The 72089-nt window shown below is 37.1% G+C and overlaps 2 protein-coding genes and 1 pseudogene across 2 annotated transcripts; all 3 read right to left on the bottom strand.

Annotated features, from left to right (window-relative positions):
• Positions 1-2276: 2276 nt before the first annotated feature.
• On the bottom strand, positions 2277-5107 carry LOC149193329 (laccase-12-like). Its single transcript, XM_089406576.1, has 6 exons — positions 4913-5107; positions 4474-4625; positions 4132-4382; positions 3888-4016; positions 2853-3797; positions 2277-2740 (listed from the first exon to the last, which is right to left on the bottom strand). Exons 1-6 carry the CDS (start codon positions 5033-5035, stop codon positions 2610-2612), a joined length of 1731 nt encoding a protein of 576 aa, XP_089262702.1. The 5' UTR covers positions 5036-5107; the 3' UTR covers positions 2277-2609.
• Positions 5108-32319: 27212 nt separating this feature from the next.
• LOC149193330 (laccase-12-like) lies at positions 32320-35150 on the bottom strand. The gene is made up of 6 exons (XM_089406577.1): positions 34956-35150; positions 34517-34668; positions 34175-34425; positions 33931-34059; positions 32896-33840; positions 32320-32783 (listed from the first exon to the last, which is right to left on the bottom strand). Exons 1-6 carry the CDS (start codon positions 35076-35078, stop codon positions 32653-32655), a joined length of 1731 nt encoding a protein of 576 aa, XP_089262703.1. The 5' UTR covers positions 35079-35150; the 3' UTR covers positions 32320-32652.
• Positions 35151-50141: 14991 nt separating this feature from the next.
• Positions 50142-50576, bottom strand: LOC149193331 (laccase-23 pseudogene; annotated as a pseudogene).
• Between the last annotated feature and the right edge of the window lie 21513 nt (positions 50577-72089).

Raw genomic sequence — 72089 nt, forward strand, 5'->3', positions numbered from 1 at the left:
ACTCAGGGCTTGGGTGGGGACAAATATATCCACACCCATTCTTCAAAAGGAAATGGATCATAGGTTGGAAATGATCAGGAAAATATTGTGATATGAGGACTTTCCCCCTGCACGTGTTGCAGTTCCAAGACATGGTCGGGAAAATATTGTGATCTGAGGACTTTCCCCCTGCACGTGTTGCAGTTCCAAGACAACACAAATTTACAACCAAGATGGTGAGATTCATTTCTCTACATGGGAAGGTCAGTGTGGCATTCATTTTGCAATCATTGGCGATTTGGTTCCCACGGTAGGAGGGGATATAGCCTACCACCATACTTTTCGCATGAATTGGATCTACAAAAAAAATGCTCCATAATAGTGGAAATGCAGGAAATGAAATCCAAACTCCATTCTGCACAATGGGGGGAGAAATGATTTGAAATTTGAGGGATTTCTTGGCTCTAGATATCTGTGTGGGATCTATCAAGTCAATCTATAAGTAAATATCCACTTTAAGGTATGATTACTTTTCTTAATTTATTCCATAGGTCCTGGCAATCTCGATTCTAGTTTAAATTTGAGTTTAAGTCTAGAATTGGTTCTTTGGCTCTATGAGGAAGTTGGGGGGTCTACTGTTGAAGTCGGTTTCCTTGGGAAAATATTCATTGTGTACCCTATTCTCCTTATGGGGATGTTGTGCGCCCCTTGGGGTCCAGGGTTGAAGTTAAGGGTCGAGGTGATGTCCTCGTGGGTGCTTTCAGGGAACCCCCATCAATCTCGGCCTTCCAAGGAAATTGGTTTTTTGGTATGATTAATGTTCTCCAGGGATTTGGAATTTGACCCTTTTGATAATAAAATGTTGTCCCAACACCTGGGTTTACTTTTTGTTGGTTTCTCCCTGTCCCCTCCCAATCGGTTTCATGGTTCTATAAAAGCTTCAACAATTGGTCTTCATGAGATAGTAATAGTCGGGGATTTATATGGAACTTTGAGAGGGGTTGTGGAACTGGGGTGGCTTATAGCATCATTGGTGCTCAACATGTGTATTGTGGTCTATCAATTCTTATCTTGGCATTGGGGGTTATTTTGTCTCCTTAGTTTTCGCGTCACTCCCCCCTTGAGTGGACTTAGTGGTGCATTAAGAGGCCTTTCTAGGCCACCTTTGTGGCATAGTCCCAATTGGCATGATAACATGGTGGCTTATAGTGCAATTGGTTTTAGAGTTATTTTTTGCCTTCTTTAATATGTAGAAATTAGATTGGGAAAAGGCCCTTTCTAAACTACAACAAGACATTCTACATCTTCAACTCTAATATAATCAAACTGCATCTTCGTTAATTGAGACTATGTAATTATTTATCAAAGAGAGAGTAAAAATGTAGGCCATTATGGATGCGTTGGCAACTCAACGAAGGATAAAGATGTAGGCCATTGCAGAGAAGCCGACAACGCTTCAACAATAATTAGTGGATCTCCAATCTTTTTCAGGTTAGCTCCATCACGAAGATTCTTCCTCAGCATACTCCTCTTCTCTAGCTATGGGGTGTGTCATAGATTTAAATGTTCTTCCTTCTGAAGAATCTGAATAAGCCATTATTGCTATCCCTTCCCTTTCTCATATTTTCTTGTAGTTCAATCGGAGAAAGATTTTGTTTTTCTAAACTTTGTTATATGGGAGTGTCTCCAAACACATATTTTTCACATTAATATAAATATTTTTTGTTCTAATTCAAAAAAAAATATAAAAACACTACTAACATATAATAAGTTTTTTTTTATTAAAATATTTTAATTTTTTAATGAATTATTTACTTATTATAAAAATGCAACATATGTTCTTTCCATATAATATATTAAACAAGAGTAATAATTGTAATGCAACATAGTCCTTTCCTCTATTTGTATGCTAACAAGAGTAATAATTGTAATGCAACATAGTCCTTTCCTCTCCTCTATTTGTATGCTAATTAATTGATTAAAAGTTGTGCGGAATGCTCCACACAATGAAAGCAAAAATCTCTCCACACAAAACTCTTTGCACAAGCTTCAACTATAATTTAATTGGCAGGCTTACTCATAGGTTAACAACACGTGAGTATGGATAGAATAGTTTAATAAGCTCATAGGTAATAATAATTGATATTCATATGAGTGTACTTTGGCTCATGAACAATCGTTAATTCAGCTTTCAAATTAATCATCAATGAATAGAGGTAACTCCATGGAGTCTAGAAAATTTTCCACGTAAATATTTAATTATGAGTAATATTGACGTTTTAATACAAAGGCGACAGTGTAAAAATGAATGATTTACTTGCACTGAAACTCGTCCAACTCATGATTTTGTGCTTTGTTCATTATGTTTATTTATTTTTCTACGTTAGAATATTCTCATTTACGTACTGGTGACAAGAATGGAGCATTTCCGACATTATGCTCGTGTGACTGCATTAGATATAAAAATTTCCACGAATTGCCACTGAATGTGAATACAAATAATGGCGCGGAACTTTGTCATAACAAGTGGGGATCCCAAGATAGACATAAACGATGGAAGGAGCAAAGTGACGAGAAGGAAAAAGAATGAAGTGGGACCAATAGAGGATCGCTATGCATCACAGTTTTCCTCAGCATAGCGGAAGATCTCTGGGAGGTGACTGGAGACTCAAAAGAGCGTCAGGTCCATTGTTAACCACAAACACCATGGCCAATCCCCATGTTATGTGCACATCCAAGTGGCAGTGCATCACCCAAGCGCCTGCAATAAATAATGATCACCATAATTACCACTATGCGCAAAGTAGGATCCAATATTCAGGACACCAGTACAGAAGGAAAGTGGAATGCTGTGAAACAAATTAAATGCTCACCAGGATTGTCAGCCACGAATCTTATTGCAGCCCAGCCATTGACTGGAACGTTCACAGTGTTGCGCATAGGAGGATCCACCAGGTTGAACTTCTGAGGATCGGTTTGTGCATTATAATTGCCAAAGCCTGCTCCCACGATGTAGAAGTCATAACCATGGAGATGGATAGGATGGCTTTCACCCGCAAATATATTGGTTCCTTGAAGAATTACTTGCACCGTCGAGTTATATTTAAGAACTTTCACTCTTGTGGCTTTCACAGGGGACCAGAGGCCTCTGCTGATGTTCTGTGCGGTATAATCAAATCCCACGGAAGGGATATCAGGGAAGTCCGTGGAGAATACTCCTTTCATGCCAAAATGCTGAGCTTGAAGGATGGAAGAAGTGGTTGGCGGGACAAATGATATGTTATTCATACTTGCTGCAAATCTTGATCCGTTGGGACCTCCACAAGACTGCCCTGGACATTTGATCAACCCCAAACCGATGGTGTAGAACAGATTCTCCTCCACACTCTGAGGAACGAAGACTGGGTGGTCGTGTGAGCCCAAGCTTCTAAGACCATTAGCGAAGCTAGTAGCACTGTTGGTGTCGTTATAGAATGGAAGATTAGGCATGGCTGGAGTTGAAGTCTTAGAGCTTCCCTCGTATTCTAAAATGGCAGTGGTAGTGGTGTTATCGAAGGGAATTCCTTGTCCGCTGGAATATGCTCGAGCAGCCATGTAGTATCTACCTGTAGCCTGATTGGCAGTGAGAAGTATGTCTGTTGTCTGGCCGGGGCCGAGCATCAGAACATTCGTCTGAAAAGGTTTTGTATACAAGGCATCCACAGCGACAACTGTCATTGTATGGCTAGCAATGGAGAAGAATAGGTCAGTATTGAGTGCAGCGTTGATAACACGTAGAAGATTAGTTTCCCCACCTTTCATCGAGACGCTAAAGGTATCTGCAAGTTAACCATCGTTTGCCATTAGCGACCAATCATTTGCGAGCTTACTAAATTCGGAAATATCTGAATAGATTCAGTCTAATGTACCTGAAGTAGAACATTTGTATAAGTCGCCTGGTTGTCCATTTATAGTAAATGCATCTGAAACGTTGGGGGCAGCTCCTGTTCGGGTTGCTTGATTCACAACATCCATGGGATTCCTATTCCACCATTCTCCTGTCAATGCAAACAGGGTCAAATATTTCAATCGCATTACAACTTAAATTGAAATGGTGCACAATTAATATTTCTAACAGAAGAACATAAAACATTGAATAATGCGGCAGTATACCTAGAAGAATGGGAATCTGGCGATGCGGCCTGGTAAAGGTAAAGGGATAAGTGGTGTCCAGCCTTGGCAAGATGATCAGGGCTCCATACACAGTAGCTCGAAGCCATGAACTGTGTGCATGCCACCATAGAGTCCCTTCTTGACCAGTGATGGTGAATTTATATGTGTAACTTCGCCCTGGGCGAATGGGGCATTGTGTTATAAATTCAGGTCCATCGGACCACCCTGTGCGAAATTGCCGCACTCCGTGCCTGTAAATAGAAGCATAAACAATTTATTCCTTTTAAAATTATGCATTAACATCAATATGATGCAGTACTACTCGGTGGGCTAGAGACGTACCAATGAATGGTAGCGTTATATTGCGCCTGGTTGTGCACTTTCACTTTAAGTTTGTCTCCGTTTCTAACATGCAGCGTAGGACCCGGGAACTGTCCGTTCACAGTGATGATATTGTGTGTCCCACATAACCTTTTAACAGGTGTAGATCGAAGCTGAATTTTGCGATTAACCAGCCACAAACATCATTACTTTAAATTGACATGACTAGTGCAGGTGACACATATTCAATGAACCGAGGCAACTACTAAAAATAATTTCCCAGAGAAATTAGTGTGAAAGAATTTACGATGTGTGTATCAATGTTATTGACAGAACGGCCATGAAGTGCATCCATAAAGCAATCAAATAATACCAGAAAAATCTCCCGCAATATAGCTCCTTTTTCTACCAAAATATAATATACGTTTACATGGAGAATATTGAAGGTGGGAAGACATACAACGAATATGTGAGTGTGTAGCTTCGCCGAGACCATAGCAGTGAACAAGGTTAGGCATATGACCATCTCCACAAATCTGGCTGCAAATGGCTGCGCGGACAGATGTTGATTGAACGCCTCCATTGCCTATAGATTGATTCACCAGAACGATCCGAACTTGAAACTGCACAGAATTGAATTGACAGTTGAAGAGGAAGGGACGAGATAGGCATGGATCACAAAATTGCCGAGATCAAGTATTTATAATTATCAATTGAACTCAGTTCAGTTCAGTTTGGTGATTGGTCTATGTTCGAATTGTTAAAGTCATTATAAAATCACGGCAAAAGCTGGTGAAGCTGAAAGTCGTTACAAAAAGGCTAAAATCGGTGAGCTGAACTCCAGATTAAAGATGAAAGCACACTCAAACCGTTGTACAACATCCGAAAGGTCTGTTCACTCGATGACGGCACCACCCCAGGGAATCGGGAATCAATCATCTGACCTGCCATCCATATGTGATCTTTGGTGGAGACATGAAGACTATGTTCATAGTCTCTCTAATCATTTCTCCCCATTATTAATTATGCACAACATCATGTACCGCAAGAAGCAACAATGAAAGCTCCACAAAGATTGTTATCAAATTTTGTGTGCACGGAGAGGGTTTAAATATCTGATTAATTATATTGTTTTAGTACGTTGAAATATCTTTGTAAAGAAGTGTTGATTTTAAGTCCGATCATAATAATTATTCTTGTAAGTTAATTGTAAACAAATAGTACATTCAAAATAATTATGAAACGACCCATGATCATTATGGATGGTAAGGAAATAATAATAAAGAATTTAATGGATGGTAAGGAAATAATAATAAAGAATTTAATATGATGGATGGTTTTTATTTAATTAAAATGAGAAGTTAATATAAGATATATTTTTTACTTTAAAAATACTTTAAAAAATTGTATTTAATGTAGAAGTATTTGTATATAACTAATATAGGTTTATCTTAACCCTGGAGGGATCAAATCTCTCTAGGTGCAAACTTTTTCTCAAGTTTTCCACTCAAAAAAGAAGTTTGCATCTCAAGAGATTTGATCCCTCTTGGCGCTTGATAGATCTCGGGTTAAGATGGATCTATGTTTGTTTTAGTCATTATCTCCCTCTCTATCTCCTTCTCTCTCTCCCCTTCTCTCCCCTTCATCTATGTGTCTCGCTCTCTCTCCCCCTCTTTCTCCTCTCCTCTCTCTCTTCCCTCCTCTCCTCTCTCACTCGCTCTCTCTCAATCTCTTCCTTGTCACTCCCTCTCTCTCTCCAACTCTATCTCTCTGTGTCTCTACTCTTCCCTTTCTCACTCTCCCCCTCCAAATCCATCTCTCTCCCTCCCTCTCTCCTTTTCTCTCACGAGTCCTCTCTCTCTTCCTTCCTCTCTCTCTCATCTCCCACCTCCCCCTGTTTCTCTCCCCATCACTCTCTCTCTCTCTCTCTCTATTTCTTTCTCCCCTCCAACTCTATTACTATCTCCCTCACTCTCTCCCTCACTCTCTCCCTCTCTCCACCCTCCCTCTCTCTCATCCCTTCTCTCCCTCCCTCTCTCTCCTCTCTCCCTCGCTTTCTCTCCATCTTTCCCTTTTCACTCCCTTTCTCTTTCCATATCTATATATATCTCACTCTCTCTCCGTTCCTCATCCTCTCCCTCTTTCTCTCTCTTCCCCTTCTCTCCCTCTCTCTCCTTCTCCTTATCTTCCCTCCTGCTATCCTTTCTCGCTCACTCTCTATCCATCTCTCCCTTGTCACCCTCTCTCTCTCCAACTTTCTCTCTTGATGTCTTTCTTCTTCCCTCCCCCTCCAACTCCATCTCTCTCACCCTCCTCTCCTCTCTCTCAAGTCCTCTCTCATTCCTTCCTCTCTCTCCCTTTCTCTCCCACCTCCTTCTGTCTCCACCTATTCATTATTAGGATGAGGAAAATTTCATGAATATTTGTAATGCTTTGGGTCATTATATTGATTGGGTCAAGACATAAGAAGGAATGTGATATTTTGTTTGAATTTGCTTTGAAATGGATCTATATAAGGGGCTACCAACAGCAATCAACTTGTAGCTAGACAATTGGATTCATTATCAAGGGGTACATTAAGACAAACTACCATTAAAATATAATATTTTCCATGAAGATGGGCATTTTCCCGTTAGATTTCCAAGGAAGGAAGAGACCTAGAAAAATAATCAAGAGAGTGATTAATGGCAGCAGCTAAAACAAAGAAAGGGAGCTCTAAAGGAGAGTGTGGCTACAAAACCTTAGGAAGGAAATGGATCAAGATCTAAATCCCCCTATTCTCCAAAGAAATTAACCACTACAGATGAAGAATCTTCCTCAAATAATCTCAAGGGCCCTAGAGGGAATAAATTTGAAGCCTTGAACTTGGTATATGAAAATGGGAAATTCTGGATTTGACCCATTAAGAGAATCCTCTAGTGGAATCTCATCACGTGAGCTTTGAGCATCAAATTGTTGAGATGCCTCCCTTGGAGGATATCCCTCTTTAGGAACAAGTTGATACAAACAAACACGCTAAAATGGAAGAGGAGGAATTAATTCACTCCGCAAAAAATACAAGAATCCCATGAGGATCTTCTACCTTTGGATCAACAATTGAAAATTAGAAGGTGAAAGGAAAAATAGAGAAAAACCACACGGAAAGAGGGCCAGCAAACAAATCGAGATGTGAGAAGCACACATGTAGATAAAGATAATGATTTGGGTTCCCAAAGGTCATTAAAAGAAACATTCCCAAAGATTCTCAAGCAAACCAGAAAAGGAATTGGCCATGCTCCTCTTCAAGGGGGCTCTAAATCCACAAGTAAATGATGAAAGTCCACTCCTAGAACTACAAATAATTAGGGTGAGAAAAAAGAATGGTTGAAGTTAAGAGCTTGGTTATAAAATAAAACCCCTTGGTCCTCCTTCTCCAAGAGACTAAATTGGGGGAACATGATGTTATCTGAAAATGTTCAACTTTATTGAAAGGGTGTGAACTTCAGATAGTAAATTCTCATGGAGCCTCACGAGGTTTGTGCATTGTATGGTCTTCTCTTAACTTTCATTTGCTCTCCTTTTAATCCACTATTCACTAGCTCGTGGTTCAACTTTTGAATTTACATTCTCAAAAGATATGTTTTTTCTTCGATATTTATATGCTACTACATTATCAAGAAAAAATAAAACGTTGATCTTCCCTGTAAATGCTAATGGACTTTGATTGGTGCCAAGACTGTATTTTTGGAGACAACTTTAACACTACTCTCCATCTGTGGGAAATAAAGGAAGATCCCTAGTTAGATACCCTTTTCAAGAGAAGATGTAAGACCTTATCATTAAATTAGGCTTGATAGATATCAAGACTCAAGAGAACGTGAAGAACCAGCTGATGGAGCAGATTGATCAAGTGAGTCATGGTACAAAGAGTCTAGATGTGAAAATGATAGAGGATGATAGAAATCTAGATCAGCCTTGAGATTAGAGTTATGAATGGTGACATCCTCTTGCACAATGGATGAGTGAGTCTTCATCATAGGCTTCATGAGCCATTCTGGAATTCCCTCCATTAAAGTGGAAGAATAATGAGAAGATGGACAGGAGATTTGATTCGCAGTTTTCCCAAGTTTACAATCACCACAAGGAGGCACCCTCATCAGGACTGAAAAAGGAGGAGGACAAGGAACAAAATGGTTAGTAAGCTCCTCCTCTAAAATTTGAGGTGCCTTATGATTCGTAAGAGTTGGGAAAGAAATGAAAACAAGAGGTTCAGGCTCACCATATAAGGAGACATGAACCAAGCTCTCAAACTCTTGTTTCAAGAAAAACTAGTTCAAAAAAATCCTCTACTGATTCATCAAGCTTCATTCTTAAACAATTGATTATTTCACAAACATCTTGGTGGTTATACTTATCGAAATCTTTATGAAGCATCTTGGAAAGTTGACCGAATGAATTGATAGAAGCAATGGGTAATGTATGACACCATTGACTAACACGACCTTTGAATGCGAGGGTGAGTAATCTAGGGATGACATCTTTGGAACATATTTTGTGACAAATACAAATACGGATAACTTGAAACAGATGTTCACTAGAAGTTGATTCACCCTCACCATCGAACTTGTGTTCAGACAGGTCATGAATAACTTTTGTAGGATGGAACAATTAAGCTCTTTGGAAAAGCATCCTAGGATTATGATTTTGGGAAGAGCCATTTTAAATAAGAGATTCTAACTAGACTCAACGAGCATGGCCTATCGTTTTTCCCTCCTTCTAGCGCCATTTTGTTGACAGTGTTGGAAATCCATCAACTAAGGGGATCTCCCCGATATGAAGTCCCAATTAGACCTCACATCTTTTGGTGTAGGAGTCCCATCCAGTATAAAGACTCAGTTGCCAAATCCTCAAAGATCTTCCTTAGCTCTAGCTTTTAGCATAGGAGATTGATACAATGGTGTCTTCGAACAGCAAGGTGAGAGTGCTTGGTGAGCATACAGTGCAACTGTGTCTAGGTTCTCTTACTACAAAAGGGGGAGAAAATTGAGCCTCTAAGTGAGAGGTAATAGTACCACCAAGGAAGAGACACAAATGAACTAGAAAGGCATGTCCAACATCCAAGGAAACAGTCCACAGTGGACGTGACAGTCGTTACAACCAATGAACAAGGGAAGATCTATCTAACATTGGTGAGCACCAGTATTGCAGCAAGAATGTTGCAACTCCTAGGGCTTCCTACTTTACTTTTATCAACCCGGTAGTTCATAACAAACTTGGCAGGGATGGTGCTGTATGCACAAGTACTAGCTCTTACTGTAGGCTGTCACTTGGTCAGCTAGCACAAGATCACTAGGAGCTAAAGCCAACTTCTATGAATTCTCAGAAGAATTTTTTAGCTATGATGAAAGAAAGCTAACTCTAAAGAGGCTATTCTACTTGCAGAAAGAGAAAGAAGATTGGAGTGTAAAGCATACCCTAGCAAACCCTAATTCTTCCTACTAACCCTACTTTTGCAGAAAAAGAGATGAAAACTGATGAAATGAGTGCCATTGACTACTGAGAAAGTAAATTACATCTATTCAAGCTACATCTAGAAGGAAATGAGAAAAAAACATCTTTTTGGATTTTTGGGGTGTTTTACGTGAAATTGTTATGCTTGTAATTTATCTATTTGTGGTTGTGGCAGGGATTTGGTGGCGATGGAAGGCGACCTTGGGGTTTTCAAAGGTGTAGGAAGGTGTGGGGGAGTCCTAAGAAGCCTTTGGTAACCTTCTGGAGACTTCCTCTGCGATCGGACTTCAAAAAGTCACTTTCAGGAAATTCTACAGGAGGCTGCAGGGGATCTATAGGAGGATGTCGAGAACTGTTTTTAGAGGTTTAAAAGGTGGAAAAATGGTGGGAAAGGGTAGCTGAAGATTAGATGGAGGTGTCAAGGTGTCTAAAGCTTATCAAGGATGATTAGTAAAGAAAATGATGGTTGGATTTGTTCAAGAGACAAGAGGAAAGCTTATGAGAACAATGCAGAAACTAGGGCAGATTCTTGAAGGGCTGTGAGTGACTTGTGAAACCTGTGAGAAAAGAGATGATGATGGCTACTTTATTGATGTATTATGAGCAGAGGTGTGTTGTAAGAGAGCTGCAAGTCAAAATACTGAAATTGAGCAAGAAAAGAACTAGTTGTACCAAAAGAACAAAACTATCTCTTATGTTAACCTAAATTTTGACCTAGAAAAATAAAATGTTGAACAGTGCTATATGAACAGGATAGCATGGAAAGAGATTTATTGCAGAAATAGAAATGAACATGGAAAAATGGATCTGAAGCAGAGCATTAACTTTTAAATCAAACCACAACACTAGAAATTACATGGAGGAAGCAAAAATGTGTTTTTAATGGCAGCAAAAGTGCCTTGACCTCAGATCATGGCCCCAAAGGGAGGAAAGGAGATCAAGGCTCTGTTGATGGCCCTTTTGGATCTTCACCTATCTCTATTTAACCTACTTCAGCAACTAAAATGGAAACAGCTATGTAAACCAACAAAAGCAACCTATTCTAATCAAGGGAAAATGAATCTATCTAACAGAAATTAATTCATGAACTGAAGAAAAAACATATAAGTACAAAGAAAGAGTTGTTGGGTAGCTTGGGTTGGGCCCTAACCCAAGAGCTTCAGTCCTCTAAAAGGACTCATTGCTGACTCAGAAAATATTTCATCTCCATTATCAAAATAATAATCACATTACATAAAATTGTCCACAAAAAGTAAGCTCGAAATGAGTTAAGCAAGAGTTGCAACAAAAGTGTGAAAATTTGACTAACATCCAACTAAACTACTGAGCACCTAATCCATCCTATTTACACAACTGGAGCCTCCAACAGCTCTCGTAAAATCAAGGAGGCTCGGCTCCCAAGACTAGAGATAGGCAACAGTTCTTCTTCACTTGCTCGGCTACCCTTTTGATGCATCAATGTGGCTTCTTGTGCTCCGAGTTTTTTGAAGGAGGATTCGAGGTAGGGAGTCATAAATGAGGGGGATAGCCTCCTACAAATCCTCTCCCTTGTTTTCCTCAAATAGTGGCTGCCAAATGCTCATTAATCCTTTGACTTTGTCCCAAAATTGACCAAAAATCTGCATAAAGCACACATTAGACTTCATGGCATAATGACTAACCCAATTAACTCTATTAGCATAAATATAATAAAAAACATGCAATAAACTAATGAGAATGGTGGATTAAGTTAAGTTAGAAGGCCAAATGAGCCCATATAATTACCCATTTCTGGGGCTCATTAAACATCCAGCGGAATAGTCCACAACAGGTGTGATGGTCGTTATAACTGGTGAGCAAGGAATTGTTTTTCTAGTATCTCGTGGAATAGTCCACAAGGATGAGATAGCGTGGAAACCATTACAACACATTACCAACAAGATAAGCACTAAAATAACTGAAATAGTTCAACTATCTTAGTACATGTGAAAGCAAACATGAAATACAAACATTCACAAAATAGTCTTACAAACATCCATGAGTCATGCATCAAAACGTGCTAGCCCATAGAGGCTTCTTTAATTAAGCAAAAGTTCCAAGACACATATTTACATTGCACGTCACTAGCCCCAGTAGTGGGACATTAGAGCCACTCCTTGCTCCTCAAAGGACTGATTGGTCTCTCTAATGCTTTGCGGGAGGATCCAAGGTGAAAAATTCCTTTCCTCATACAATGAGGGGGTATATATAACAAGGGGGTATGCTTGACCCTTGTGACTCTTTGAATACCCTCATGACTATTCAACTTCCTATGACTTTTCAAATGACATGACTCTTCATATTCATGTGTGTCTACTGGATGTCCACTTTACATTACATTTGATTTAAAATATAAATGTCTCATAATAGTGATGTGGCCTTTGCAACTCATGACACGACTTGACATGAGACTGTTGACATGGGCTGGTTTGTTGAGGTGGCAAGGTCAAGCCACTATTGTTGCTGAGTGATAAATGTGTTCTTAGATATGCTTTCTCTCATCCACATAGCTTGATGGTGCGGAGTCTTCAATAATCTTTGGTCTTGAGAGGTAGTTTCATACATGTGTTCCTTTCTCTTGCTCTTGATATGTTTATTTGTTTGTCCAACTACAAGTGAGTCTTTAGGCATGCTTCCTCCTTCTTCATCATCTCACCATGATTTGAAATGTACCTATTCCTGCAATTCACTCATGACGGGATGACATCAATCCAAAAAATCCCTAGTCTAAGATGATGCATTATTATCCATGAAATAAGCCCAGGACAAGTGACAGGCTGGGAGAGAGGGCTCAGTAACTACACATTATGTAGTTTTAGGTGACAGGGAGAGAGGTTGGTCACTAAGACTGCGTAGAGCGCAGCTCAGGCTTGGTTGAGGAACTTTTAAGCACAGTCGTTACCGAGGGGAAAAATTACGCAGGGACCACTAGGATATAGGATTGCGCAATTGAGACAGATAGTGGTTGATGCAAGATGCGACCCTGAGAGACAAATATGTGTTTTTTTTTAGAGGCAAGGAGGACTAGGCAGCAGAGAGACCTGGAGGAAATATCTCCACAGTTCATGAGGTCAGTGAGCTCCGACTAAGGGAGGACACTAGGGAGCACTTTTGCACAGTTCTGAGAGGCAAGGCAGGTTGGGATCTCTATGCATTGCGAGATTCCAGCAAGCCAAGGGAGAAGCTTGAGGACCGAGATTGCGAAGTGCACAGTTCAAATCAAGCTGGGAGGATTTACTGCATAATTATGAGGATGAACAGAGGTTTCTCAGCTTTGGAATTGCACAGTGAAACTACCATGGGGGATAGTGACTATACACTGTGCAGTTCTAGGGAGAAAGGTTGCATCACTAAGGCTTGAGACTGCATAGTGCACAGTTTAGTCAGGGTCTAGTGAAACTGAGTTTCCTGATCGAGAATATTTTTCAGAGAAATGGCTAAGTGCTAGAAGAAAGTGAACTTGTGAAGAAATTGAAATTGTGATCACACACTTAGCATACTTTGACAACACAACAACATAGACCATCGAAACAGCAAGACAAAGCACTACCCTCTCGAAGACTGTCGCATAACAAGAAGCGACAAGTGCGACACTTGAGTTATAATTTAGGACGATCGTGATGACACTTGTGTGACAGTGCTTAAAACCTTTTGTATGAGTATGATGGGTGTTTACATACCTAGGAAAACTCAAATACACAAAGACCAACCTTCGAAACCACCAGAAAAGGTCTGCAAGCATGGTAAATAGTCAAACATGCCAAAAGATGACAATTGATCAAACAAGAAAAAGGGATGAAAAGGCTCTAAGAAATCTCATGAAATGAGCTCAAGTGTTTGCAACAATCAAGGGAAAGACCAAGGAACTATTTGAAATTTGAGTGCAAGACAAAATTTTGTAGGATTTCACAACCACTACAACATGTACATAAAGTTCAACCTATCTCATATATATCAAATTATTCAACAAATCACTACATTCACTAAATTTGAATGTTTATAAAAACGCTAGATAGGATAGGTGGGGTTATCTTCAACTTCATAGGACTCTAGGTTTATCGTTGGCTCAGGAAAGAAATCTACACAATATTGTAATTTTTAATCATAGGGGACTCCATTCAATGTAATCATTGGGAGGATTAGAAGTATTGTTTCTCAACTCTCTAAATATCAATGTTATGATTTTTTAAGGATCAACAACATCAAATCATACCTAATGAAAAACTAAGAAGTTAAGCTACTAGGGGGTCATTAATAATTAATGATCAACTTTTATTTTCTCCTATCCCATGAAATTTCAATGGTTCACAAAGGTCTTGGGTGGGGGAAAATATATCCACAATCATTCTTAAAAATGGAAATGGATCATAGGTTGGAAATGGTCGGGAAAGGAATGGGGTCTAACAACTTGCCCCCTCCATGTTCTCTTCATGCACATCCATGTTGCAGTTGCAAGACAACAAAAAATTGTAACCAAGGTGGTGAAATTCATTTCTCTACAGGGGAAGGTTAATGTGGAATTCATTTTGCAATCATTGGTGATTTGGTTCCCACAGTAGGAGGAGGGGATATAACCAACCATAATATTTTTTGAATTAATTGTATCTACAAAAAATGAGCTCCATAATGGTGAAAATGTAGGAAATGACAACCCAACTTCATTTTGCGCAATGGGGGGGAGAAATGATTTGAAATTTGAGAGATTTCTTCACTATAGAGCTCCATATGGGATCTATCAAGTCAACCTATAAGTAAATCTCCACTTTAAGGTATGATTACATTTTATAATTGCCTCCACAGGTCCTGGCAGTTTCAGTTCTAGTTTAAATTTGATTTTAAGTCTAGAATTGGTGTAAACATTGTTCTGTGTCTCTATGAGGAAGTAGGGGGGTCTACTATTGAAGTTGGATTCCTTGGGAAAATATTCATTGTGTACCCTATTCTCCTTTTTGGGATGTTGTGTGCCCCTCTTGGGTGTTTCCAGGCAACCCCCATCAGCCTCAACCTTTCAAGAAAAATTATTTTCTGGTATAATCAATGTTCTCCAAGGATTTGGAATTTTGACCCTTTTGATAAACAAATGTTGTCCCAACACCTAGGTTTATTTTTTTCTAGTTTCTCCCCCTCCCCACCAATTCGGTTTGGTGGTTCTATAAAAGCTTCAACAATTGGTCTTCATGAGATAGTTATAATCAGGGATTTATATGGAACTTTGATAGGGGTTGTGGAAGTGGGGTGGATTTTAGCATCATTGGTGTTTAACATGTGTATTATGGTCTATCAAGTGCTATCTTGGTGTTGGGGTTTATTTTTTCTCCTTATTTTTTGTTTCACTCCCCTTTGAGTGGATTTAGTTGTGCAGTGAGAGGCCTTTCTAGGCTGCTTTTGTGGGGTACCTCCAATTGTGGTTTCATTTGGAAATTTTCCAATTGGTGTAGTAGTATGGTGGCTTATAGTGCAATTGGTTTTAGAGTTATTTTTCACCTTCTTTAATTTTGTGAAATTAGATTGGGAAAAGGCCCTTTCTCAACTGCAACAAGACATTCTACATCTTCAACTCCAATACAATCAAATTACATCTTTGTTAATTTTGCTTATGGAATTATTTATCAAACTGAGGGTAAAAATGCAGACTACTGTGGATGCATTGGCAACTCAACAGAGGATAAAAACTTAGGCTGTTACGGATGAGTCAGAAGCTCTTCGAAAATAATTAGTGGATCTCCAACCTTGTTTAGGTTAGCTCCATTAGGGAGATTCTTCCTCAGCACACTCCTCTTCTCTATCTATGGGGTGTGTCCTCGATTTAAATGTTCTTCCTTCTGAATAATTTGATTATGTCATTATTGCTAGCCCTTCCCTTTCTCATAACTTCTTGTAGTTTAATGGGAGAAAGACTTTATTTTTCTAAACTTTGTTATGTGGTAGTGTCTCCAAACACATATTTTTCACATTAATATAAATATTTTTTTTTCTAATTAAAAAAAAATAGATAAAAGGACTACTAACATATAATAAGTTTGTTTTATTAAAATCTTTTAATTTTTAATGTATTGTTTACATATTATAACAATGTAATATATATTATTTCCATATAATATATTACAAAGAGTAATAGCTACAATGCAACATAGTCCATGCCTCTGTCGCTATCGCTAATTAATTGATTAAGGGTTGTACAGAGAGCCGAGAAAACTCCACACAATGAAAGAAAAAATATCTCCGCACAACCTTTAACAATAGTTTAATTTACATGCATACTGATAGGTTAATAACATATCTACCTCGATAGCATATGTTAATAGGTTCATAGGTAATAATAATGCACATTCATATGTGTGTGCTTTGACTCATTATCTTGGAGTGTGAAGCTCTACACAATGAACTTAGCTCATTGAGTGGATCTCAACACTCCCGCACAATGAACAATCATTAATTCTGATTTCAAAACAATCATCAATGAATATACGTAACTCCATGGAGTCTCAATATTTTTCCATATAAATTTAATTACAAGTAAGATTGACAATTTAATACAAAAAACAATGTATGTGGTAGTAGTCGAACTTAAATTACTGTATGATTGTTGCTTTGATTGGAATTTTTACATTAAGTGACCAAAATCTGCCATTTCAATTTTGGGAGGTGAAATGAGACATTCCCAGTCCATCTCTGTATATTTGAAATGAAAATTTCATTTACAGTTTACATGAGCTACCATAGGGTGGAGAGTTTAATTAAAATGTCAATTGGATGAGCTCGTTGATATCTGAATGTACAGTAAAGTTCAAATGGTTGTAAAGTTTGATGCACCACCTAAGTTTAAAGAGTTATTGCATTCATGTGGAAACACGAGAAGGTGTAACCTCTATTTTTGTTGGTTTGAATGCAATAAACTTTATAATAGGAAGGCTAATTTTTATCCCCAAGAACACATATAATATACAAGAATGGAATCCTAATTGCCTCTCCTTATATCATTGCTTCAAATGGACACTCTCCAAATAAGAATGCAGTGGAACAAATATAAAATACCTATAACATAACTAAGCCTCCTCATTGAATCATGTTCAAGCCCATAACACTAAAGAAAGGCATCTATCCCAAAGCCAAGAAGACTCTAGCTCCATCCCTTGATTTTTTTTTTCCTTTACACTTTGAAGTCCACTGTGGTGACCATAGATATCACCCAATTTTCTCTTTTTACCCATGGTGCTCATATTCGATCTAATATTGTTATATTTATTCCAAATCATATGTTGGTGAGATCTTACTGATGGAACTATGTGGATTTCACTTTCTTTTTATACACCAACAACTTCAGATAATGTTGCACTAAGAAATTGGGTTCAAAAATTTAAGCTACACACTTCGACGAAGTGTATAAAACTCCATTCTCGTTTACATGCTTGGAAAACTACTACTTTTGCAAATCAATATGAATGGAACTGTATCACAGATTGGAATTCTAGCACATGGGTTGGGATGCTTCTAGTGAGAGGCCTCATGTTACCAATATATTCCTGAATTTTTTGGCACACTCGATATTTGTGCAAACTTCATTAATTAAAACTTCTTCAATACCATCCCTGTAGATCAACTTCTTCATTGTTGTAGGAATAATTACAACATTTTTTTCCTTTTTTTAAACACCATAAAAGTAGAGAGACAAACCACTATAGAGGATTTTTAAGGAGAATAACAACATCCCTACAACTAAGATCAACTAGTTCGTTCATGTTTAATGTCCCTCGTAACTCATTTAGCTTCATCAATTATGACTGCAAAGAACTTGTGGCATCAAAGATTTGGTCATATTAATTTTCATGACCTGCTGCTACTTCAGAAACGAGGTATGGTCAATGGTCTCCCTATTTTGAAAAATTCTCATGTTGATTGTGAAGCATGTGCTCTTGGGAAGATGCATAGGGATGATTTTCCCTCCAATTTAGATAGAAAGAAGAGAGATATACTAGAGCTTGTGCACACTGATATATGTGGGCTGATGTAGAAAAGATCATTAGGAGATGCCTATTATTTTTTGTTATTTGTTGATGATTGCACGAGATTTACCTGGGTATATTTTCTCAAAAAGAAGAGTCATACCTTTGAATACTTTAAGGATTTCAAAAGCATGGTTGAAAAAGAGACAGGGAAGTTCATCAAAATTCTCCACTCAGGTAAAGGGGGAGAATACAAGAAGGTTGGTTTCATCAAATATTGCAAGGACCATGGGATAGTTAAGTAGTTCACAGTACCCCACACTCCTCAACAGAATGGGGTTGCAGAGAGGAAGAATAAAACCCTTATGGAGTGTGCACGCAACACGTTAAAAGGTAAGAACATGTTTAATGGATTTTAGGTAGAAGCAATAAATACTATAGTATATTCAAAGAATAGGAGTCCAACAAAAAGCCTTGATTTTTAGACCCCATTCAAAGTTTTATTAGGATTTAAGCCTGCAGTTAATCATTTAATAGTTTTTGGCTCGGAAGATTTTGCTCATGTTCCAAAGGAGGATAGGAAGAAACTGGATTCAAAGGCCATTAAATGCATATATTTTTGGTACTACACAGAGTTTAAAGCTTATAAATTGTTTAATCCATCTACTCATAAAGTGTTTGCAAGTAGAGATGTAGTATTCCATGAGTAGGTTGATGATGGAAACCATGATAGAGGCAATGAAGAATGGCACATGCATTTGCTGGTGGAAGATGGAAGTGATGAAATAGGGGACAGGAATGAGTAGCAACAGTAGCAGCAAAAGGAAGAATCCAATGGTAAAGATGTAGTCAGCAAGCCAAGTCCACCAAGAGATGATCAAAACAGATTTGAGGTCAGTCCATCATTAAGGAGATTAGGTAGGAAAATTCAATTACCAGCAAGATATAGGTATCACGATCTTATAACTAGTATGTTAAATGTTGTTTAACCCTCTGATTATAAGGAAGCGGGCAATATGATGAATGGAGGACAACCATTGAAGACGAATATGAGTCAATACTTAAGAACGAAACTTGGGATTTAGTTGAACTACCTAAAGGAAAATAACCCATAGGTTCCAAATGGTTATAAGGGCCAAAATTTAAAGCAGATGGTACTATAGAAAAATATAAAGCTAGGCTGGTAGCAAAAGGGTGCTTGCAGAAAGAAGGCATAGACTATAAGGAAACATTCATCCCTGTAGCTAAATTAAACACAATTAGAATGTTAATTTCTTTAGCTACCAAACATCATTGGATGATACACCAGCTAGATGTGGAATCTGCTTTCTTAAATGGTGAATTAAAAAAAGAAGTGTATTTAATGCAACCTAAGGGGTTTGTTAAACAGGGGGAGGAGCATTTAGTCTGTAGATTGAGGAAAGCATTATATGGTTTAAAATAGGCACCTAGGTCATGGTATGATAAAATTGATTCATTTTTCCTGCAACATAGTTATAAGAGGAGCAAGAAAGACCCTAATTTGTATACCATGTTTGATGAAAAGGGGCAAATTGTTTTGATTTCTTTATATGTAAATGATCTTATTATTACAGGAAATGTAAATGAGGTCATTAAAGAAATCAAAGTGCAAATGTCACGAGATTTTGAGATGAAAGGCCTTGGAGAGTTACACTATTGTTTGGATCTTGAAGTCTCGAGGGATTCTAGCCAGACTTTTCTATCTCAAGGAAAGTATGTCAGGAGCTTATTGAAAAAGTTTAGAATGGATCAGTGAAAATCTACCTCTGTGCCTTTATAGCAAAATCTCAAACTTCATAATGATGATGGTTCTAAGGAGGTTGATGAAACACTATATAAACAGATAGTTGAGAGTTTTATTTATCTAACTACAACTAAACCTGATTTAGCTTTTGCAGTTAGTGATCTGAGCCAGTTTATGTCAAAGCATCTTGAGAGTCATTGGGTGGCAGCGAAAGGAATCTTAAGGTATCTTCAAGGAACCTTAGACTTTGGTATTAAATAAACTGATTCGTTTGATGTTAGATTGATAGGTTTCTCAGATTCAGATTGGGCCAGAAATCTGGATGAAAGGTGATTGATAATAGATTATGCATTCAGCATTGGGTCCAGGGTCATTGCATGGAGCAACAAGAAGCAGAACATTATATCCTTGTATTCAGCAGAAGTAGAGTATCAAGCAATGTGTGCAGCAACATGTGAGGCAGTTTGGTTGAGGAGACTTCTCCATGATGCTGGATAAGAACAAAAAGATCCTACGGTTATCAAATGTGACAACCAAGGCTCAATCAAACTTGCAAGCAATCCAGTGTTTCATAAAAACACAAAGCATATCGATACACAGTTTCACTTTGTTAGGGAGAAGGTTCAGTCAAAAGAGATTTATATTGAATATTGTAATACTTGTGATAATGTTGCAGACATTTTTACTAAGCCCCTCGAAAAAATTAAATTTGAGTTAATTAGGGAGATGTTAGGAGTACTAGTGAACCCTTTCTCCATTAAGGGGGAGTGTAATTATGGAGAATGTATTATTGGAGAGAGTTTGTTCATTAGTTGTGTGTGAGACTTAGTTTAGGAATTAGTTCCTACATTCCTGGTGGTTGTCCTAACTCTCCTACTTACATGTAAACTATTTATTCTTGATGATTAATGATGAATGTGTAGAGCGTTCTACCAGAGGCAGTCTCCAGGTGAAGCTCCACACCTGTGAGTTGCACAGTTTGAGAATATATCTTGTTTTCTTCCATTTTTAAACATTTACAACAAGTGACTATTAGCTAACTAATTGATGGGTTATATACATAAAGAACGTATCTATATGAGGGGATTAGGGCAATACTAAAAAAAAATTAGTGTTATTATTAAGAAGACCAGTTATCTATCTCAAAGAAAAAATATAACAATATGATAGATGTTAATAGACACATTTTTGTACACCAAAAAGACTCCAAATATTAATAGAGAATCATTTAGCAAATTTTGAGCATAGGAGAGGAGCAAAGGTCAAGCATTTATGGAAATAAGATAAATTATGCGCTTCCTGGTGAGTAGATTCATCTCAATAAGTGTGGTTCTAATTTTTTTTTTATATCATACAATAAGTGTGGTTCAATTTTTTTGGTATAACATACAATAATTAGTTTGACAATGTGTGGAGGTTTCTTTGTGGGCTCACATTATTTAAAAGAAAATTTGTTTTGAGAGTGTAATTATTGGCATATCATAATTATGCTTTTGCTCTTAATTTTTATATATGTGTGATTGTTGCATGTTTAGAAATATTTATGTGATCAGCTAAGTTTAGATCTGATTTATTTAATTAAGATAAACATATATTAACAGCCATATAGGACATAAAAAATTTACTACACAATGATACTTTTGATTTTTAGTGTACTATAGAGTGTAGCCGTATAAAAAAATGTATGATGGTACCAGAGAGACAGAGTGCTAAGTCATTCACACAAGCACTTCCTTGATAAGGAATAATTGTCTTGCATTTAGTGTTGCACATCAAATAATGCGTGGAATTAAACAACAACATTATTATTCTAGATCAACACAACACAAATAATAGTGGCACTCAAATTTAGCTAGTTCATGTGCCAATATGAGCAACTACCACTAGTGCCTTAAGTCATTCGACCACATATTACTACAACAAAGCATATCTACCTATGTTTTCAGCTATGTTTATGTGGATGTGTCACCCTAATAATCGTGTTACATAACATTGATTAGAACAAATGAATGACACAAGAAAAAAACACACCTTTATCATTTTCTAATTATCAATGTAGTTATAATGTTGTGGAGTAGTAGAAGTAGTGTGGCAAGTGAAGACATTGTCGAAGGGTTTGCATGGTTATACAAAGGGATAAATTAGTTGCAATTTCTTTCAAAAAGTGGAAAAAGGGAGAATTTACAAACTCAATTGTGGAAATGTAAATTGAGATGTAGTGAAGAGAATACTTGGCTTCGTCCCTAATGTGGATCCATGGTTTCCACAAAAATATTAAATTGAATTAAAGGATGGCAAGTGGGCTTAAAAATATCAAGAACAAAACTGAATCCATTATAGATGAAATTTGTGGTAAAATCTAGATGAAGTTTGTGGTAAAATCTAACAATTTGGATGCACTAGATGATGTGGCATTTGTAGAGCGCTTGGTTGATGTGTAAAAAACACTATGTGCAATGAAAATGAGAAGTTAATTTTATATTTTTATTTTCATTATATTTATTTTACTTATTTATTAGAGTAATATTTTATAATGAAATAGATATGAGTGAAATGAAACTCTCTACCTAATTCCAAGATTATTCACTAGAATTTAATATGTATAAATGGATTGGATTAATGACTTTGAAAGATCAATTGATGAAGCATTTTCAATATGTAAACTTATAACTTAAGCAAATTTTTACTGATTTTGAAATAAAAATAACACTAAAAAAACCAATACTCAAAAAAATTAAATTATAACTTTATAAACTTCGTTCCAAAAAAATTTATATAGTATTTGTAAATTAAGGAAAAAATATATTTATTATTATTTGTATTAAAAATAATTTATATAATTTCATATTTTTTTCATCTTAAAATCAATAACCCGGCACATCGGTGATAATCCGATTACTTGACCAAAACTCGCGTAACTTGCTCTGATGATTTGCTTATCTTGGCATTATAAACATATATTCCATGATAAATCACGTATTCTACTGTGATAATCCGTGTTTTACCATGATAGCTCGAATGATAATTCGCGTATTAATTGATGATAAATCGTGTAGCGGAGGTCATAGCTCGCTAAAAGGTAGATAATCAGCATTTTTGGCATAAATGGCAAAAATTAGTCGGAAATCACTGGCATAAATTGGAAAAACAAGTCGCATATTAAAGTAATGGCCCACATATCCAGTGGTGATGAACAGCGTATCCCATGAATTAAAAGACGATAATCAGCGTATCTCGATGATATGTCGCGTATGGAATACTGACAGTTAGCGTATCCATTTGGAAGTCGCATATTAGCTGATATTTCGCGTATTCAATCATAACGCGGATATCCACCGATGATAATTCTCGTATTTTATCATAGCGCGCATATCCACTGATGATCCAAAAAATACAGATCGGTTCCAAATATAATGGAGATTACAATTATTGATTCGTTTTATATTCATAATATCCCGTTATTAGCCATCTTTATTGGGCATATATTAGAAGATTTGGCTATATATGATCTTATCAAATTAAAACTTTTTACTAACTAATGGAGATCCAATGGCACATTCGGTCAAAATTTATGATACATGTATTGGTTGTACCCAATGCGTACGAGCTTGTCCCACAGATGTATTGGAAATGATTAACTCGTGTATTCGGGGCATAATCGGCGGTGAAACTCCCATAGCCGGCCGACGCTATACCCAAATCCGGCGGTGAAAACTCGTATAGCCGAACTGACAACTCACAAATCCGGCGAACGCGGAAAGATCTTGGGCGTGAGCATTATTTTCGGAGTGGATCGTCATTGATACGTCCATTCGCGTATCGGCCCTCCGACTTCCTTAAATCAAATGCAATATTGCTTCAAGATCCGGAAGTGGAAGGTACGCATTCCGGTTGGAAGAGGCGTTCAAACAAAGCTTACTTGTGAGATCAACTACAATTTCTCCAACGGCTCGACATTTTTTTGCACCACCAGCAGCCTCATCTTTTGAAATAAATTACCCTCTGCCCTGAAAAATGGACGTTCTGGGCCTGGGTGGCAGGACTGCGAACTGCTCGGCGGCACCCTATTTCCGTGGTCTGACCGGAATAAGTGGTGACTTACCCCGAATGAAAAAACGAGACAGATGTGTATGCATGCAATTTTATCACTGATCTAGGGGTTTAGGGTTTATCAATTTTATCACCATATTCAAATGAAGAGGAGAAGACACTAAACAAACTCCAAGGGATGTGTGTAAGGAAATCAGCAGGGCTATTGATGTTATAGGCCTGCAGTGTTGGAATTTTCTGATAAATTCCATAACAGACAGACAAAAATTGCTCTGTTTTTGCACTCTGTTTTTTGCAAAGAAAAAACAGAAAAAATCGTTTGCTGGAAACGATGTTGCAGCAACACAGTTTCGTGTTGCAGCAACTGAAAAATTAACTTGTATTCATAAACAGTAAACCAACTGATATAAGTTCGTCTTCCTCACATACAGGGATTTTCACAAAAGATTTATGCTGAAAAGCATCTTCCTCTTGACAGAGGGATTACATCAGGAACGCTTCAGTTCCACAAACCAATTTCTGCTATCTCAGAAAGTTACAGTTTCAGCCACACAGGCTGTTGCTGAAACACACAGTTTCAGTCACACAATCTGTTGCTGAAACACGTGTTTTAGCATCTGGCAGACAGTTGCTGAAACACGCCTGTAGAATGCATTGCTGCTCCAAAACAAAGCGAGAGCGTCTTCCTCTTAACAAAGGGATTCACCAAGGACTGTGCTTAAGAGCACCTTCCTCTTGACAATGGGATTCACCAACATGCGTTCTTCAGAGGCACTTCAATCTGTGTCTACAAACAGTTGCTGTTACAGCTGTTACAGCAACAGGCAGACAGTTCTGAAATACACAGACAGTTGTTGTAACACGTGTTTCAGCATCTGGCAGACAGTTGCTGAAACACGCCTGTAGAATGTATTGCTGCTCCAAAACACAGCGAACACAAAGAACTGTTGTTCATTACATCTTCCTCTTGCACATACGCGTTGCAGTGTATTGCCCTGCAAAACTTCACGCTGTTGCGTGCTCCCCTTTGCTCTCTACTGCTGTCCCAGCGCTCTGTCTCAGTAACTCTGTTTATCACTGCACTGTTGTGCATAAAACAACTTCTTCTAACCTTACGCTGCTGCGCCTCTCTCTTACTTTTCAGTCCCTGCACTGCTGTGCAAGAGGGCTTCATTCATGTGAGCTCGTGCTGCTGCACATTCTTTCTTAAACACACAGAAATTACATTTGAGCGCTGCTGCGCTACATTGCAGAGCGATTAACACTGTTGTGGCTCTACACATATATAGTGCAGGAAGCGGTCATAACTTATCCATCAACCGCTTCAACCCTCTGACAGAGTCTCTGCTGCACATAATGAACAAATCTGATCTTTTGCTGTATTTCTTGAGTCGGTTGTGCTGAAACCCAAGACTGATAAATTCTGCGGCTGGCTCGAGGCTGGTACTTTCCTTCTCGGCCATGCTTCTTCTTTAATGTTGTAGGTGAGCAGTTATTGCGCAGAGCTCGGATCTGATCTTCCTCCTCATTTGGGAACACAAATAGGTAAAGGGTGAAAGGACACTTATGGCGGTGGCGTGAATAAGCCGACTCCTTGTAAGTCCTCTATTGCGGCTCGCTGCTGCTGCACGGCAGTTGGAATTAATATTCCAACACTCCCCTTTTAATTTCAACTGCTGGGCGTTCAATCATACCCACGCTAGTGCTAATGCTGGCCATTCCTTGCACTTTAAATTATGCTTCAATTACTTGACTGTATTTGAAAATCACTGTCTGTCTTCAACAGTAACACAGAAAAAATTCTTGAGAAATACCTTAGATTCTTTCTTGGCTGAGTCTTCACGCTGCTGGAGAAGTTGCTGCTGCAAGAAATCTTTCCTTCAGCTTCTTTGACACTTCAAAGAGCCTGGACTAGCTCCGATACCATGTTGGAATTTTCTGATAAATTCCATAACAGACAGACAAAAATTGCTCTGTTTTTGCACTCTGTTTTTTGCACAGAAAAAACAGAAAAAATCGTTTGCTAGAAACGGTGTTGCAGCAACACAGTTTGGTGTTGCAGCAACTGAAAAATTAACTTGTATTCATAAACAGTAAACCAACTGATATAAGTTCGTCTTCCTCACATAGAGGGATTTTCACAAAAGATTTATGCTGAAAAGAATCTTCCTCTTGACAGAGGGATTACATCAGGAACGCTTCAGTTCCACAAACCAATTTCTGCTATCTCAGAAAGTTACAGTTTCAGCCACACAGGCTGTTGCTGAAACACACAGTTTCAGTCACACAGTCTGTTGCTGAAACACGTGTTTTAGCATCTGGCAGATAGTTGCTGAAACACGCCTGTAGAATGCATTGCTGCTCCAAAACACAGCGAGAGCGTCTTCCTCTTAACAGAGGGATTCACCAAGGACTGTGCTTAAGAGCACCTCCCTCTTGACAGAGGGATTCACCAACATGCCTTCTTCAGAGGCACTTCAATCTGTGTCTACAAACAGTTGCTTTTACAGCTGTTACAGCAACGGGCAAACAGTTCTGAAATACACAGACAGTTGGTGTAACACGTGTTTCAGCATCTGGCAGACAGTTGCTGAAACACGCCTGTAGAATGTATTGCTGCTCCAAAACACAGCGAACACAAAGAACTGTTGTTCATTACATCTTCCTCTTGCACATACGCGTTGCAGTGTATTGCCCTGCAAAACTTCACGCTGTTGCGTGCTCCCCTTTGCTCTCTACTGCTGTCCCAACGCTCTGTCTCAGTAACTCTATCTATCATTGTTGTTTATCACTGCACTGTTGTGCATAAAACAACTTCTTCTAACCTTACGCTGCTGTCCCTCTCTCTTACTTTTCAATCCCTACACTGCTGTGCAAGAGGGCTTCATTCATGTGAGCTCGTGCTGCTGCACATTCTTTCTTAAACACACAGAAATTACATTTGAGCGCTGCTACGCTACATTGCAGAGCGATTAACACTGTTGTGGCTCTACACATATATAGTGGAAGAAGCGGTCATAACTTATCCATCAACCGCTTCAACCCTCTGATAGAGTCTCTGCTGCACATAATGAACAAATCTGATCTTTTGTTGTATTTCTTGAGTCGGTTGTGCTGAAACCCAAGACTGATAAATTCTGCGGCTGGCTCGAGGCTGGTACTTTCCTTCTCGGCCATGCTTCTTCTTTAATGTTGTAGGTGAGCAGTTATTGCGCAGAGCTCGGATCTGATCTTCCTCCTCCTTTGGGAACACAAACAGGTAAAGGGTGAAAGGACACTTATGGCGGTGGCGTGAATAAGCCGACTCCTTGTAAGTCCTCTATTGCGGCTCGCTGCTGCTGCACGGCAGTTGGAATTAATATTCCAACATGCAGCCGGAGGACATCCATGATGTAGTAAAGAAATCCTGATTGGGAGTTAGATCAAAATGATACAATATGTTTGTATCTGTAATCGAGGTTATGCGAAAATCGAATCCCTTATTACGAATATTTTGTGAGATTAATGATCAAGCACAGCAAATCATTGGAAACCAATCATACGAAGGTATTATAGGAGTTGAAGGTCGTATACTTGTCATACCGAAATTGTTTGACACCAATGTCGAGGATATCAGCAGTCAAGACCTGTATCAAGAAATACATTGGGTCTTCATTTCAATAAATTATATCCTGCCTTTAATGGTGCCTTTATTGTGTAAATAAATAATCGAGATCTCATCATAATCTTAAATGTACATCTATGAATTTCATAGAAAATCCATTAAATTTTAGATTCCTTCCCGGAACAACGCCCATGTTGTGATGATTCCGCCAAGAAGGTAATGAGTGGAAGTATAATGATGTAACTTAGAGATTTTAACTTTGTTTTCAACATGAATATATTTCGGCGATTGTTCTTAGCATTTATGTTTTTATTATGAATATGATATACGTTTCATATATATATACTAACGGTTAGTGTTTATTTTATTTTTTCAAAAATATTTATATAAAATATTTTATTTGAATTTTATTTTATAATATTTTTTATTAAAAGAGAATATTATAATTAATTTTGAGATATATTTACACTTATATTACACTAATTCATCTTAATACCAAATCTAGCAAGCATCGAGAGGGATCAAATTTCTCGAGGTACAAATTTATTTTTTGAGTGCAAAACTTGAGGAAAGGTTTGCAGGTTGAGAGATTTGGTCTCTCTCGGCACTTGATAGATCTGGCGTTAAGATGGATCTAGAATGGTTTCAGTCGTTTGCGGTCATACAAAATTTGCCCAACATGTAATTATTTTGATAATTTTAGATATGTTAAATATGTCTAAGATTAATTTGGTCAATTTACTTTAAAATTTTCTTTGTTACCTCAGTTTGTTGAAATGAGAGAGACTCTTAGTAACTTGAATGATGAAATACAAATTTTAAGTGCAAAGTTTCAATGTACAATTTATATATATAGAAAATGTGAATACTAGGAATATAGCAATTACAAACAATCTTCATTGCAATCAATCTGAAACTATTGTTTTCCATTTTCTCATATCGATCATATGAAAAGAGTAGTTGGAATCATATACCATTCCAATATTTAACTCGAGCTATTGTACTAAACAACATACCTTGTCCCTTCTCTAATATTAATAATAGTTTTCTCCAAAGTCAATCATTGTGACTTATGGACTATTAAACCCCAAATAATTTTCAACGGTAGTTATTTTCTATTACCGCATTTGAATGCAAAGTAATTAACAATGTTGAATGATGGAAAATAGGAATAATAAGAATGTACCCAATTATAAATTCAAGTAAGCAAACATTTTATTTAGGATGAAAATTCCAATATTGTATTTATGGTTGAATAATTTTTATGTGCTTACACTGAGAGAGCGTGTGTATGTTTTGGGGGTGAGAAGGAGAGATAAGGGGAAATAGAGATATAGATGGGAGGAGAGGTAAGAAGAGAGAGGCAAAGACAGGGAGGGAGGAAGAGATATGGATATTGAGAGAAAAATGTTAGAAAGAGAGAGAAGGGGAAGAGAGAGAGAGGGAGGGGAAAGGAAGGTGGCATAGGGAGATATATAGATATGGAGAGAGAGAGTGTATGTTTAGGGGATGAGATAGAGTGATAGAGAAGCATAGACAATGGGAGATAGAGATGTAGATGGACGAGGTAGAGATTTGCTTACACTGAAATCATTGCACACTATTAATCTAATTACTTTGAAATTAATATACACCATACATCTTGTTGCATCAAATCAAAAATCAACATCTACACTAAAATCAATGCATTTAGTGAAAACAATCAAATAGGGTTAGAAATCAACATCTAAACTGAAATCAATGCATCTAGTGCAAACAATCAAATAGGATTATAAATCAATATCTACACTAAAACCAATGCATCTAATGCAAGCAATCAAATATGAGTAGAAATAAACATCTATGTTGAAATCAATGCATCTAGTATAAGGTATTAAATATGATTAGAAATCGACATCTACAATGAAATCAATGCATCTAGTGCAAGCGATCAAATAGGATTAGAAATCAATATCAATTTTTTGATAAATGTAAATATATGATCATTAAAATTTTATTTTAAAAAATATATTTAAAAAAATATTTATGTTTTATAAATAATATTAAATTAATAAATAATCTAGTGATATAAATCAATATATCCTTAAATCTTTGTATATTATAATAATACAACAACATTATTGTTTTTTAAACAAAACATAAAACAACAATTCTTAATATTTATCAACAAAGATGAGTGAGAAGTCTATAGTTTGGTTTAATAGTTTATTATTTAATTTTTTTTTTATGTACATATCATTATTTAATATTTTATTTTTTGATATTTTTATGTAAATAAAGCTCAACCTATGTCATATATATCAAATTATTCAATAAATGAGTACATTCACTAAATCTGGTCGTGTATAAAAACACTAGATGGGAGATGTGGGATTATCTTCAACTTCATAAGAAAAATCCAAACAAATTTTGATTGGAGTTTGGAGACAACTTCTAACAACCAAGTGGAAGGGTATGCATTATTTCAAGTTCCCTCATTGGCTCAGGAAAGCGATTATATCCAATATTTTAATTTTTAATCATAGGGGACTCCAATTAATATAATTATTGGGAGGATTATAAGTATTCTTTCTCAATTCTCTAAATATCAATATTATCATGTTTTAAGGATCAACAACAACAAAGCATACACAATTAAAACTAAGAAGTTAAGCTATATGGGGTCATTAATAGTTAATGATCAACTTTTATTTTCTCCTATCCCAAGAAATTTCAATGGCTCACTTAGGGCTTGGGTGGGGACCAATATATCCACACCCATTCTTCAAAAGGAAATGGATCATAGGTTGGAAATGATCAGGAAAATATTGTGATCCGAGGACTTTCCCCCTGCACGTGTTGTAGTTCCAAGACATGGTCGGGAAAATATTGTGATCTGAGGATTTTCCCCCTGCACGTGTTGCAGTTCCAATACAACACAAATTTAGAACCAAGATGGTGAGATTCATTTCTCTACGTGGGAAGGTCAGTGTGGCATTCATTTTGCAATCATTGGCGATTTGGTTCCCACGGTAGGAGGGGATATAGCCTACCACCATACTTTTCGCATGAATTGGATCTACAAAAAAAATGCTCCATAATAGTGGAAATGCAGGAAATGAAATCCCAACTCCATTCTGCACAATGGGGGGAGAAATGATTTGAAATTTGAGGGATTTCTTGGCTCTAGATCTCTGTGTGGGATCTATCAAGTCAATCTATAAGTAAATATCCACTTTAAGGTATGATTACTTTTCTTAATTTATTCCATAGGTCCTGGCAACCTCGATTCTAGTTTAAATTTGAGTTTAAGTCTAGAATTGGTTCTTTGGCTCTATGAGGAAGTTGGGGGGTCTACTGTTGAAGTTGGTTTCCTTGGGAAAATATTCATTGTGTACCCTATTCTCCTTATGGGGATGTTGTGCGCCCCTTGGGGGCCAGGGTTGAAGTCAAGGGTCGAGGTGATGTCCTCGTGGGTGCTTTCAGGGAACCCCCATCAATCTCGGCCTTCCAAGGAAATTGGTTTTTTGGTATGATTAATGTTCTCCAGGGATTTGGAATTTGACCCTTTTGATAATAAAATGTTGTCCCAACACCTGGGTTTACTTTTTGTTGGTTTCTCCCTGTCCCCTCCCAATCGGTTTCATGGTTCTATAAAAGCTTCAACAATTGGTCTTCATGAGATAGTAATAGTCGGGGATTTATATGGAACTTTGAGAGGGGTTGTGGAACTGGGGTGGCTTATAGCATCATTGGTGCTCAACATGTGTATTGTGGTCTATCAATTCTTATCTTGGCATTGGGGGTTATTTTGTCTCCTTAGTTTTCGCGTCACTCCCCCCTTGAGTGGACTTAGTGGTGCATTAAGAGGCCTTTCTAGGCCACCTTTGTGGCATAGTCCCAATTGGCATGATAACATGGTGGCTTATAGTGCAATTGGTTTTAGAGTTATTTTTTGCCTTCTTTAATATGTAGAAATTAGATTGGGAAAAGGCCCTTTCTAAACTACAACAAGACATTCTACATCTTCAACTCTAATATAATCAAACTGCATCTTCGTTAATTGAGACTATGTAATTATTTATCAAAGAGAGAGTAAAAATGTAGGCCATTATGGATGCGTTGGCAACTCAACGAAGGATAAAGATGTAGGCCATTGCAGAGAAGCTGACAACGCTTCAACAATAATTAGTGGATCTCCAATCTTTTTCAGGTTAGCTCCATCACGAAGATTCTTCCTCAGCATACTCCTCTTCTCTAGCTATGGGGTGTGTCATAGATTTAAATGTTCTTCCTTCTGAAGAATCTGAATAAGCCATTATTGCTATCCCTTCCCTTTCTCATATCTTCTTGTAGTTCAATCGGAGAAAGATTTTGTTTTTCTAAACTTTGTTATATGGGAGTGTCTCCAAACACATATTTTTCACATTAATATAAATATTTTTTGTTCTAATTCAAAAAAAAATATAAAAACACTACTAACATATAATAAGTTTTTTTTATTAAAATATTTTAATTTTTTAATGAATTATTTACTTATTATAAAAATGCAACATATGTTCTTTCCATATAATATATTAAACAAGAGTAATAATTGTAATGCAACATAGTCCTTTCCTCTATTTGTATGCTAACAAGAGTAATAATTGTAATGCAACATAGTCCTTTCCTCTCCTCTATTTGTATGCTAATTAATTGATTAAAAGTTGTGCAGAATGCTCCACACAATGAAAGCAAAAATCTCTCCACACAAAACTCTTTGCACAAGCTTCAACTATAATTTAATTGGCAGGCTTACTCATAGGTTAACAACACGTGAGTATGGATAGAATAGTTTAATAAGCTCATAGGTAATAATAATTGATATTCATATGAGTGTACTTTGGCTCATGAACAATCGTTAATTCAGCTTTCAAATTAATCATCAATGAATAGAGGTAACTCCATGGAGTCTAGAAAATTTTCCACGTAAATATTTAATTATGAGTAATATTGACGTTTTAATACAAAGGCGACAGTGTAAAAATGAATGATTTACTTGCACTGAAACTCGTCCAACTCATGATTTTGTGCTTTGTTCATTATGTTTATTTATTTTTCTACGTTAGAATATTCTCATTTACGTACTGGTGACAAGAATGGAGCATTTCCGACATTATGCTCGTGTGACTGCATTAGATATAAAAATTTCCACGAATTGCCACTGAATGTGAATACAAATAATGGCGCGGAACTTTGTCATAACAAGTGGGGATCCCAAGATAGACATAAACGATGGAAGGAGCAAAGTGACGAGAAGGAAAAAGAATGAAGTGGGACCAATAGAGGATCGCTATGCATCACAGTTTTCCTCAGCATAGCGGAAGATCTCTGGGAGGTGACTGGAGACTCAAAAGAGCGTCAGGTCCATTGTTAACCACAAACACCATGGCCAATCCCCATGTTATGTGCACATCCAAGTGGCAGTGCATCACCCAAGCGCCTGCAATAAATAATGATCACCATAATTACCACTATGCGCAAAGTAGGATCCAATATTCAGGACACCAGTACAGAAGGAAAGTGGAATGCTGTGAAACAAATTAAATGCTCACCAGGATTGTCAGCCACGAATCTTATTGCAGCCCAGCCATTGACTGGAACGTTCACAGTGTTGCGCATAGGAGGATCCACCAGGTTGAACTTCTGAGGATCGGTTTGTGCATTATAATTGCCAAAGCCTGCTCCCACGATGTAGAAGTCATAACCATGGAGATGGATAGGATGGCTTTCACCCGCAAATATATTGGTTCCTTGAAGAATTACTTGCACCGTCGAGTTATATTTAAGAACTTTCACTCTTGTGGCTTTCACAGGGGACCAGAGGCCTCTGCTGATGTTCTGTGCGGTATAATCAAATCCCACGGAAGGGATATCAGGGAAGTCCGTGGAGAATACTCCTTTCATGCCAAAATGCTGAGCTTGAAGGATGGAAGAAGTGGTTGGCGGGACAAATGATATGTTATTCATACTTGCTGCAAATCTTGATCCGTTGGGACCTCCACAAGACTGCCCTGGACATTTGATCAACCCCAAACCGATGGTGTAGAACAGATTCTCCTCCACACTCTGAGGAACGAAGACTGGGTGGTCGTGTGAGCCCAAGCTTCTAAGACCATTAGCGAAGCTAGTAGCACTGTTGGTGTCGTTATAGAATGGAAGATTAGGCATGGCTGGAGTTGAAGTCTTAGAGCTTCCCTCGTATTCTAAAATGGCAGTGGTAGTGGTGTTATCGAAGGGAATTCCTTGTCCGCTGGAATATGCTCGAGCAGCCATGTAGTATCTACCTGTAGCCTGATTGGCAGTGAGAAGTATGTCTGTTGTCTGGCCGGGGCCGAGCATCAGAACATTCGTCTGAAAAGGTTTTGTATACAAGGCATCCACAGCGACAACTGTCATTGTATGGCTAGCAATGGAGAAGAATAGGTCAGTATTGAGTGCAGCGTTGATAACACGTAGAAGATTAGTTTCCCCACCTTTCATCGAGACGCTAAAGGTATCTGCAAGTTAACCATCGTTTGCCATTAGCGACCAATCATTTGCGAGCTTACTAAATTCGGAAATATCTGAATAGATTCAGTCTAATGTACCTGAAGTAGAACATTTGTATAAGTCGCCTGGTTGTCCATTTATAGTAAATGCATCTGAAACGTTGGGGGCAGCTCCTGTTCGGGTTGCTTGATTCACAACATCCATGGGATTCCTATTCCACCATTCTCCTGTCAATGCAAACAGGGTCAAATATTTCAATCGCATTACAACTTAAATTGAAATGGTGCACAATTAATATTTCTAACAGAAGAACATAAAACATTGAATAATGCGGCAGTATACCTAGAAGAATGGGAATCTGGCGATGCGGCCTGGTAAAGGTAAAGGGATAAGTGGTGTCCAGCCTTGGCAAGATGATCAGGGCTCCATACACAGTAGCTCGAAGCCATGAACTGTGTGCATGCCACCATAGAGTCCCTTCTTGACCAGTGATGGTGAATTTATATGTGTAACTTCGCCCTGGGCGAATGGGGCATTGTGTTATAAATTCAGGTCCATCGGACCACCCTGTGCGAAATTGCCGCACTCCGTGCCTGTAAATAGAAGCATAAACAATTTATTCCTTTTAAAATTATGCATTAACATCAATATGATGCAGTACTACTCGGTGGGCTAGAGACGTACCAATGAATGGTAGCGTTATATTGCGCCTGGTTGTGCACTTTCACTTTAAGTTTGTCTCCGTTTCTAACATGCAGCGTAGGACCCGGGAACTGTCCGTTCACAGTGATGATATTGTGTGTCCCACATAACCTTTTAACAGGTGTAGATCGAAGCTGAATTTTGCGATTAACCAGCCACAAACATCATTACTTTAAATTGACATGACTAGTGCAGGTGACACATATTCAATGAACCGAGGCAACTACTAAAAATAATTTCCCAGAGAAATTAGTGTGAAAGAATTTACGATGTGTGTATCAATGTTATTGACAGAACGGCCATGAAGTGCATCCATAAAGCAATCAAATAATACCAGAAAAATCTCCCGCAATATAGCTCCTTTTTCTACCAAAATATAATATACGTTTACATGGAGAATATTGAAGGTGGGAAGACATACAACGAATATGTGAGTGTGTAGCTTCGCCGAGACCATAGCAGTGAACAAGGTTAGGCATATGACCATCTCCACAAATCTGGCTGCAAATGGCTGCGCGGACAGATGTTGATTGAACGCCTCCATTGCCTATAGATTGATTCACCAGAACGATCCGAACTTGAAACTGCACAGAATTGAATTGACAGTTGAAGAGGAAGGGACGAGATAGGCATGGATCACAAAATTGCCGAGATCAAGTATTTATAATTATCAATTGAACTCAGTTCAGTTCAGTTTGGTGATTGGTCTATGTTCGAATTGTTAAAGTCATTATAAAATCACGGCAAAAGCTGGTGAAGCTGAAAGTCGTTACAAAAAGGCTAAAATCGGTGAGCTGAACTCCAGATTAAAGATGAAAGCACACTCAAACCGTTGTACAACATCCGAAAGGTCTGTTCACTCGATGACGGCACCACCCCAGGGAATCGGGAATCAATCATCTGACCTGCCATCCATATATTATCTTTGGTGGAGACATGAAGACTATGTTCATAGTCTCTCTAATCATTTCTCCCCATTATTAATTATGCACAACATCATGTACCGCAAGAAGCAACAATGAAAGCTCCACAAAGATTGTTATCAAATTTTGTGTGCACGGAGAGGGTTTAAATATCTGATTAATTATATTGTTTTAGTACGTTGAAATATCTTTGTAAAGAAGTGTTGATTTTAAGTCCGATCATAATAATTATTCTTGTAAGTTAATTGTAAACAAATAGTGCATTCAAAATAATTATGAAACGACCCATGATCATTATGGATGGTAAAGAAATAATAATAAAGAATTTAATGGATGGTAAGGAAATAATAATAAAGAATTTAATATGATGTATGGTTTTTATTTAATTAAAATGAGAAGTTAATATAAGGTATATTTTTTACTTTAAAAATACTTAAAAAAATTGTATTTAATATAGAAGTATTTGTATATAACTAATATAGATTTATCTTAACTCTCGAGGGATCAAATCTCTCTAGGTGCAAACTTTTCTTCAACTTTTCCACTCAAAAAAGAAGTTTGCACCTCAAGAGATTTGATCCCTCTTGGCGCTTGATAGATCTCGGGTTAAGATGGATCTATGTTTGTTTTAGTCATTATCTCCCTCTCTATCTCCTTCTCTCTCTCCCCTTCTCTCCCCCTTCATCTATGTGTCTCGCTCTCTCTCCCCCTCTTTCTCCTCTCCTCTCTCTCTTCCCTCCTCTCCTCTCTCACTCGCTCTCTCTCAATCTCTTCCTTGTCACTCCCTCTCTCTCTCCAACTCTATCTCTCTGTGTCTCTACTCTTCCCTTTCTCACTCTCCCCCTCCAAATCCATCTCTCTCCCTCCCTCTCTCCTTTTCTCTCACGAGTCCTCTCTCTCTTCCTTCCTCTCTCTCTCATCTCCCACCTCCCCCTGTTTCTCTCCCCACTCTCTCTCTCTCTCTCTCTCTCTCTCTCTATTTCTTTCTCCCCTCCAACTCTATTACTATCTCCCTCACTCTCTCCCTCACTCTCTCCCTCTCTCCACCCTCCCTCTCTCTCATCCCTTCTCTCCCTCCCTCTCTCTCCTCTCTCCCTCGCTTTCTCTCCATCTTTCCCTTTTCACTCCCTTTCTCTTTCCATATCTATATATATCTCACTCTCTCTCCGTTCCTCATCCTCTCCCTCTTTCTCTCTCTTCCCCTTCTCTCCCTCTCTCTCCTTCTCCTTATCTTCCCTCCTGCTATCCTTTCTCGCTCACTCTCTATCCATCTCTCCCTTGTCACCCTCTCTCTCTCCAACTTTCTCTCTTGATGTCTTTCTTCTTCCCTCCCCCTCCAACTCCATCTCTCTCACCCTCCTTCTCTCCTCTCTCTCAAGTCCTCTCTCATTCCTTCCTCTCTCTCCCTTTCTCTCCCACCTCCTTCTGTCTCCACCTATTCATTATTAGGATGAGGAAAATTTCATGAATATTTGTAATGCTTTGGGTCAATATATTGATTGGGTCAAGACATAAGAAGGAATGTGATATTTTGTTTGAATTTGCTTTGAAATGGATCTATATAAGGGGCTACCAACAGCAATCAACTTGTAGCTAGACAATTGGATTCATTATCAAGGGGTACATTAAGACCAACTACCATTAAAATATAATATTTTCCATGAAGATGGGCATTTTCCCGTTAGATTTCCAAGGAAGGAAGAGACCTAGAAAAATAATCAAGAGAGTGATTAATGGCAGCAGCTAAAACAAAGAAAGGGAGCTCTAAAGGAGAGTGTGGCTACAAAACCTTAGGAAGGAAATGGATCAAGATCTAAATCCCCCTATTCTCCAAAGAAATTAACCACTACAGATGAAGAATCTTCCTCAAATAATCTCAAGGGCCCTAGAGGGAATAAATTTGAAGCCTTGAACTTGGTATATGAAAATGGGAAATTCTGGATTTGACCCATTAAGAGAATCCTCTAGTGGAATCTCATCACGTGAGCTTTGAGCATCAAATTGTTGAGATGCCTCCCTTGGAGGATATCCCTCTTTAGGAACAAGTTGATACAAACAAACACGCTAAAATGGAAGAGGAGGAATTAATTCACTCCGCAAAAAATACAAGAATCCCATGAGGATCTTCTACCTTTGGATCAACAATTGAAAATTAGAAGGTGAAAGGAAAAATAGAGAAAAACCACACGGAAAGAGGGCCAGCAAACAAATCGAGATGTGAGAAGCACACATGTAGATAAAGATAATGATTTGGGTTCCCAAAGGTCATTAAAAGAAACATTCCCAAAGATTCTCAAGCAAACCAGAAAAGGAATTGGCCATGCTCCTCTTCAAGGGGGCTCTAAATCCACAAGTAAATGATGAAAGTCCACTCCTAGAACTACAAATAATTAGGGTGAGAAAAAAGAATGGTTGAAGTTAAGAGCTTGGTTATAAAATAAAACCCCTTGGTCCTCCTTCTCCAAGAGACTAAATTGGGGGAACATGATGTTATCTGAAAATGTTCAACTTTATTGAAAGGGTGTGAACTTCAGATAGTAAATTCTCATGGAGCCTCACGAGGTTTGTGCATTGTATGGTCTTCTCTTAACTTTCATTTGCTCTCCTTTTAATCCACTATTCACTAGCTCGTGGTTCAACTTTTGAATTTACATTCTCAAAAGATATGTTTTTTCTTCGATATTTATATGCTACTACATTATCAAGAAAAAATAAAACGTTGATCTTCCCTGTAAATGCTAATGGACTTTGATTGGTGCCAAGACTGTATTTTTGGAGACAACTTTAACACTACTCTCCATCTGTGGGAAATAAAGGAAGATCCCTAGTTAGATACCCTTTTCAAGAGAAGATGTAAGACCTTATCATTAAATTAGGCTTGATAGATATCAAGACTCAAGAGAACGTGAAGAACCAGCTGATGGAGCAGATTGATCAAGTGAGTCATGGTACAAAGAGTCTAGATGTGAAAATGATAGAGGATGATAGAAATCTAGATCAGCCTTGAGATTAGAGTTATGAATGGTGACATCCTCTTGCACAATGGATGAGTGAGTCTTCATCATAGGCTTCATGAGCCATTCTGGAATTCCCTCCATTAAAGTGGAAGAATAATGAGAAGATGGACAGGAGATTTGATTCGCAGTTTTCCCAAGTTTACAATCACCACAAGGAGGCACCCTCATCAGGACTGAAAAAGGAGGAGGACAAGGAACAAAATGGTTAGTAAGCTCCTCCTCTAAAATTTGAGGTGCCTTATGATTCGTAAGAGTTGGGAAAGAAATGAAAACAAGAGGTTCACGCTCACCATATAAGGAGACATGAACCAAGCTCTCAAACTCTTGTTTCAAGAAAAACTAGTTCAAAAAAATCCTCTACTGATTCATCAAGCTTCATTCTTAAACAATTGATTATTTCACAAACATCTTGGTGGTTATACTTATCGAAATCTTTATGAAGCATCTTGGAAAGTTGACCGAATGAATTGATAGAAGCAATGGGTAATGTATGACACCATTGACTAACACGACCTTTGAATGCGAGGGTGAGTAATCTAGGGATGACATCTTTGGAACATATTTTGTGACAAATACAAATACGGATAACTTGAAACAGATGTTCACTAGAAGTTGATTCACCCTCACCATCGAACTTGTGTTCAGACAGGTCATGAATAACTTTTGTAGGATGGAACAATTAAGCTCTTTGGAAAAGCATCCTAGGATTATGATTTTGGGAAGAGCCATTTTAAATAAGAGATTCTAACTAGACTCAACGAGCATGGCCTATCGTTTTTCCCTCCTTCTAGCGCCATTTTGTTGACAGTGTTGGAAATCCATCAACTAAGGGGATCTCCCCGATATGAAGTCCCAATTAGACCTCACATCTTTTGGTGTAGGAGTCCCATCCAGTATAAAGACTCAGTTGCCAAATCCTCAAAGATCTTCCTTAGCTCTAGCTTTTAGCATAGGAGATTGATACAATGGTGTCTTCGAACAGCAAGGTGAGAGTGCTTGGTGAGCATACAGTGCAACTGTGTCTAGGTTCTCTTACTACAAAAGGGGGAGAAAATTGAGCCTCTAAGTGAGAGGTAATAGTACCACCAAGGAAGAGACACAAATGAACTAGAAAGGCATGTCCAACATCCAAGGAAACAGTCCACAGTGGACGTGACAGTCGTTACAACCAATGAACAAGGGAAGATCTATCTAACATTGGTGAGCACCAGTATTGCAGCAAGAATGTTGCAACTCCTAGGGCTTCCTACTTTACTTTTATCAACCCGGTAGTTCATAACAAACTTGGCAGGGATGGTGCTGTATGCACAAGTACTAGCTCTTACTGTAGGCTGTCACTTGGTCAGCTAGCACAAGATCACTAGGAGCTAAAGCCAACTTCTATGAATTCTCAGAAGAATTTTTTAGCTATGATGAAAGAAAGCTAACTCTAAAGAGGCTATTCTACTTGCAGAAAGAGAAAGAAGATTGGAGTGTAAAGCATACCCTAGCAAACCCTAATTCTTCCTACTAACCCTACTTTTGCAGAAAAAGAGATGAAAACTGATGAAATGAGTGCCATTGACTACTGAGAAAGTAAATTACATCTATTCAAGCTACATCTAGAAGGAAATGAGAAAAAAACATCTTTTTGGATTTTTGGGGTGTTTTACGTGAAATTGTTATGCTTGTAATTTATCTATTTGTGGTTGTGGCAGGGATTTGGTGGCGATGGAAGGCGACCTTGGGGTTTTCAAAGGTGTAGGAAGGTGTGGGGGAGTCCTAAGAAGCCTTTGGTAACCTTCTGGAGACTTCCTCTGCGATCGGACTTCAAAAAGTCACTTTCAGGAAATTCTACAGGAGGCTGCAGGGGATCTATAGGAGGATGTCGAGAACTGTTTTTAGAGGTTTAAAAGGTGGAAAAATGGTGGGAAAGGGTAGCTGAAGATTAGATGGAGGTGTCAAGGTGTCTAAAGCTTATCAAGGATGATTAGTAAAGAAAATGATGGTTGGATTTGTTCAAGAGACAAGAGGAAAGCTTATGAGAACAATGCAGAAACTAGGGCAGATTCTTGAAGGGCTGTGAGTGACTTGTGAAACCTGTGAGAAAAGAGATGATGATGGCTACTTTATTGATGTATTATGAGCAGAGGTGTGTTGTAAGAGAGCTGCAAGTCAAAATACTGAAATTGAGCAAGAAAAGAACTAGTTGTACCAAAAGAACAAAACTATCTCTTATGTTAACCTAAATTTTGACCTAGAAAAATAAAATGTTGAACAGTGCTATATGAACAGGATAGCATGGAAAGAGATTTATTGCAGAAATAGAAATGAACATGGAAAAATGGATCTGAAGCAGAGCATTAACTTTTAAATCAAACCACAACACTAGAAATTACATGGAGGAAGCAAAAATGTGTTTTTAATGGCAGCAAAAGTGCCTTGACCTCAGATCATGGCCCCAAAGGGAGGAAAGGAGATCAAGGCTCTGTTGATGGCCCTTTTGGATCTTCACCTATCTCTATTTAACCTACTTCAGCAACTAAAATGGAAACAGCTATGTAAACCAACAAAAGCAACCTATTCTAATCAAGGGAAAATGAATCTATCTAACAGAAATTAATTCATGAACTGAAGAAAAAACATATAAGTACAAAGAAAGAGTTGTTGGGTAGCTTGGGTTGGGCCCTAACCCAAGAGCTTCAGTCCTCTAAAAGGACTCATTGCTGACTCAGAAAATATTTCATCTCCATTATCAAAATAATAATCACATTACATAAAATTGTCCACAAAAAGTAAGCTCGAAATGAGTTAAGCAAGAGTTGCAACAAAAGTGTGAAAATTTGACTAACATCCAACTAAACTACTGAGCACCTAATCCATCCTATTTACACAACTGGAGCCTCCAACAGCTCTCGTAAAATCAAGGAGGCTCGGCTCCCAAGACTAGAGATAGGCAACAGTTCTTCTTCACTTGCTCGGCTACCCTTTTGATGCATCAATGTGGCTTCTTGTGCTCCGAGTTTTTTGAAGGAGGATTCGAGGTAGGGAGTCATAAATGAGGGGGATAGCCTCCTACAAATCCTCTCCCTTGTTTTCCTCAAATAGTGGCTGCCAAATGCTCATTAATCCTTTGACTTTGTCCCAAAATTGACCAAAAATCTGCATAAAGCACACATTAGACTTCATGGCATAATGACTAACCCAATTAACTCTATTAGCATAAATATAATAAAAAACATGCAATAAACTAATGAGAATGGTGGATTAAGTTAAGTTAGAAGGCCAAATGAGCCCATATAATTACCCATTTCTGGGGCTCATTAAACATCCAGCGGAATAGTCCACAACAGGTGTGATGGTCGTTATAACTGGTGAGCAAGGAATTGTTTTTCTAGTATCTCGTGGAATAGTCCACAAGGATGAGATAGCGTGGAAACCATTACAACACATTACCAACAAGATAAGCACTAAAATAACTGAAATAGTTCAACTATCTTAGTACATGTGAAAGCAAACATGAAATACAAACATTCACAAAATAGTCTTACAAACATCCATGAGTCATGCATCAAAACGTGCTAGCCCATAGAGGCTTCTTTAATTAAGCAAAAGTTCCAAGACACATATTTACATTGCACGTCACTAGCCCCAGTAGTGGGACATTAGAGCCACTCCTTGCTCCTCAAAGGACTGATTGGTCTCTCTAATGCTTTGCGGGAGGATCCAAGGTGAAAAATTCCTTTCCTCATACAATGAGGGGGTATATATAACAAGGGGGTATGCTTGACCCTTGTGACTCTTTGAATACCCTCATGACTATTCAACTTCCTATGACTTTTCAAATGACATGACTCTTCATATTCATGTGTGTCTACTGGATGTCCACTTTACATTACATTTGATTTAAAATATAAATGTCTCATAATAGTGATGTGGCCTTTGCAACTCATGACACGACTTGACATGAGACTGTTGACATGGGCTGGTTTGTTGAGGTGGCAAGGTCAAGCCACTATTGTTGCTGAGTGATAAATGTGTTCTTAGATATGCTTTCTCTCATCCACATAGCTTGATGGTGCGGAGTCTTCAATAATCTTTGGTCTTGAGAGGTAGTTTCATACATGTGTTCCTTTCTCTTGCTCTTGATATGTTTATTTGTTTGTCCAACTACAAGTGAGTCTTTAGGCATGCTTCCTCCTTCTTCATCATCTCACCATGATTTGAAATGTACCTATTCCTGCAATTCACTCATGACGGGATGACATCAATCCAAAAAATCCCTAGTCTAAGATGATGCATTATTATCCATGAAATAAGCCCAGGACAAGTGACAGGCTGGGAGAGAGGGCTCAGTAACTACACATTATGTAGTTTTAGGTGACAGGGAGAGAGGTTGGTCACTAAGACTGCGTAGAGCGCAGCTCAGGCTTGGTTGAGGAACTTTTAAGCACAGTCGTTACCGAGGGGAAAAATTACGCAGGGACCACTAGGATATAGGATTGCGCAATTGAGACAGATAGTGGTTGATGCAAGATGCGACCCTGAGAGACAAATATGTGTTTTTTTTAGAGGCAAGGAGGACTAGGCAGCAGAGAGACCTGGAGGAAATATCTCCACAGTTCATGAGGTCAGTGAGCTCCGACTAAGGGAGGACACTAGGGAGCACTTTTGCACAGTTCTGAGAGGCAAGGCAGGTTGGGATCTCTATGCATTGCGAGATTCCAGCAAGCCAAGGGAGAAGCTTGAGGACCGAGATTGCGAAGTGCACAGTTCAAATCAAGCTAGGAGGATTTACTGCATAATTATGAGGATGAACAGAGGTTTCTCAGCTTTGGAATTGCACAGTGAAACTACCATGGGGGATAGTGACTATACACTGTGCAGTTCTAGGGAGAAAGGTTGCATCACTAAGGCTTGAGACTGCATAGTGCACAGTTTAGTCAGGGTCTAGTGAAACTGAGTTTCCTGATCGAGAATATTTTCAGAGAAATGGCTAAGTGCTAGAAGAAAGTGAACTTGTGAAGAAATTGAAATTGTGATCACACACTTAGCATACTTTGACAACACAACAACATAGACCATCGAAACAACAAGACAAAGCACTACCCTCTCTAAGACTGTCGCATAACAAGAAGCGACAAGTGCGACACTTGAGTTATAATTTAGGACGATCGTGATGACACTTGTGTGACAGTGCTTAAAACCTTTTGTATGAGTATGATGGGTGTTTACATACCTAGGAAAACTCAAATACACAAAGACCAACCTTCGAAACCACCAGAAAAGGTCTGCAAGCATGGTAAATAGTCAAACATGCCAAAAGATGACAATTGATCAAACAAGAAAAAGGGATGAAAAGGCTCTAAGAAATCTCATGAAATGAGCTCAAGTGTTTGCAACAATCAAGGGAAAGACCAAGGAACTATTTGAAATTTGAGTGCAAGACAAAATTTTGTAGGATTTCACAACCACTACAACATGTACATAAAGTTCAACCTATCTCATATATATCAAATTATTCAACAAATCACTACATTCACTAAATTTGAATGTTTATAAAAACGCTAGATAGGATAGGTGGGGTTATCTTCAACTTCATAGGACTCTAGGTTTATCGTTGGCTCAGGAAAGAAATCTACACAATATTGTAATTTTTAATCATAGGGGACTCCATTCAATGTAATCATTGGGAGGATTAGAAGTATTGTTTCTCAACTCTCTAAATATCAATGTTATGATTTTTTAAGGATCAACAACATCAAATCATACCTAATGAAAAACTAAGAAGTTAAGCTACTAGGGGGTCATTAATAATTAATGATCAACTTTTATTTTCTCCTATCCCATGAAATTTCAATGGTTCACAAAGTTCTTGGGTGGGGGCAAATATATCCACAATCATTCTTAAAAATGGAAATGGATCATAGGTTGGAAATGGTCGGGAAAGGAATGGGGTCTAACAACTTGCCCCCTCCATGTTCTCTTCATGCACATCCATGTTGCAGTTGCAAGACAACAAAAAATTGTAACCAAGGTGGTGAAATTCATTTCTCTACAGGGGAAGGTTAATGTGGAATTCATTTTGCAATCATTGGTGATTTGGTTCCCACAGTAGGAGGAGGGGATATAACCAACCATAATATTTTTTGAATTAATTGTATCTACAAAAAATGAGCTCCATAATGGTGAAAATGTAGGAAATGACAACCCAACTTCATTTTGCGCAATGGGGGGGAGAAATGATTTGAAATTTGAGAGATTTCTTCACTATAGAGCTCCATATGGGATCTATCAAGTCAACCTATAAGTAAATCTCCACTTTAAGGTATGATTACATTTTATAATTGCCTCCACAGGTCCTGGCAATCTCAGTTCTAGTTTAAATTTGATTTTAAGTCTAGAATTGGTGTAAACATTGTTCTGTGTCTCTATGAGGAAGTAGGGGGGTCTACTATTGAAGTTGGATTCCTTGGGAAAATATTCATTGTGTACCCTATTCTCCTTTTTGGGATGTTGTGTGCCCCTCTTGGGTGTTTCCAGGCAACCCCCATCAGCCTCAACCTTTCAAGAAAAATTTTTTTCTGGTATAATCAATGTTCTCCAAGGATTTGGAATTTTGACCCTTTTGATAAACAAATGTTGTCCCAACACCTAGGTTTATTTTTTTCTAGTTTCTCCCCCTCCCCACCAATTCGGTTTGGTGGTTCTATAAAAGCTTCAACAATTGGTCTTCATGAGATAGTTATAATCAGGGATTTATATGGAACTTTGATAGGGGTTGTGGAAGTGGGGTGGATTTTAGCATCATTGGTGTTTAACATGTGTATTATGGTCTATCAAGTGCTATCTTGGTGTTGGGGTTTATTTTTTCTCCTTATTTTTTGTTTCACTCCCCTTTGAGTGGATTTAGTTGTGCAGTGAGAGGCCTTTCTAGGCTGCTTTTGTGGGGTACCTCGCTTTTGTGGGGTACCTCCAATTGTGGTTTCATTTGGAAATTTTCCAATTGGTGTAGTAGTATGGTGGCTTATAGTGCAATTGGTTTTAGAGTTATTTTTCACCTTCTTTAATTTTGTGAAATTAGATTGGGAAAAGGCCCTTTCTCAACTGCAACAAGACATTCTACATCTTCAACTCCAATACAATCAAATTACATCTTTGTTAATTTTGCTTATGGAATTATTTATCAAACTGAGGGTAAAAATGCAGACTATTGTGGATGCATTGGCAACTCAACAGAGGATAAAAACTCAGGCTGTTACGGATGAGTCAGAAGCTCTTCGAAAATAATTAGTGGATCTCCAACCTTGTTTAGGTTAGCTCCATTAGGGAGATTCTTCCTCAGCACACTCCTCTTCTCTATCTATGGGGTGTGTCCTCGATTTAAATGTTCTTCCTTCTGAATAATTTGATTATGTCATTATTGCTAGCCCTTCCCTTTCTCATAACTTCTTGTAGTTTAATGGGAGAAAGACTTTATTTTTCTAAACTTTGTTATGTGGTAGTGTCTCCAAACACATATTTTTCACATTAATATAAATATTTTTTTTTCTAATTAAAAAAAAATAGATAAAAGGACTACTAACATATAATAAGTTTGTTTTATTAAAATCTTTTAATTTTTAATGTATTGTTTACATATTATAACAATGTAATATATATTATTTCCATATAATATATTACAAAGAGTAATAGCTACAATGCAACATAGTCCATGCCTCTGTCGCTATCGCTAATTAATTGATTAAGGGTTGTACAGAGAGCCGAGAAAACTCCACACAATGAAAGAAAAAATATCTCCGCACAACCTTTAACAATAGTTTAATTTACATGCATACTGATAGGTTAATAACATATCTACCTCGATAGCATATGTTAATAGGTTCATAGGTAATAATAATGCACATTCATATGTGTGTGCTTTGACTCATTATCTTGGAGTGTGAAGCTCTACACAATGAACTTAGCTCATTGAGTGGATCTCAACACTCCCGCACAATGAACAATCATTAATTCTGATTTCAAAACAATCATCAATGAATATACGTAACTCCATGGAGTCTCAATATTTTTCCATATAAATTTAATTACAAGTAAGATTGACAATTTAATACAAAAAACAATGTATGTGGTAGTAGTCGAACTTAAATTACTGTATGATTGTTGCTTTGATTGGAATTTTTACATTAAGTGACCAAAATCTGCCATTTCAATTTTGGGAGGTGAAATGAGACATTCCCAGTCCATCTCTGTATATTTGAAATGAAAATTTCATTTACAGTTTACATGAGCTACCATAGGGTGGAGAGTTTAATTAAAATGTCAATTGGATGAGCTCGTTGATATCTGAATGTACAGTCAAGTTCAAATGGTTGTAAAGTTTGATGCACCACCTAAGTTTAAAGAGTTATTGCATTCATGTGGAAACACGAGAAGGTGTAACCTCTATTTTTGTTGGTTTGAATGCAATAAACTTTATAATAGGAAGGCTAATTTTTATCCCCAAGAACACATATAATATACAAGAATGGAAGAACACATAACACATTCTTATAACCCTTAATTTCTTCTGGACGGGAATAGATGGAAAAATCCATTTCTCTCTAATCATTATAATTTCCTCTCAAGCTCACTCCCATCCTCCTTGGCTATGCCTGCATTGGGATGAAAAGGCTTCAGAAGAACTCGCAGGATCAAGAACCTTGAACTGACGGGAAACTGCATTTCACTCAAGCACACTGTGTAGTTTCATCACTAATCAAAGGCGTTATGATAAAAGGTGTATCTCACGATTGAAATAGAAGTAACTAAAGAGAAGGTTTCACAATTTTATCACTAATAAAACAGGCATTGAGACAAAAATAAACCAAAAAAAAAAAAAAATAATCAGAATAAATAAAAATAGAAATGGGGTAAGTTGAGAATTCGTCTCAAATTAGAATTTTAAAAGGGCCTCTTGTGTAGTAGTGTACGCACAAACGTTATATTTTGTTAGTATTAAATATCAAAAACATTTTGTGTATGGCATGATTTGCATCATAATTAATTTAGTTAAAAAAATCTATTACAGTTTGAGAAAATGGTATATTATATTAATATTTTATTAATGCATTTTTTTATTGATAATTTTACTTAAATTAATATTGAAAACAATGGTAAAATGCATTTTTAAAAATTTAATGTTAAATAAAATATTAAAATTTGATAATATTATTTTTATTGTATAAAAAAATTACAATGAGATAAAATTATTAAAATTTGGTAATGTTATTTTTATTGTAAAAGAAATTACAATGGAAAAAAATTAGAATACAATATTTATAAGATATGGTTAAATTATTTTTTTTTATTTTTAATAAATGTAAATTTATAATTATTAAAATTTTATTTAAAACAAAAAACTATCTAAATTTTCTAAATAATATTAAATTAATAAATAATCTAGTAATATAAATCAAAATATTTGTATATATTATAGTAATACAACAACATTACTATTTTTCAACAAATCATAAAACAACAATTCTTATTATTTATCAACAAAATGAGTAAGAAGTCTAGAAACATATGATATATAAGTGAGTTGCCACAATTCATATTAATAATATTCACTTTTGTGATGGTCACTAACCTATAAAGAATTTGTCACTAACCTATAAAGAATTTGTTATATAATTTTTACAATGTTACTTTTTTAATTCATAAAAATTACAATGCCATTCTATATTATAGAACATTATTTTTATAATTCATTAAAATTAAAATTAAAATGGTAGTACTATCTATATTACATAATGAAATACAAGTTGAAAACATTTTAATACATTATTTATAAATATTTATGTAAAAAATATTTTTCAATATATTAAAATTAAAAATTTCTAAATTATATATATATATATATATATATATATATATGATATTATAATTTTTAATTATATATATTAAAATGATATTTTTCATATTAAAGTTCATTTAAATATATACACATTCAAATTAATTTTAAAACTCTAATTGAAGTAAAATATAATCAATAATTTTTAGCTAAAATTTAGTCTAGATTATTAGCAAAAGTTTGATTTTATATCTATTTTATTTGTTTAAAAGAATAATTGATTTTATACGTATTTTATTTGTTTAAGAAAATAATTCTCAATTCAAAACTATGGAAGTTTTACCTGGATTCACTCCATAAATATATTTTTAATTTTGGTTTCCACCATCACAAAGTTGAAGATTAACTAACACTATAGTAAGGCTTAGGTTATTTATATATTCTTTTTACGAGGAAAATGATTTTCAATTCAAAACTAGGAAAGTTTTATATGAATGCACTTAATAAATATTTAATTAGTATGAACGATTATTTAAAAAAAAGGGTTAGAATTTTCTCAAATTTAGTGTGTAAAGATGGTTGATACATTTATTTAAAATTTAATTTAAATAAAATTGTGTAAAAATGTAAATTTGTAATATAATTTTACTTAAATTAATAAGTAAACTAGTGATATAATTGAATATATATTTGTATATTTTACAAAAGAAATTTCATTATCTTTCTTATACAGCAACCATTTTTATTTTCTATAAACAAAAAATGAGAAATGGATGTGCTAACACATTATATATTTTTATATCTAGTGATAAGTGATCACTACCCAAACAAGTTATATTTTAATCGAGTTTTAAATATCAAAAACATTTTGTCTCGCATACTAGTGATAAGTGATCACTACCCAAATAAGTTATATTTTGATCGAGTTTTAAATATCAAAAACATTTTGTCTCGCGTGATTTACCTTATGATTATTTTAGTTTAAAAAAATCTATTGCAATTTAATAAAATTGTATATACAATTAATATTTCATTAATGCATAATTTAGCCTGATAATTTTATTTAAATTAATAAACAAAACAATGATAAAATGCATTTTTTAAATTTTCAGAAGCTATTTAAATATTAAAATTGGGTAATATTATTTTTATTGTATACCAATTTTACAATTACATAAAATTTGGAGTGCATTATTTATAAGGTATTGTTGATAAATGTAAATCTATAATTATTAAAAAAAAACTCTGTTGTTTTATATGTCCTGACTAATCGAATTGATTCCTTATGGTACTCACTAATCGAATCGATTCTCGTTTCTTTTAGGCTAATTTTCAGCAAGGAACAAATTGGAAATGGTTTGTTTTATTTCTGTTTTTCTTTTTAAGTCACAATAGGTTAAAAGATCGTGAATGTATTATTAATAAAAGCTAGTTCAATAACACGAAGCCACTATAAAAATGAATGATTTACTTGCACTCAAACTCGTTCAACTCATGATTTTGTGCTTTGTTCATTATGTTTATTTATTTTTGTACATTAGAATATTCTCATTTACGTACTCGGTGACAAGGATGGAGTATTTCCGACATTATGTCTGTGTAACTGCATTAGATATATAAAAATTCCACGAATTGCCATTGAATGTGAATACAAATAATGGCGCTGAACTTTGTCATAACAAGTGGGGGATCCCAAGATAGACATAACAGTGGAATTAGGAGCAAAATGACGAGAAGGAAAAAGAATGAAGTGGGAGCAATAGAGGATCGCTATGATCATTCACTATGCATGACAGTTTTCCTTAGCATGGTGGAAGTTTTCCTTAGCATGGTGGACGATCTCTAGGAGGTGACTAGAGACTCAAAAGAGCGTTAGCTCCATTGGTAACCACAAACACCATGGCCAATCCCCATGTTATGTGCACGTCCAAGTGGCAGTGCATCACCCAAGCTCCTGCAATAAGTAATCACCATAATTACCACTATGCCAAAAGTATGATCCAATTCAGAACAAGAGACGACACATGTACATAAGGAAAGTGGAATGCTATGAAACAAATTAAATGCTCACCAACATTGTCAGCCACGAATCTTATTGCAGCCCAGCCATTAACTGGAATGTTCAGAGTGTTACGCATAGGAGGATCCACCAGGTTGAACTTCTGAGGATCGGTTTGTGGATTATAATTGCCAAACCCTGCTCCCATGATGTAGAAGTCATAACCATGGAGATGGATAGGATGGCTTTCACCCGCAAATATATTCGTTCCTTGAAGAATTACTTGCATCGTCGAGTTATATTTAAGAACTTTCACTCTTGTTGCTTTCATAGGGACCAAAGACCTCGGAACTACAGTGCTCATGAGAAACAAACACTTGGGGATGTGGCCCAAAGCATTCCTTGGATCTATGTAACATTTGATAAAAAGAATGTGGATCACGAGGCATCCATTATTGAAATGGAAGGTAAGTTATGTGATCGAGTTGTTTCCATTTTGATTGGCCCTAGATCTAATTATAGTTATGTTAATCCTCACCCGGTGGATAAGTGTGATTTGAGAAAAGAAGCACATGTAGTCTTGGTTGGTGCAGTTGGATACAGGTGCGAAGAAAAGAGTTCATCATTGGGTGAGAGCTTGTGCATTGGAGCTTAATGGTATGTCTACATCAACACACCTAAATGTGCTTCCGTTGGGATCATACAATATGATTTTGGATATCGATTGTTTGTATCTTCACAAGACGAAGGTAGATTATTATGATAAGGCTATTGAGTGCTTGGATGGTGATGGAGAGAAGAGAATCTTTCAAGGTGATCAGAATCCTACATCAGTGAGAATTGTTACAACTATGCAAGTTAAGCATAGTCGCAGGAAAGGGTGTGTATTGTTTGTCGTGCATGTTTCTAGTGAAAAAGGGAAGGATGTTGAGGACGTTGAAATCTTGAAGAGGTATCTGATTAGATCCATTTATAAGATGAGCACTCTAGAGTTAGTGGAACTGAAGTTGTAGTTGAAGGAAATGGTTGATAAGGGATACATAAAGCCAAGTGTATCGCCTTGAGGTGCACTAATGTTGTTTGTGAAAAAGAAGGATAGTACTCTTAGGTTGTGCATTGATTACAGGAAATTGAATAAGGTGATGATCAAGAACATATATTCATTACTGAGGATCGATGATTTATTTGATCAGTTGAAGGGAGCAGCGGTATTATCGAATATTGATTTGAGATCAGGATATCACCAGGGACACATCAAAGAAGAGGACATTTACAAGACTTATTTTCAGACCAAGTATGAGCATTATGAGTTTGTTGTGGTTCCTTTTAATTTGACTAATGCTCCAACTACTTTCATGTGTTTGATGAATAGTGTATTGTGTCCTTTCATGATAATATTCATTGATGATATATTGATATATTCTAAGAATGAGGAAGAGCATGCAGAACACCTAGAAGCAGTGTTAATATTGTTGAGAGAACACAAATTATATGCCAAGCTTAGTAAGTGTAGTTTCTTTCAGATATGATTCCATTACTTGGGACATGTTTTCAAGGAAGGTATAATAGTGGGCCCAGAAAAGATCAAAGCTATTATAGAGTGGGCACCTCTTAGGAAAGTGGATGAGGTTAGATCATTCATGGGGTTATAAGGTTATTACAAGCGTTTCATCATGAACTTTTCACAAATTTCCTATCTTATTACATATTTGCAAAGGAAAGGAAAGAAATTTGAGTGGATAGAGGAATGTGCAAAAAGTTTTGAGCAGCTGAAGCAATTGCTTACAAACGTTCTAGTTCTAAATATTACAAATCCAGATAAAGAGTTTTTAGTGTGTATAGATTCTTTCAAGAGAGGACTTGGTAGTTTCATGATGCAAGAGGGACATGTGGTATGCTACGAGTCAATGAAATTAAATGAGCACGAGAAAACCTATGTGACTCATGATCTTAAGTTGGCAACAACCATTCATGCATTGAAGATGTGGAGGCATTATGTTCTTGGTAAGAGGTTTGTTTTAATGACTGATCATAGTGGGATGAGATACTTGTTTGACCAACCTAATCTGAATGCCACGCAAGCTTGATAGTTGGCCATGCCTAGTGAGTTTGACTTAGAGATCAAATACATTAAGGGAAAGGGGAAAAAGGTTGCAAGTTCTCCATCACATTGCAACTATGAATTCATATCGCACAAATTTGCAAGAGCAGATCTTGCAGGCATGGTAGCAAGATGATAGGTACCAGCAACTTAAGCACAAGTTATAACAGTAAAGTACAGGTGATCAGGATGTGTATTTTCATCTCACGAAAAATGGTTTGGTGAGATTCAGGGACATGATCTATGTTCCGAACAATAGTGAACTCAAGAATATTATCTTGAGGGAAATTCATGTTAAGTTGTACTCAAGTCACCCAGGGTACTAGAAGACTTTGACAACAGTGAAGGGGTTTTACTATTAGTCGAACTTGAAAAAGAAAGTGGCTAAATTTGTGGCTAGATGTTTGGATTGTCAACGTGTTAGGTATGTGAGTCATCTCAAGATTCACATAACCTAGCAACAAAAGAAGAAGAAAAAAAAAAAAGAGAGGAGAAAATAGTTATTATAAACTCTTTAATAAAATATAATAATAATACTTCATATATATATATATTATAATGCAATTTTTTTATTTATTAATTTGTTAACATTGTTTATATTATTTTAGACGTTTGATTTTTTGTAAATGTGTAAAAGATATTATTTATTTGTTTATTTATTCAAATTTAACAAATCCAAAATTAATTTAAACCTATGTTAATATCAATATGATATAAAACTACAATAATGTTAAATAATAAAAAATATTTATTATAAGCATATAATTTATATAGCTAATTCAATAGATTTGTTTAGTATTTTATTATTTAATATTTGTATGTACTATTGACAATGTTGGAAATCCGTCAACCAAGGGGATCTCCCTAATGTGAAGTCCCAATTAAACCTCACACGATTTGGTGTAGGAGTCCCATTTGATATAAAGGATCGGTTGCCAAATCCTCAAATATTTGTCTTGGTTGTAGTTGTCATCACAAAAGAGTGATACAATGGTGTCTTCAAACATCAAGGTGAGTGTGCATGGTGAGCGTGCAATGCAACTATGTCTAGGTTCTCTCACTGCAAAAGGGGGAGAAAAGTGAACCTCTAAGTGAGAGGTAATAATACCACCCAAGAAGAGACACACATGAACTAGAAAGGCATGTCCAACATCCATCGGAATAGTCCACATCAGACATGGCACTTGTTACAACCAATGAAAAAGGGAAGATTCATATAACATCCAACGGAATAGTCTACTGCTGATGTGACAGTCGTTATAACCAGTGAGAAAGGAAAGGTTTATCTAGTATCCCGCGGAATACTCCACAAGGATGAGACAGCAGTGGCAACCATTACAACATATTCCCAATAAGATAAGCACTAAAATAACCAAAATAGTTCAACTATCTTAGTACATGTGAAAGCAAACATGAAATAAAAATGTTCACAAAATAGTTTTATAAACACCCATAAGTCATGGGTTGGCTTGAAAAGGCTTTTGTAATTAAGAAAAAGTTCTAAGACATAGGTTAACATTGTACATCACTAGCCCTGGTAGTGGGACATTCAAGCCACTCCTTACTCCTCAAAGCACTGACTCGTCTCTCTAATGATTTACGTGAGGAGCCAAGGTGAAAAAGTCCTTTGTTCATACAATGAGGGGGTATATATAACCAAGGGGGGATGCTTGACCCTTGTGACTATTTGACTACCCTCATGATTGTTCAACCTCTTATGACTTTTCAACTGACATGACTCTTCATATTTATGTGTATCCATTGGGCTTCCACTTCACATTGCATTTGATTTACAATATACATCGCTCATAATAGTGATGTGGCCTTTGAAAACTCATGACATGACTAACATGGACTGGCTCGTTGAGGTGGTAATGTCAAGTCATTGTTGCTGCTGAGTGATAGATTTGTTCTTGGATATGCTTTCTCTCCTCCTCTGCATAGCTTGATGGTGTATGGTTTTCAATGATATATGGTCTTGAGACGTGGTTGCATACACGTGTTCCTTTTGCTTTCTCTTGATAGATTCATTTGTATTTTCAACTGTAAGTGAGTCTTCAGACATGCTTCCTCCTTCTTCTCCTTCTTCATCATCTCGCCATGATTTGACAATGTATTTGTTCCTACAATTCACTCATGATTGGACAATATCAATCTGAAAACTCCCTATTCCAAGATGATGCATTATTATCCATGAATTGAGCCCAGGATAGGTGACAGGCTGGGAGAGAGGGCCCATTAACTGCGCATTGCACAGTTCTAGGTAACTGGGAGAGAGGTTTGTCACTAAGATTGCGTAGAGCACAACTCAAACATGGTTTAGGAACTTCTGAGCATAGTCCTTACTGAGGGGGAAATTGTGCAGGGGCCACTAGGAGACAGGATTATGCAGTTGAGACAGTCAGTGGTTGATGCAGGATGGGACCCTAGGAGACAGATCTACATAGTTTTAAGAGGCAAGGAGGATTAGGCCGTAGAGGGGCCTGAAGGATAGATTTGTGCAGTTCATGAGTGCAGTGAGCTTTGACTGAGGGAGGACATTGGGGGGAACTTCTACGTAGTTCTAGGAGGCAAGGTAGGTTGGGTTCTCTGCACATTGTGGGGTTCCAACAGCCAAGGGAGAAGCTTTAGGACTAAGATTGTGAAGTGTGCAGTTCAAGTCAGGTTGAGAGGAGTTACTACACAATTCTAGGGATGAAGGGAGGTTTCTCAACTCTAGAGTTGCACAGTGCAATTGCCCTGGGAAATAGTGACTACTCACTATGTAGTTCCAAGCAGCAACGCTGCATCATTGAGGGTTGAGACTCTATAGTGCACAATTCAGTCGGGGTTCGACGAAACTAAGTTGCCTAGTTGGGAAGATTTTCGAAGTAGTGGATAACTGCAAGAAGAAAGTGAGTTTGTGAAGAACTTGAAATTGTGATCACACACTTAGCATACTTCAATGACACAATAACATAGACCACTGAAACAACAAGACAAAGCACTACCCTCTATGAGATTCTCTCATAACAAGAAACAACAAGTGCGACACTTGAGTTAGACTTTAGGACAATCGTGACGACACTTGTGTGACAATGCTTCAAACTTTGTTTCTAAGTGCAACGATTGTTTACATCACTAGAACAACTCGAATACACAAAGACCAACCTTCGAAACCACTAGAAAAGGTCTACAAGCATGGTAAAACAGTTAAACATGCCAAAAGATGATAGTTGATCAAATAAGCAAAAGGGGTGAAAAGACTATAAGAAAGCTCATGAAATGAGCTCAAGTGTTTGCAACAATCAATGAAAAGACAAAGGAAGGCTCTAAAATTTGAGTGCAAGACAAAAATTTTGAGGGTGTTGCAGCCACTACAATAGTTGGCAACACACTAGTTGAATTCCAACTTCTTTGTCTTGGTTGGCTTCTTCCATGTAGGGCCTTGGTTCCTCGGGGAGTATTTATACATCGTGTAGATTACATTGGCTTCCCCACTTACCCATGGGTAGACATAGTCCCCTCTGTACCCTCTTAGGTAAAAACAACATAAGATTCAGCAAGATCGCAGTGTTTCGAATTGGGAAATGTAGTTTATCTCGCAAGCTTAAGACTTTCAGAGTATATTTTTTCATCTCTGGCGTTTCTCTACTGCTAGTAGGGTTGGACAGTACCCCAACGGAGTCGCGTAGGAACACAAGAATTGCTCCATTTCCATTTAGCATGGACGGTACCCTGGTGGAGTTGCTTGCTTCACCTCTCTGTACAAGAAGCCTTTCTCTTCTTCCTCCTTTATTTATTTATTTAAAGAGAATTGTGCATAGACACTTATTTATTTTGGGGTGGAAGAGGGATCCTAACTTATTGAGAGAAGGAGAGATTGTTCCTTCAGAAAAGAATATAAATACCTCTGGTTTAGTTTTACTCATTTAGATTTTCTCCTGCTCCATTTCTACTAGTTGGATAAGCTTGAAAACACCAAAGTGGAAAACTGAGTATAGGCATGAGGTTTCCCATATAGACATATGTTCATGGTTGGACTAAAACTCTCCTTACAAACGGATTGTATTTTCTGTCAGAAATTCATTGGCCAAAATATGCAACCAATACAAGGAAGAAGGACATGGGACTATCCAAGTGTTGCAGTGTCACAAGACTCTTTATAATTCGGCCACACACATACTAAGAAGCCAAACAGGTCTAGGCACAAAACTTATTCGCATAATGGAAACAAAAGGTAAACTCAACAAGAAGGAAAGTGAGCCAAAAGAAATAAAACATAGAACCAGGAAACAAAACTAGAGAAAAAAATGGCTAAAGAATACATGGTATAGAACCAGAACAAGAAAACCAATACAAACTACAGGGAACGAGTGCAAGACAAGTGAAAGGAAGGAAAAACTAAGATGTTGCTAATCCTACTCCTATCCTAACATTTATAAGATTAGGGTCACGTAAAATGAAATTTCCAGTGAAGCCACCGTAATTATTCCTAACCTACATCCACAAAGATATGAACAATTGAAACAGATAAAAAATGATGTGCAATAGAAGATATAAAAACTTGAAATTTTTTCACAAGAAATGGAAGGTCTTGCCTTTGGGAAGAAAGATGTGTCACAACCACTACTTCCATTCAATCCACATGCTTACCTTTTGAATGAATACCATTTTTAAACAAACCTCGGAAGCCTCTTGCGAATGTGTCCTCCTCTACACCAAGCTTCTTAGCAAGCATGAGGAAATATTGAAGCTTATTGTCTGCAACAAAGCTTACCAAGTAAGATTGTTCCAGCCATTCAATGATTGGATCATAAAATTCATGATGGCCCTCTTGAAAACATTGAAAATATGAGCTTTCAATTAAAACCATGGGATTATGTTGAGAATCTTGTAGGGGAAAATAGATCTAATCATACTCTATAATCATGTCAAGACAGTGAGGACCCGCAATAACCATCAGCAAAGGATGAAGTGCCTCGCCTGCTTGACAAATATCTGAATAGAGAGATGTTGAACAATGAAGATCAAGGAGGGTGGAATAATTGTCATTAGATGTGCTATTGGGAAAATGATAAGCTGAATGATAGTCACCAAATACAAAGAAATGATCAAATGAGCTAATTGAAGCATCATATTCCCATTTTTCAGTAAACGAAGAAAAATCAATTTGAACAATCTTGTGAATGATCTGAACAATCGAACCAAGTTCCTTGTGGGCCAGATATTGCAAACCAGCTTCCTGAAACTAGTGACAAATTGTACAAGCATCGTAGTCATCAAAAGAGTTTAAAAAGGATGCTAGCACCACGAGTGCATGACACCAGTGGGGATATCGTGAGTGGAAAAGAACTTGATTTGCCTAACAACTTGTGCATTCATCAACACTCAAGGATGTTTTTGGTGCAATGAAAGGACATATTTGAAATTTGAGACTCGCAATACGACCAAGGAGTTTACCATAAAGGGATAAATTTAATAATTATGATTCCTTCAGGCAAAGATAGTCCTTGAGATAATCCACTTTGCAATTCCATGACTCTATGAGAGATGCACATTCCCAACCCAAGTTTGATGTGAGAGATTTGCATGAAGACGAATGAACTAAAACAGATTCTTGAATTCGGTCATAAGTAAAATCTTGGAAATTGTAGAGGTCACACCCAGAATACCAAACATTTTTTACACAAGAATTCAAACCAAATGAAACAATGCAAATAGACAAATTATACGAGAGAAACAAGATCTGATTTAGTTTGGGGGGCTTACTGGTGTCGCGAGATCCTGACATAACCATAAATGGAAGTTGAAGTGTGTCAACTCCCTGGAAGGTCCCGAAACTTTCCAGGATTGTAGAATCGTGTTTTGAATCTTGAACCAGATCATGCATGGTCGAAGGATAATTGTTGTTGCTGATTTCAAAATTGCTAACCGGATGGCAGTCATCTATGTCACAAATGTTGGTGATACTTTAACAATCAGATTACTCAATTGGAGAGGCTCTTCTGTTATCATATTCAAAGACAAATGAATTGGTGATATCTCATGAGAAAACTGATTTGAAGAGTTGTCTTCATGCAGGATAAGAGATGCCAGGGAATGGGAAGGGTGCTCTATGATTTGATTGTTTGCAATTTCATCATGGACAGCCTCACCGCCTTGTGTCAATCAAGGGGATAACTCATCAGATGAAGAAACTGAAGAGCATGGAGTATCTCCATCACAAGAAGATGTGTTACAAATGGTAGGACATAAGGGATAGTGAGTTGAAGAGGAAGTTTCGATATGAACATCTTCTTTGACCGAATCAGATACTAGATCTAAATTAAAATCTTCATGAGAAACTAAAAGATCACATGATGTTCTTGGGCATTCATCACAACATACAATAATAGAGTCATCATCATTAGAATGGTTATTGCCCAAGGATGGGGGTTGGTTGAAAGAATTGATTGTATTGGATTTTCCACCAAGGCTAGTAGATTGAGAATCATTCAAGAATGGAAACGTAATATCTTGACATGAAACATTTTGAAAAAGAGAGGAAAAACTAAAAGTGTCCTCACCTTTCTGCTTCTCTACCTGCACAATGTGGTTGCTTTGTATCTAATCGCAATTTGGGCCAGTAGCTTGAGAATCAAGAGAACATGAAGAACCAGCTAATTGAGCAGATTGATCAAGTGAGTCATGGTACAAAGAGTCTGGATGTGAAAATGATAGAGGATGATAGAAATCTAGATCAGCCTTGAGATTAGAGTTATGAATGGTGACATCCTCTTGCACAATGGATGAGTGATTTTTCATCATAGGCTTCATGAGCCATTCTGGAATTTCCTCCATTAAAGCGGAAGAATAATGAGAAGATGGACAAGAGATTTGATTCGCAGTTTTCCCAAGTTTACAATCACCACAAGGAGGCACCCTCGTCGAGACTAAAAAAGGAGGAGGACAAGGAACAAAATGGGTAGTAAGCTCCTCCTCTAAAATTTGAGGTGCCTTATGATTCGTAAGAGTTGGGAAAGAAATGAAAGCAAGAGGTTCAGGCTCACCATATAAGGAGACATGAACCAAGCTCTCAAACTCTTGTTTCAAGAAAAACTAGTTCAAATGTTTTTCAGGAATTTCGCAACAGAGGTGAAGGAACCGATCAAAAAAATCCTCTACTGATTCATCAAGCTTTATTCTTAAACAACTGATTATTTCACAAACATCTTGGTGGTTATACTTATCAAAAGCTTTATGAAGCATCTTGGAAAGTTGACCGAATGAATTGATAGAAGCAATGGGTAATGTATGACACCATTGACTAACACGACCTTTAAATGCGAGGGTGAGTAATCTAGGGATGACATCTTTGGAACATACTTTGTGATAAATACAAATATGGATAACTTGAAACAGATGTTCAGTAGAAGTTGATTCACCCTCACCATCGAACTTGTGTTCGGACAGGTCATGAATAACTTTTGTAGGATGGAACAATTAAGCTCTTTGGAAAAACATCCTAGGATTATGATTTTGGGAAGAGCCATTTTAAATAAGAGATTCTAACTAGACTCAATGGGCATAGCCTATCGTTTTTCCCTCCTTCTAGTGCCATTTTGTTGATAGTGTTGGAAATCCATCAACTAAGGGGATCTCCCCGATATGAAGTCCTAATTAGACCTCACACCTTTTGGTGTAGGAGTCCCATCCAGTATAAAGACTCGGTTGCCAAATCCTCAAAGATCTTCCTTGGCTCTAGCTTTTAGCATAGGAGAGTGATACAATGGTGTCTTCGAATAGCAAGGTGAGAGTGCTTGGTGAGCATACAGTGCAACTGTGTCTAGGTTCTCTTACTACAAAAGGGGGAGAAAATTGAGCCTCTAAGTGAGAGGTAATAGTACCACCAAGGAAGAGACACAAATGAACTAGAAAGGCATGTCCAACATCCAAGGAAATAATCCACAGTGGACGTGACAATCGTTACAACCAATGAACAAGGGAAGATTTGTCTAACATTGGTGAGCACTAGTATTGCAGCAAGAATGTTACAACTCCTAGGGCTTCCTACTTTAATTTTATCAACCCGGTAGTTCGTAACAAACTTGGAAGCGACGGTGTTGTATGCACAAGTACTAGCTCTTACTGTAGGCTGTCACTTGGTCAGCTGGCACAAGATCACTAGGAGCTTAAGCTAACTTCTATGAATTCTCAGAAGAATATTTTAGCTATGATGAAAGAAAGCTAACTCTAAAGAGGCTATTCTACTTGCAGAAAGAGAAAGAAGACTGGAGTGTAAAGCAAACCCTAGCAAACCCTAATTCTTCCAACTAACCCTACTTTTGCAGAAAAAGAGATGAAAACTGATGAAATGAGTGCCATTGACTACTGAGAAAGTAAATTACATCTATTCAAGCTACTTCTGGAAGGAAATGAGAAAAAAACATCTTTTTGGGTTTTTGGAGTGTTTTATGTGAAATTGTTATGCTTGTAATTTATCTATTTGTGGTTGTGGCAGAGATTTGGTGGCGATGGAAGGCGACCTTGGGGTTTGCAAAGGTGTAGGAAGGTGTGGGGGAGTCCTAAGAAGCCTCTGGTAACCTTCTGGAGACTTCCTCTGCAATTGGACTTCAAAAAGTCACTTTCAGGAAATTCTACAGGAGGCTGCAGGGGATCTACAGGAGGATGTCGAGAGCTGTTTTTAGAGGTTTTAAAGGTGGAAAAATGGTGGGAAAGGGTAGTTGAAGATTAGAGGGAGGTGTCAAGGTGTCTAAAGCTTATCAAGGATGATTAGGAAAGAAAATGATGGTTGGATTTGTTCAAGAGACAAGAGGAAAGCTTATGAGAAAAATGCAGAAACTAGGGCAGATTCGTGAAGGGTTGTGAGTGACTTGTGAAACTTGTGAGAAAAGAGATGACGGTAGCTGCTTTATTGATGTATTATGTGTATAAATTTCGAATAATATGACACATATTCACAGAGATTATCTCGATTATACACTATTACGGAATACATGCATAATACATAACCTCCTCTACATTGATCATCAATTTACAGAAACATAAATAATAACATGCGCACATAGAAGCATCAATCACACATATCAACACAGTATTTTCCCAGGGAAATCATCTCGCTAAAAACCCCAACTATCTATATATTATATTGATTGAGAACATGTAACAAACATAGTACAATGCTCCTCACAAGTATCCAGCACTATCTCCACCTGTTACACACAATATAGCTCAGATCTGATCTCCAAATCTCCCCCGCTGCTTTGCCTGCCTCCACTGCACAATCATGCAAGAGAATGAATGGGAATGGCTGATCCAAACTCCTATTTACCTTGTGAAAATCACCCACACTGTAAATCACGTGAGCACAAGCTATATTTCACTTAGTATTGGCCCACACTACGCAGAGATCATTGGCATAACTCAATCCCATGCATGTGCACAATCTCATGCACAACTGATAGCAATCTCAACCTCTAACACTTGTCCCTGTTGAACTGTACATGCACTGAGTTAACTGATGTATTCTTCAGTTGCATTATGAGTTAATAATTAGTGAATTAATTAATAACTAATTCACACATCTCATCACTTAGTCTATTGATCAATTAGACTAAATACAACTAGTTCAACTAAGTCAAACTGAACACAACTCCATTAACTGCTCATCCAACTCCACAGAACTCAACCACATGAGTTCTAACTGATGTCATGCATGCAATAGATCAACTAACACATAAATAAAGCGTATTTCCTTCTGACAGCTGCATGTGCCACATCTGTAGCTCAAAGTGAAGTGCTCCAAGAGGATAAGATAAAGTTTATTGTGTAAATATTATTATGAGACAATAATATTTGACTTTTCTATTTTTGACTAGCAGTCTAAAAATAGACTCTGATCGCTCCTGCTGTGGTCACTCCTAATATGATCACTCCTGTTGTGATCCAAAAATAGACTTTGCACCATAATTTGCTTGTGGGCCCACTTAGTGAAGGCGACTCCTTTCCACTAAGCTCCATCATCTTGTTGCATTCTCAACAAGCATTTCTCGTTGCACACTTTTCAACATTATGAGCAGAGGTGTGTTGTAAGAGAGCTGCAAGTCAAAATACTGAAATTGAGCAAGAAAAGAACTAGTTGTACCAAAAGAACAAAACTATCTCTTATGTTAACCTAAATTCTAACCTAGAAAAATAAAATGTTGAACAGTGCTATATGAACAGGATAGCATGGAAAGAGATTTATTGCAGAAATAGAAATGAACATGGAAAAATGGATCTGAAGCAGAGCATTAACTTTCAAATGAAACCACAACACTAGAAATTGCATGGAGGAAGCAAAATTGTGTTTTAGTGGCAGCAAAAGTGCCTTGATCTCAGCTCATGGCCCCAAAGGGAGGAAAGGAGACCAAGGCTCCATTGATGGCCTTTTTGGATCTTTAACTATCTCTATTTAACCTACTTCAGCAACTGAAATGGAAACAGCTATGTAAACCAACAAAAGCAACCTATTCTAACCAAGGGAAAATGAATCTATCTAACAGAAATTAATTCATGAACTGAAGAAAAAACATATAAGTACAAAGCAAGAGTTGTTGGGTAGCTTGGGTTGGGCCCTAACCCAAGAGCTTCAATCCTCTAAAAGGACTCGGTGTTGGCTCAAAAAGTATTTCATCTCCATTATCAAAATAATAGTCACATTACATAAAACTGTCCACAAAAAGTAAGCTCGAAATGAGCTGAGCAAGAGTTGCAACAAAAGTGTGAAAATTTGACTAAAATCCAACTAAACTAATGAGCACCTAATCCCTCCTATTTATACAACTGGAGCCTCCAACAACTCTCCTAAAATCAAGGAGGCTCGGCTCCCAAGACTAGAGATAGACAACAGTTCTTCTTCACTTGCTCGGCTACCCCTTTGATGCATCAATGTGGCTTCTTGTGCTCTGAGTTTTTTGAAGGAGGATTCGAGGTAGGGAGTCATAAATGAGGGGGACAACCTCCTAAAAATCCTCTCCCTTTTTTTCCTCGAATATTGGCTACCAAATGCTCATTAATCCTTTGACTTTGTCCCAAAATTGACCAAAAATCTGCATAAAGCACACATTAGACTTCATGGCATAATGACTAACCCAATTCACTCTATTAGCATAAATATAATAAAAAAAATGCAATAAAATAATGAGAATGGTGGATTAAGTTAAGTTAGAAGGCCAAATGAGCCCATATAATTACCTATTTCTGGGACTCATCAAACATCCAGCGGAATAGTCCACAACAGGTGTGATGGTCGTTATAACTGGTGAGCAAGGAATTGTTTTTCTAGTATCTCGTGGAATAGTCCACAAGGATGAGACAGTGTGGAAACCATTACAACACATTACCAACAAGATAAGCACTAAAATAACTGAAATAGTTCAACTATCTTAGTACATGTGAAAGCAAACATGAAATACAAACATTCACAAAATAGTCTTACAAACATCCATGAGTCATGCATCAAAACGTGTTAGCCTAGAGAGGCCTCTGTAATTAAACAAAAGTTCCAAGACACATATTTACATTGCACATCACTAGCCCTAGTAGTGGGACATTAGAGCCACTCCTTGCTCCTCAAAGGACTGATTCGTCTCTCTAATGCTTTGCGGGAGGATCCAAGTTGAAAAAGTCCTTTTCTCATATAATGAGGGGGTATGCTTGACCCTTGTGAATCTTTGACTACCCTCATGACTGTTCAACTTCGTGTGACTTTTCAACTGACATGACTCTTCATATTCATGTGTGTCCACTGGATGTCCACTTTACATTACATTTGATTTAAAATATACATGGCTCATAATAGTGATGTGGCCTTTGACAACTCATGACATGACTTGACATGAGACTGCTGACATGGGATGGTTTGTTGAGGTGGCACTTGGTCAAGCCACTATTGTTGCTGAGTGATAAATGTGTTCTTAGATATGCTTTCTCTCATCCACATAGCTTGATGGTGCGGAGTCTTTAATGATCTTTGGTCTTGAGAAGTAGTTTCATACATGTGTTCCTTTCTCTTGCTCTTGATAGGTTTATTTGTTTGTCCAACTGCAAGTGAGTCTTTAGGCATGCTTCCTCCTTCTTCATCATCTCGCCATGATTTGAAAATATACCTATTCCTGCAATTCACTCATGACGGGATGACATCAATCCAAAAAATCCCTAGTCTAAGATGATGCATTATTATCCATGAAATAAGCCTAGGACAAGCGACAGGCCAGGAGAGAGGGCTCAGTAACTACACTTTATGTAGTTTCAGGTGACACGGAGAGAGGTTGGTCACTGAGACTGCGTAGAGCGCAGCTCAGGCTTGGTTGAGGAACTTTTAAGCACAGTCGTTACTGAGGGGAGAAATTACATAGGGACCACTAGGACATAGGATTACGCAATTGAGACAGATAGAGGTTGATGCAAGATGCGACCTTGGGAGACAAACATGTGTTTTTTTTAGAGGCAAGGAGGACTAGGCAGCAAAGAGACCTGGAGAAAATATCTCCACAGTTCATGAGGTTAATGAGCTCCGACTAAGGGAGGATGCTAGGGGGCACTTCTGCATAGTTCTGGGAGTCAAGGCAGGTTGGGATCTCTATGCATTTCGGGATTCCAGCAAGCCAAGGGAGAAGCTTGAGGACTAATATTGCGAAGTGCACAGCTCAAATCAAGCTGGGAGGATTTACTGCATAATTATGAGGATGAACGGAGGTTTCTCAGCTTTGGAATTGCGCAATGAAACTACGATTTGGGATATTGACTATACACTATGCAGTTCTAGGGAGAAAGGTTGCATCACTGAGGCCTGAGACTGCATAGTGCACAGTTTAGTCAGGGTCTAGTGAAACTGAGTTTCCTGATCAAGAAGATTTTCAGAGAAATGGCTAAGTGCCGGAAGAAAGTGAACTTGTGAAGAAATTGAAATTGTGATCACACACTTAGCATTCTTCGATTACACAACAACATAGACCATCGAAACAACAAGACAAAGCACTACCCTCTCTAAGATTGTCTCATAACAAGAAGCAACAAGTGCGACACTTGAGTTATAATTTAGGACGACCGTGACGACACTTGTGTGACAGTGCTTAAAGCTTTTTGTATGAGTATGATGGGTGTTTACATACCTAGGGAAACTCAAATACACAAACACCAACCTTCGAAACCACCAGAAAAGGTCTGCAAGCATGGTAAATAGTCAAACATGCCAAAAGATGACAATTGATCAAACAAGAAAAAGGGGTAAAAAGGCTCTAAGAAATCTCATGAAATGAGCTCAAGTGTTTGCAACAATCAAGGGAAAGACCAAGGAAGTGTCTGAAATTTGAGTGCAAGACAAAATTTTGTAGGATTTCACAACCACTACAACATGTACATAAAGTTCAACCTATCTCATATATATCAAATTATTCAACAAATCACTACATTCACTAAATTTGAATGTCTATAAAAACGCTAGATAGGATATGTGGGGTTATCTTCAACTTCATAGGACTCTAGGTTTATCGTTGGCTCAGGAAAGCAATCTAGAACATATTGTAATTTTTAATCATATGGGACTCCACTCAATGTAATAATTATTTTAATTTTTAATCATAGGGGACTCCATTCAATGTAATCATTGGGAGGATTGTAAGTATTGTTTCTCAACTCTCTAAATATCAATGTTATGATTTTTTAAGGATCAACAACATCAAATCATACATAATGAAAAACTAAGAAGTTAAGCTACTAGGGGGTCATTAATAATTAATGATCAACTTTTATTTTCTCCTATCCCATGAAATTTCAATGGTTCACAAATGTCTTGGGTGGGGGCCAATATATCCACAATCATTCTTAAAAATGGAAATGGATCATAGGTTGGAAATGGTCGGGAAAGGAATGGGGTCTGACAACTTTCCCCCTCCATGTTCTCTTCATGCACATCCATGTTGCAGTTGCAAGACAACAAAAAATTGTAACCAAGGTGGTGAAATTCATTTCTCTACAGGGGAAGGTTAATGTGGAATTCATTTTGCAATCATTGGTGATTTGGTTCCCAGAGTAGGAGGAGGGGGTATAGCCAACCATAATATTTTTTGAATGAATTGTAACTACAAAAAATGAGCTCCATAATGGTGAAAATGTAGGAAATGACAACCCAACTTCATTTTTCACAATGGGGGGGAGAAATGATTTGAAATTTGAGAGATTTCTTCCCTCTAGAGCTCCATATGGGATCTATCAAGTAAACCTATAAGTAAATCTCCACTTTAAGGTATGATTACATTTTTTAATTGCTTCCACAGGTCCTGGCAGTCTCAGTTCTAGTTTAAATTTGATTTTAAGTCTAGAATTGGTGTAAACATTGTTCTGTGTCTCTATGAGGAAGTAGGGGGGTCTACTGTTGAAGTTGGATTCCTTGGGAAAATATTCATTGTGTACCCTATTCTCCTTTTGGGGATGTGATGTGCCCCTCTTGGGTGTTTCCAGGCAACCCCCATCAGCCTCAACCTTTCAAGAAAAATTATTTTCTGGTATGATCAATGTTCTCCAAGGATTTGGAATTTGACCCTTTTGATAAAGAAATGTTGTCCCAACACCTAGGTTTATTTTTTTATAGTTTCTTCCCCTCCCCACCGATTCAGTTTGGTGGTTCTATAAAAGCTTCAACAATTGGTCTTCATGAGATAGTTATAATCAGGGATTTATATGGAAATTTGATAGGGGTTGTGGAAGTGGGGTGGATTTTAGCATCATTGGTGCTTAACATGTGTATTATGGTCTATCAAATGCTATCTTGGTGTTGGGGTTTATTTTTTCTCCTTATTTTTTGTTTCACTCCCCTTTGAATGGATTTAGTTGTGCAGTGACAGGCCTTTCTAGGCCGCTTTTGTGGGGTACCTTGCTTTTGTGGGGTACCTCGTTTTTGTGGGGTACCTCCAATTGTGGTTTCATTTGGAAATTTTCTAATTGGTGTAGTAGTATGGTGGCTTATAGTGCAATTGGTTTTAGAGTTAATTTTTTCCTTATTTAATTTTGTGAAATTAGATTGGGAAAAGGCCCTTTCTCAACTGCAACAAGACATTCTACATTTTCAACTCCAATACAATCAAATTACATCTTTGTTAATTTTGATTATGGAATTATTTATCAAACTGAGGGTAAAAATGCATACTATTGTGGATGCATTGGCAACTCAACAGAGGATAAAAACTCAGGCTGTTACAGATGAGTCAGAAGCTCTTCGAAAATAATTAGTGGATCTCCAACCTTGTTTAGGTTAGCTCCATTAGGGAGATTCTTCCTCAGCACACTCCTCTTCTCTATCTATGGGGTGTGTCCTCGATTTAAATGTTTTTCCTTCTGAATAATTTGATTATGTCATTATTGCTAGCCCTTCCCTTTCTCATAACTTCTTGTAGTTTAATGGGAGAAAGACTTTATTTTTCTAAACTTTGTTATGTGGTAGTGTCTCCAAACACATATTTTTCACATTAATATAAATATTTTTTGTTCTAATTAAAAAAAATAGATAAAAGGACTACTAACATATAATAAGTTTGCTTTATTAAAATCTTTTAATTTTTAATGAATTGTTTACATATTATAACATTGTAATATATATTATTTCCATATAATATATTACAAAGAGTAATAGCTACAATGCAACATGGTCCATGCCTCTATCGCTATTGCTAATTAATTGATTAAGGGTTGTACAGAGAGCTGAGAAAACTCCACACAATGAAAGAAAAAATATCTCCGCACAACCTTTAACAATAGTTTAATTTACATGCACACTGATAGGTTAATAACATATCTACCTCGATAGCATATGTTAATAGGTTCATAGGTAATAATAATCGAGATTCATATGTATGTACTTTGACTCATTATCTTGGAGTGTGAAGCACACAATGAACTTAACTCATTGAGTGGATCTCAGCACTCCCGCACAATGAACAATCATTGATTCTAATTTCAAAACAATCATTAATGAATATAAGTAACTCCATGGAGTCTCAAAATTTTTCCATATAAATTTAATTACAAGTAAGATTGACAATTTAATACAAAAAACAATGTATGTGGCAGTAGTCGAACTTAAATTACTGTATGATTGTTTCCTTGATTGGAATTTTTACATTAAGTGACCAAAATCTGCCATTTCAATTTTGGGAGGTGAAATGAGACATTCCCAGTCCATCTCTGTATATTTGAAATGAAAATTTCATTTACAGTTTACATGAGCTACCATAGGGTGGAGAGTTTAATTAAAATGTCAATTGGATGAGCTCGTTGATATCTAAATGTACAGTCAAGTTCAAATGGTTGTAAATTTTGATGCACCACCTAAGTTTAAAGAGTTAATGCATTCATGTGGAAACACGAGAAGGTGTAACCTCTATTTTTGTTGGTTTGTCTGCAATAAACTTTATAATAGGAAGGCTAATTTTTATCCCCAAGAACACATATAATATACAAGAATGCAATCCTAATTGCCTCTCCTTATATCATTGCTTCAAATGGACACTCTCCAAATAAGAATGCAGTGGAACAAATACAAAATACCTATAACATAACTAAGCCTCCTCATTGAATCATGTTCAAACCCGTAACACTGAAGAAAGGCATCTATCCCAAATCCAAGAAGACTCTAGCTCCATCCCTTGATTTTTTTTCCTTTACACTTTGAATTCTACCGTGGTGACCATAGATATCGCCCAATTTTCACTTATTACCCATGGTGCTCATATTCGATCTAATATTGTTATATTTATTCCAAATCATATGTTGGTGAGATCTCACTGCTGGAACTACGTGGATTTCACTTTCATTTTCTACATCAACAACTTCAGATAATGTTGCACTAAGAACTTGCGTTCAAAAATTTAAGCTACACACTTGGACGAAGTGTATAAAACTCCATTCTCGTTTACATGCTTGGAAAACTACTACTTTTGCAAATCAATATAAATGGAACTATATCACAGATTGGAATTCTAGCACATGGGTTGGGATGCTTCTAGTGAGAGGCCTCATGTTACCAAGATATTCCTGAATTTTTTGGCACACTCGATCTTTGTGCAAACTTCATTGATTAAAACTTCTTCAATACCATCCCTGTAGATCGACTTCTTCATTGTTGTAGGAATAATTACAACATTTTTTTCCTTTTTTTAAACACCATAAAAGTAGAGAGACAAAACACTATAGGAGATTTTTAAGGAGAATAACAACATCCCTAGAACTAAGATCAACTAGTTCGTTCATGTTTAATGTCCCTCGTAACTCATTTAGCTTCATCATTTATGACTGCAAAAACCTTGTGGCATCAAAGATTTGGTCATATTAATTTTCATGACCTGCTACTACTTCAGAAACGAGGTATGGTCAATGGTCTCCTTATTTTGAAAAATTCTCATGTTGATTGTGAAGCATGTGCTCTTGGGAAGATGCATAGGGATGATTTCCCCTCCAATTTAGATAGAAAGAAGAGAGATATACTAGAGCTTGTGTATACTGATATATGTGGGCCGATGTAGAAAAGTTCATTAGGAGATGCCTATTATTTTTTGTTATTTGTTGATGATTGCACGAGATTTACCTGGGTATATTTTCTCAGAAAGAAGAGTCATACCTTTGAGTACTTTAAGGATTTCAGAAGCATGGTTGAAAAAGAGACAGGGAAGTTCATCAAAATTCTCCACTCAGGTAAAGGGGGAGAATACAAGAAGGTTGGTTTCATCAAATATTGCAAGGACCATGGGATAGTTAAGTAGTTCATAGTACCCTGCACTCCTCAATAGAATGGGGTTGCAGAGAGGAAGAATAAAACCCTTATGGAGTGTGCACGCAACACGTTAAAAGGTAAGAATATTTTTAATGGATTTTAGGTAGAAGCAATAAATATTGTAGTATATTTAAAGAATAGGAGTCCAAAAAAAAGCCTTGATTTTTAGACACCATTCAAAGTTTTATTAGGATTTAAGCCTGCAGTTAATCATTTAATAGTTTTTGGCTCGAAAGATTTTGCTCATGTTCCAAAGGAGGATAGGAAGAAATTGGATTCAAAGGCCATTAAATGCATATATTTTGGGTACTACACAGAGTTTAAAGCTCATAAAGTGTTTAATCCATCTACTCATAGAGTGTTTGCAAGTAGAGATGTAGTATTCCATGAGTAGGTCGATGATGGAAACCATGATAGAGGCAATGAAGAATGGCACATGCATTTGCTAGTGGAAGATGGAAGTGATGAAATAAGGGATAGGCATGAGCAGCAATAGTAGCAGCAAAAGGAAGAATCCAATGGTAAAGATGTAGTCAGCAAGCCAAGTCCACCAAGAGATGATCAAAACAGATTTGAGGTCAGTCCATCATTAAGGAGATTAGGTAGGAAAATTCAATTACCAGCAAGATATAGGGATCATGATCTTATAACTAGTATGTTAAATGTTGTTGAACCCTCTAATTATAAGGAAGCAGGCAATATGATGAATGGAGGACAACCATTGAAGACGAATATGAGTCAATAATTAAGAATGGAACTTGGGATTTAGTTGAACTATCTGAAGGAAAATAACCCATAGGTTGCAAATGCTTATAAGGGCCAAAATTTAAAGCAGATGGTACTATAGAAAAATATAAAGCTAGGCTGGTAGCAAAAGGGTGCTTGCAGAAAGAAGGAATAGACTATGAGGAAACCTTCATCCCTGTAGCTAAATTAAACACAATTAGAATGTTAATTTCTTTAGCTACCAAACATCATTGGATGATACACCAGCTAGATGTGAAATCTGCTTTCTTAAATGGTGAATTAGAAAAAGAAGTGTATTTAATGCAACCTAAGGGGTTTGTTAAACAGGGGGAGGAACATTTAGTCTGTAGATTGAGGAAAGAATTATATGGTTTAAAATAGGCACCTAGGTCATGGTATGATAAAATTGATTCATTTTTCCTGCAACATAGTTATAAGAGGAGAAAGAATGACCTTAATTTGTATACCATGTTTGATGAAAAGGGGAAATTGTTTTGATTTCTTTATATGTAAATGATCTTATTATTACAGGAAATGTAAATGAGGTCATTAAAGAAATCAAAGTGTAGATGTCACGAGATTTTGAGATGAAAGGCCTTGGAGAGTTACACTATTGTTTGGATCTTGAAGTCTCGAGGGATTCTGGCCAGACTTTTCTATCTCAAGGAAAGTATGTCAGTAGCTTATTAAAAAAGTTCAGAATGGATTAGTGAAAAGCTACCTTTGTGCCTTTATAGTAGAATCTCAAACTTCATAATGATGATGGTTCTAACGAGCTTGATGTAACACTATATAGACAGATAGTTGGGAGTTTTATTTATCTAACTACAACTAAACCTGATTTAGCTTTTGTAGTTAGTATTCTGAGCCAGTTTATGTCAAAGCATCTTGAGAGTCATTGGGTGGCAGCGAAAGGAATCTTAAGGTATCTTCAAGTAACCTTGGACATTGGTATTAAATAAATTGATTCGTTTGATGTTAGATTGACAGGATTTTTAGATTCAGATTGGGCCAGAAATCTGGATGACAGGTGATTGATAATAGATTATGCATTTAGCATTGGGTCCGGGGTCATTACATGGAGCAACAAGAAGCAGAACATTATATCCTTATCTTCAGCAGAAGTAGAGTATCAAGCAATGTGTGCAGCAACATGTGAGGCAGTT

Source organism: Pinus tabuliformis, chromosome 2_2 (genome assembly GCF_031772625.1).
Source record: "Pinus tabuliformis cultivar Carrire ecotype Pingquan chromosome 2_2, CPIR1, whole genome shotgun sequence".
NCBI classification, from domain to species: domain Eukaryota; kingdom Viridiplantae; phylum Streptophyta; class Pinopsida; order Pinales; family Pinaceae; genus Pinus; species Pinus tabuliformis.

Coding starts and splice junctions, on each gene's coding strand:
- LOC149193329 (XM_089406576.1), bottom strand. CDS start 5,035: ATGGAGGCGTTCAATCAACATCTGTCCGCGCAGCCATTTGCAGCCAGA. Junction 4,383..4,473: donor TATAACGCTACCATTCATTG/GTACGTCTCTAG, acceptor TTCTATTTACAG/GCACGGAGTGCGGCAATTTC. Junction 3,798..3,887: donor ATACAAATGTTCTACTTCAG/GTACATTAGACT, acceptor GTTAACTTGCAG/ATACCTTTAGCGTCTCGATG.
- LOC149193330 (XM_089406577.1), bottom strand. CDS start 35,078: ATGGAGGCGTTCAATCAACATCTGTCCGCGCAGCCATTTGCAGCCAGA. Junction 34,669..34,955: donor TACACACTCACATATTCGTT/GTATGTCTTCCC, acceptor CGCAAAATTCAG/CTTCGATCTACACCTGTTAA. Junction 32,784..32,895: donor ATTCGTGGCTGACAATCCTG/GTGAGCATTTAA, acceptor TATTTATTGCAG/GCGCTTGGGTGATGCACTGC.